This window comes from Gracilinanus agilis, chromosome 6, assembly GCF_016433145.1.
Source record: "Gracilinanus agilis isolate LMUSP501 chromosome 6, AgileGrace, whole genome shotgun sequence".
In the NCBI taxonomy this organism is placed as follows: Eukaryota; Metazoa; Chordata; class Mammalia; order Didelphimorphia; family Didelphidae; genus Gracilinanus; species Gracilinanus agilis.
The window spans coordinates 230,995,225-231,067,313 of NC_058135.1; positions in this window are offsets into that span (position 1 = coordinate 230,995,225).

Here is a 72,089-nt window from a genome sequence, read left to right on the forward strand (position 1 = left end):
GAAAATAATAAATGTTGGAGGGGATGTGGCAAAATTGGGACACTAATGCATTGCTGGTTGAGTTGTGAACTGATGTAACCATTCTTGGAATTATGCTCAGAGGGCTTTAAAAAAATGCATATCTTTTGATTCAGCAATACTACTACTAGGTTTGTATCCCAAAGAGATTTTTTAAATGGGAAAGCTTCTTTTTCTATGAAAATATTTATAGCTACACTTTTTGTGGTGGCAAAAAATTGGAAAATAAGGGAATGTCCCTCGAATGGGGAATGACTGAACAAATTGTAGTATATGATGGTGATGGAATACTATTGTGCTATAAGGAATGATAAATTGATGGATTTCTATAAGAACTAGAAAGACCTACAAGAACTGATGTGGAATGAAATGAGTGGAACCAGGAGAACACTATACACAGTAACTGAAACATTGTGGGACGATCAAAGGTACTTGACTTTGTTACTAAGCAATTGCTATCAGCAATGCAATGATCCAGGACCCAGGACAAGTGGGAGTTATGAGAAAGAATGCTATCCATATCTGGAGAAAGAACTGTGGGAATAGAAATCCAGAAGAAAATGTGAATTATAACTTGTTTATAGGTATGTGATTTTGGGTTTTGATTTTAAAGGGTTACTCTTTTACAAAAATGAATAATATGGAAATGGGTTTGAATAATATATACATGTATAAACCAGTGGAATTGCTTGTTAACTCCTGGAGGAGGGAAGGATGAGGGGAAGGAGAAAACACGAATCTTGGAAGCATGAAAAAAATTTTAAAACTAAAAAAAATAAATATTTTTTTAAATTGGGAAATGAAGGGGTGTCCCTCGATTGGAGAATGGCTGAAAAAACTGTGGTATATGATGGTAATGGAATATTAGTATGGTCTAAGGAATGATGAACTGTTTGATTTCTACAAGAACTGGAAAGACCTACATGAACTGATCCACAGTGAAATAAGCAGACCCAGGAGAACATTATATACAGTAACTGAAAAATTATGGGACAATCAAATGTGATTGACTGTTACTAAAAGAAATGCCTGATTCAGGACAATGCTGAGAGACTTATGGGAAAGAATGCTATCCACATCAGGAGAAATAACTGTAGGAGTAGAAATCCAGAAGAAAACATATGATTTATCACTTGTTTACATGAATATATGATTTGGCATTTTGGTTTTAAAAGATTACTCTATTATAAAAATGAATAATACAAAAATAGGATTTGAGTGATAATATATATATAAATAACCCAGTGAAATTGCTTGTCAACTCTGGGAAGAGGAAGGGAAGAGGGGACTTACAAGGTTACAAGACTCATGTAACCATGGAAAAAATTAAGAAAGAAAAGAAAAGAAAGGTTACAAGATCCTGTTGTTTCTTATTTACTGGATAACAAAACAGTATTTGATGCTACTTTTAAAATATTTTATTAGGTTTTTTTATTTTTACATTATATTTTTTTTCTAACATGGCCCTTCTTTCTCCTCTACCCAGTGAGTCATCCCTTGTAACAAAGATTTTAAAAGAAAGGGAAAAATTATTCAAGAAAACTAATATGTCTGACAGTAGGCACAATATTTCACATCCATGGAATCCTCTCTCTCTTCAAAAATGAGAGATAACATTTTCTCAACTCTTCTTATAAAACCAAGCTTGATCATTATAATTATAGCATTTGGTTTCTTATTCTTATTATAGTTGTATTCATTTACATTGTTGTAGTCAACTTGTATTTTCTTGGTTCTGTTTACAGAATGAAGGGCACATTCATTCATAGATTTATCTCAGTTCTTCATATTTATTGTTTCTAAGGGTATCATGGCATTGTATTCCATTCATTTGCCACTATCTGTTTAGTCATTCCTCAATTGATGGTTGTAGATTTTGATACACCTCAATGATCCAATGAATTGAGTTCTAGACTTAGAATCAGAAAAACATGAGTTCAACTCCTGTCTCAGATACTAACTGTAAGATCTTGGGTAAGTCACTTAACCTCTCACAGCATTAGTTTCCCCATTTGTAAAATGGAAATGTTAATAGCATGTATCTTGCCATAAAGATTAAATGAGTTATCATACGTAAAGAATTTTGCAAACCTTAAAAGTATTGCATAAATGCCAGTCATTTTTGTTTCCATTTCTTTGATATAGGAAAATGAATTGCTAGGAATATATTGGAAGCTCTAGGGCCACTGCTTTTGCCTTAGATTTATTTGATATGCGTGTTAGAAATATAATTTCTTTTTTATCTTTATGTTGTTAGATTATGAATTGAACTTTTAAAAAATTCTAAAAATACTATAAAACGTAAATATTTAAAGGAGTATATTTATTTCAAAATAGATAATGATAACAATAGGTTTGCTGTAATAAAGAATGAGTTTTCATTTGAAAATTTGGGGCTAATTACTTGTTGGCCTTTTGCTTAAGATCAAATGAAAATTTTGGGCCATCTTAAAAATTATAAAAGTATAAAGGGTGGTTTAAAGATGTAACTTCAATATATTTTTTTTTAAACCCTTGTACTTTGGTGTATTGTCTCATAGGTGGAAGATTGGTAAGGGTGGGCAATGGGGGTCAAGTGACTTGCCCAGGGTCACACAGCTGGGAAGTGGCTGAGGCCGGGTTTGAACCTAGGACCTTCTGTCTCTAGGCCTGACTCTCACTCCACTGAGCTACCCAGCTGCCCCCTCAATATATTAATATGAGTCAACTATCAGTTATTTGCGGTATGTCTGAAACCCCATAATGTGTTTAGTTTTTATTTAAAAGTGATAGATAAATGTAAGTATTAGGGAAATATTTTTAAAATAACAATTTTCAAGCCCTAAACTATGACTAGTGAAATTTTGTTATTTGAGGTAAAAAGCTCTTGGAACTAAAATTTGATATGATTTTGAATTTTAATTATAGAGATTAATTACAGAGTCTGAGTTGTCATAAAGTCAATAATGGGAAATGGCATCTGAGAACAGGTAGATGTCTGCCTCTGGTAATAGAAGGAATGACCTTGGCATGGACTAAGGTAGGAATTCCTCTTGACTTGGTTTTCCAATGGTGCTATTTCCATTCCGAACAGGATATTTCCCTACATGGTTAATCCTGAACCTAGCTTTTGCTACCCGTGACTACATAACTGGCTGTCAAATATGACTCATGCCTAGAATCAAAAAGCTAAAGGAATTTTTCCCTTCTTATGGTATATGTCAGGGAATGAGTCTTGACATTGTTCCTTTCATAGCAAACTTCCATAATTAGGGCAGATAAACAGTTTTTAAGTATAATGCTAAATCTGTTAATTAATAGATAGATATCAGAACATTTCTGAGTTACTATGATGGGATAAAAGAATTGCAATTTTACTCAGTTTTTGTGGTCAACTTATAATATAGGTATGTGATTCTCCAAAAGAGGCAATTATACAAAATAATAAGACTAAGATGTAAAGTAAAAGTATTCTAATTAAGTAGAATATTAAATTTTGAGAAAGCAACAATAAACTGTTCTCTATGATAATTATATATTTGTCTACAATTGGCTTCCAAATGTATTTAGCATAGAAATTCAGACTTCAAATGTGTTTTAGTAATAACTTCTCAAAAATGGATTAAGAATTTTATACAAAAAATTGCATTGATAATTTTAAAGAAAGTAAAGTTACTTTCCTATTTTTAAAGTACCTATTTTAAAAGTATCTTTTTAAGTATGAATTTTTTTAAGAATCTTATATCAGGTTCAGAGCTTAAGCAAAAATAAAAATAGCAATTTGGTGTATAAAAACTGAAATTCTCCAAAGTCATCATCTTGAAGAACCAAATTTAAGAGATTGTACTAAATTGTATTGTGTTGTTACTAATATATTTTATCAGAATCAACCAAGAACCTCTATAAGTGATCTGGATCCAAAGAAGCAGAGTCTCTACAGAGTTACACTATGAATGAAGTCTATCCAGCATGTCCAAGAGAAAAGATCTAGAGATCAGACAACTACATGGGATATCTCAGACTCAACTCAAAATATGCTAATTAAGCAAATATTGGATGTGGGTCACTAGGATATAAGGCAACTTGGTATCAGTTAATATTGATGCTCATTGCATTGCTTTGGCGTTTTCTTTCGTGGTATTTAGATTTCCATTTTCTTGGTTACCTTGGTGATATGTAAGTCTTCTTTTTCAAAATTAGTCCATTGTGAACCTTCTAAGTAGTTCAATGTGTAGCCTGACTTATGTAATTATGATTATGGATATCTTGGGGGGAGTATTTCTAGATTTGGCTTATAGATAAATGACCCATGGGGAAGTAGGCTTCCCACTCCCCCTTTTATCAAATCAAGGGGATTAAAGCAGCAAGTGATAGTGGGAAATGAGGTAATTGAATTTTGTGACTCATATTGTGACTCAATTTTGGAACTATTTTCGTTCCCTTTCTATTTAATTATGGGTTTAGTCCAAATTTCTGTCTTGTGAGAAAACTTTATTCGACTGCAAGAAAACCTTATTTTATTGTTTGAACCTGGTCCTATGTGGCTGGGAAACTGGACCACCTCTACCTGCTGCTTAGAGATCCATAGCTATGGACCTTGGTTATGCTGACTGAAAGCCTAATCAGATCCAAAGATTGATTCAAGAAGTCTTCTCACAACTATACAGCTCAAGCAACCTATATGTTTTATCTGAATCTCTCAGACAAAGGGTGGGGACATTTTGAACACTTTTAAAAAGCATAATTCCAGATTTCTTTCCCAAATGGTTAAGCTAATTCTCAGATCCACCAACATTGTATGCCTTTTATAATCTTTGGTAAGTATTAGCTGAGCCTCGTGAGGGTTTCCAGCAACAGAATTCCAGCAGCAGAATGACCTATCTAGTAGAGACAAAGCATACTATGAAGTGCAAGTCTATCTGAGCTGTCTGTATAGTAGATAGGCTGAACACTGGTGGGGAGAAAATTCAGCTCAACAATGGAGTAATTTGTCTATCACCAATACCATGCTTTGTGAGGGCCCTCTAGAGAAAAGGACATCATCCTATAGTTCCACAGTTGTGATTTACCTGGGTGTTCCCTTCAATAGTATCCCATCAAAGTGGTGTTTTGAATTCATGCCCACTCGTCCTCACATGAAATATGTGTGAAATGCCCTTGGTTTCAGGGGAAATGCTTTGTAACTACTGTTCTTGCCATGCCATTTGAGTCAATGCTCTACCTAAAGAAATGAATACTGGTGGACTGCTAAAGAGGAGCACACTGGTACGGGTTTGGGAGCTAGTATCAGGAAAATAACCACTCACACAGTTACTCCTAGAATTTGGAAAGTAGCAATGGCCACCCATTCGAAGACTCAAATTGCCAGTAATGAGTAGGAGTTGAGCAAATTCATCCAGAAGCCAAGCGTTACACCTAGAAACCACAGGGTAGTCAAACTCCCTCTGGGAAACAAACTGGCTAGTGTGACTAGGAGTTGGGAGGGCAAATTCAGAGCAAATATTATATTTCTTTGAATCTGTGAGCTGCCTTTTCTTAGATTCTTCCATCTTTACTTCTTAAGACCTGTTCTCAAATCTTTGTTCCTCCAGGCTCCCCTCCTCCAAGAGATTGAACACTACCCATAAAAATTCCCAGGGTCAATTTTGTGACCATTTCCCATCCAAGTTCTTTTCAGAATCCTTTACAACATTTAGAGATGTTTGGGGCATTCAGGAAGGACTAGGACCTCTGGTGAGAAGGCTTACTCAGCTTTTCTCAGTGCTACTCATCTATTTCTGCTGTCCACCTGCCACCCAACTTTCACCTATGGTTCCAAGAAGCTATAGCATATGCAGCAGCCACACCATGGTAAAACTGTCTCAGCAGATATGCCAAACTAAGTTGAGGGAAACCACAGGCCTCCAATCATCAGTAATATAGGGGGGATGTCAGTCCTAAGCATGTGAAGACTTCCCTATCAGAATGGGTGGGTGAGAATAATTTATTCCAATGGCCATGAAAGTGACTAAAGCAAAAACTTGGTCAGATCTCTAATATGCCAAGATTATCCACTGCATCCAGAGCCATCACCAGTCAGCCTGACTTTTTGAATTGCCACTAGAAAGTAAGACTGACAACTTTTTGCAACTCTGTCTCATTTAAATCTAATTCATGTGCAAGTCAAGACATCACCTTTTGGTGTCATTGTTGCTCTTCAAAAATGAAAGACAAACAACAATAACATTTAGAAATGTGCTTTAAAAATCTCCCCATCTTGGTCCTGGGAGGCTTCCCCTCTGGGAAATTGATGTATGGCACCTAAAAGTCACTATCCTCTGACCATCCTGGTGTTAAATTCTTGATATTACTAGGGCAGTGTAGGATATATTTTGATCCTACCTCTCTAAATCCAATCTTAGAAATGCATTGCCCAAATCTAGAATGGGGCAGAAGTGTCTAGGCAGGATCAATACACTTAATCCCCTGATTTTTTTGTAACTAAAGAACCCAGGCTAGACCTAAAATGGTTGCACATTGATGAGTAGAAGCCCTAGCCTAGACCACTACTATCACCCATCTAGAAAGACACACAAGAGGTAACAGATTCCAAGTTTTCATTAGTAAAAGCTATCACTCTGTGCCATTAATACAGTGATCTCCAAATTTTTGTTGACCGTTTACTCCTATCAGTAAAAAAAAAAAGAAGTTTTAGTGTATATGCCCAATATGTGTTTATAAATTATATATGGGTACTATATACTAATATAACATAGTTTTTCAAATAAATAATATACTTATTTATAAATTATATACAAGCACTATATACTAATAACTATGTAGTTTTGATGGATAGATAGACAGATATAAATACATGGATAGAACAAGCATTTATTGAGCACATATTATATGCTATGCTGGGAATACAAATATTACAGTCCCTGCTCTAAAGAAGCTTACATTGTAAAGGGGCAAGATAATATTTTAAAGAAATAGGATAAGGACTATGCTTGTGATTTCCTTGCTGTAAGGAGGTCCCATGCCATGTACTCCCTGGGATCAGCCACAACCCCTTTGGGATCAGGTCATCCCTTCTTCTCCACCCTGGCCTCCACTTTGAAGACCATTTCCCTCTAGAAAGTATCTCTGACAAAAGATTCATCTCTCAAATATATAAAGAGTTGAGTCAAATTTATAAAAGCATTCCCCAATCACATTATTCATAGTCATATGAAAAAGTACTCCAAATCACTATTGATTAAAGAAATGCAACTTTAAATAATTCTGAGATATCACCTCACACCTACAAGATTGATTAACCATGACTGAAAAGGGGAATGATAAATGTTGGAGTAGTTGTGGAAAAATTGGAACACTACTACATTATTGGTGGAGCTGTGAATTGAAATAACCATTCTGGAGAGCACTATGGAACCAGATTCAAAGACCACAAAACTATGTATACCTTTCAACTTAGAAATATCCCAAAGAGATCAAAGATAAGGGAAAAGGACCTACCCGTACCCAAATATTTTTATCAGCTCTTTTTGTAGTGGCAAAAAAATTGCAAACCATGGAGTCATCCGTCTCTTGGAGAATGAATGAACAAGTTGTGGTATATGATCATAATGGAATACTATTGCACACATAAGAAATGATGAATAGGATGAGTTCAGAAAAACATGGAAAGAGTTATATGAACTGATATAAAATGAAATTAGCAGAACCAGGAGAACAATGTATATAGTAACAGAAATATTATGCAATGATTACTTGTGAAGGACTAAACCATTATCAGCAAAGCAAATCTCTGATGAAAATGTTATCCACATTCAAGGAAGAACTTGGAGTCTAAGTGAAGATAAAAGCATACCATCTTGCACTATATTTTCTTCATGAGATTTCTACTTTATGTGTGATATGTGACTTCTATCATGACATTAGCAATATGGAAATGTGTATTACAGGAATGTATAGATATAACCTATATCAAACTATTCAACATCTAGGGAGAGGGAAATGGGAAGGAGAGAGAAAACTTGAATTCCCAAATGTCAAAAAACTATTGTCAAAAATTATATCTACATGTAACTGAAAAAAATAAAAATAAAAATATTAGAGATTATTCCCATAGACCTTCCCTAGTCACTTTTAGGGATATGAGCTCAGTATTGAATTACTTTGGGATGACACAGCAATCCTTAGGTCCCATGAATCCAGTCAGAGAAGGATGGAAAAGGGCACATCACAAGAGGAATGACCACTGAGCCAAGAAGAGCAAATCATTCAGTCAACCTAGAAAGGTGAACCATCCTCTAACACTCTTTTGACTTTTAAGTATTTAATTTGTTTGCAGGAGATAAATACCTAACCTACATTGCACTGTGAATACCTGTTTTCTCCCTTTAGGAGAGACTTTAGGAATCAATCTGAGCTTTCTTTGATTTTTTTCCTGGTGTTCTAAGTGTGGAAAAATAGAGCCAGAGGTCAGACTTCCCAAGGGCTGAACTCAGTTCCAGTTAGTTCAGAGCTATGGCCCTTTAGTGAAAGAGGACAACCAAGGCCCCTTGGACCTACATTGTTATATGCAAAATGATGATCTCTTAAGATCTTAGATTTCTAGCTAGAAAGGAGCTTGGAAGTCATCTTATTGAACTTATTCATTTCACAGATGGTATGTGACTTGCTCAAGATCATGTAGGTAGTAAATGAATAGTCAAGATTATGAATTTAGGTCCTCTAACTATAAAGTCAATGTTCATTCCACTGAACCACACTGCCTTTAAGCTCCTTTTAACCTCTATATCCTAGAAAACTATGTTATTGCTAATTCAAATCATTAAATATATAATAACTCACTATTTTGTCACAATTCTCAATGTTGACAGTTTTCAAACTATGTCACTCAGAAGTACATTATGGCATTCCCTTAAGGGATGAATTATGTTTTAAGCACATTTAAGCACTCATTCATTTCTGGATTCACCATCAGATGGTAGAAAGAATCATATAGATTACCAAGTCCAAACTTTCTTCTTCAAATGAGAAAACGGAGGGCAAAAGAGGTTAAATCACTTGCTTAAGGTCATATGATTAGGAAGCGGCAGTCAGGATTTAAATGTCAGGCCTCCAGTACTCTTCCAGGGTACCAGTTTCTTCTTTAAGAGCTACTGCTGGGGGCAGCTGGGTAGCTCAGTGGATTGAGAGCCAGGCCTAGAGACAGGAGGTCCTAGGTTCAAATCTGGCCTCAGACACTTCCTAGCTGTGTGACCCTGGGCAAGTCACTTGACCCCCATTGCCTACCCTTACCACTCTTCTGTCTTGGAGCCAATGGCCCCCATTGCCTACCCTTACCACTCTTCTGTCTTGGAGCCAATACAATATTGGCTCCAAGACAGAAGGTAAGGGTTTAAAAAAAAAAGAGCTACTGCCCAGGGAATCTTACCCAGGAATTATGATAGCATCTTCTTAATTGGTCTCACTGCTCCTAGTCTCTCCCCTCTACAATTCAGCCTCTTCCCAGCTGCTAAAATTATCTTTCTAAAGCACAAGTCTAACCACATCGATCCCCCCACACACCCCCAAAAATATTTCTGTGACTTCCTATTATCTCGATGATAAGATACAAACTTCTCTCGCTGGCATTTCAACTTCCTATCTACATTTTTAGCTTTATTTCAATTGTTTTCGTTCAGATAGTTTAAATTCCAGGCAAACTGGCATCCTAGCTGTTCTCTGCACCCAGAAGTGTGTTCCTAAATATTTAACAATTGGCTTGGGGTTGGGGCGGGGGAGGGCAAGGGTGGAAGGGAGGATACAATGTTAAACTGCATTATTAACATTTTCCCCATACTTTCTTAGAACAAAACAATCAATAAAATAAATTAATCAAGCCCTGACTCATAGAGTTTGTCTAGATTTTTAAAGCACAAATGCTCATGCTGAAAGTTTAATAATCTGCTTTGTGACTGCTTAGAGCTTTCTCTAGCATGCTCCTGCCTACAGCTAATACCACTCTCCCTCTTTCCTCCAGCATTGGCATGAGCTGCCTCCCTTGCACAGAATGCATTCATCTTTCTCAGCTCTTAGTTTTCAAAATCCCAGAGCCATTATTAGGTGCTAAAGATCCAAAGGCAAGAAGAAGGAGGAGGAGAAGGAGGAGGAGGAAGAGAAGGAGTAGGAGGAGGAGGAGGAGGAGAAGGAGAAGGAGGAGGAGGAGAAGGAGGAGGAGGAGAAGAAGAAGAAGGAGAAGAAGAAGAAGAAGAAGAAGAAGAAGAAGAAGAAGAAGAAGAAGAAGAAGAAGAAGAAGAAGAAGAAGAAGAAGAAGAAGAAGAAGAAGAAGAAGAAGAAGAAGAAGAAGAAGAAGAAATAAAAAACAGTCTCTGACATTGTGTGGCCTGTATTCTACAATTTATGCACAAGCAAGTATATGTAAATAAATAAATAATTCTAAAAGAGTGCTAAAAACTTGGGCAGATCAAGAAAAACTCATGCAGAAGGTAATACTATTGTATTAATACCACTGTAAGGATTTTATAAGGCTGAGAGGAGGAGAGGATGCTTTACAGATATAGAGAATCACTTGGGTAAAGGCATAGAAAGGAATTAGGATCTACCAATAGAAGTACAATAAGGAAGATAGAAACTCATTCTCCTTTGCCCTTTCTTCAGAAATGTTCAAGGAAAGGGTTGATGATCACCTGTCAGAGATTTCAAAGAGGTGACTTCCATATTGAAAATGGAATAAATGACCTCCACATTGGTCCATATATTACCAACTCAAGTTTTTTAGGGGGTAACCACTTCAGAAGAATCCAAACTGAAGGGACAATGACATGATGAAAAAAATGTCTGCTAAGAGTAAATAGGGTGCAATATATTATCAAGGATGACCTAATCCAAAAGCAATGTAAAAGGAAATACATAACCAAGAAAAAGGTGGGCTAGCCCTGAAGTCAAGTAAGAGTGAACACTCTTTAATCCAAACTCTGATACCTACTAGTGATATGACCCTGGGCAAGTCACATACCCTCTTCCAACCTCATTGTCCTTACCTATAAAATGAAGATGATAATAATAGCACCTGCTTAACAGGGTGATTGCAACGGTCAAATGAGATAAAGGGATCATACTGATATAATGCTTAATATTTTAGTAAGAAGAATTCTGAAAACGAAAAGGTTTGAATTAATAGGATGCAGTGTGGTATGATGGCAAGAGGTCAGGCTTGGAAGTTTGACATAGGTAATGTCAGAGGAAGAACCTGAATTCAGATTACCTGACTTGAGTCAGGCTCTTTCCACTATATTAGATTGGTTTCCATTAATATTAAAATTAAATTCCTACCAATGTGAGTACTAATTCTTAATAATTATTTAGCTATTATTGATATTAGTTAATTCTAATAATTAATATAAGTGGTTCCTTTTTGTTTTCAGAATTCTTCTAATTAAAATATAAAACATTTCATCAATATAAGTCTTTTATTCACCCCAAAGCTTCAGTTTGTGACCAGGGGGAAAAAGTATTCTACAAAGCATAAACACCCACACATATACAGAGAAAAACATGCATGTTATTAGCTAATCATCTTCTGTCAGACATTTTTGATGCAATATTTTAAGATATTTTATTTGACCAGAACAAAATGTACCAGACTTATAGTCAGAGGCCCTAGGTTTGAACCCCAGCTATATTTAATACCTGTGTGACCTTGAGCAAATCGCTTAACATATCTAGATCGAAATTTCCACATTTGTAAAAATAAGAGAATTAGACAAGATAAAGAACTCTTCCAATCTTAAGTCTATGTTTCTATGGACTGAGTTCACTTAATAAGATGTGACATTATAATAATACTCAGTTTACATAGCCAACTTTCAAATCTCTGAATGCACAAGGAAGTATTTATGAAGAAACATCTTCTGTTTTTTAAACATCAGATGAATTAAAGACCTAATGAAATTCAAAAGAGCTGTGACATGACAAGAGGAATAGACATACCTTCCTGAAATGAGCCCTGGATAGCTACAGCACCAAAAAGAAATGCACATATTTCTATAGCAATATCAAAAACAAAAACAAAACAAACAGTAGTACCTGTTGGTAGAGGGAGATGATGTGTTTAGAAGCCCAAGAATTATCTGGATATGACTGTCATATTTATGTTGGGGATAATGGCATTTGGGACTTAATCCCTTGAGTACCTTATGACCAAATGTAAATTGGGTTATTAAAATGCATCAAGAATTTTTTAAATTATACACAGAGAGATGTAAAAAAAATTCTCAATTCTCAAGGGCTCCATTTATTTTTTTCTTGGTTTGTGTATGTCCAAGATAAAAAATAAAATTCAACAGTGACATAGCCAAACCAGTAAATATCATCTTGCCATGGCAAATCTTAAAAATTGATCTGGATCGATCCATTCATACGTTTGCAACAAGCCTTTTTACAAATGAAGACTAGTCTTATAATGCTTGCTGTCTACATCTGTAAAACACAGAAGAATCATAGACTCACACCTCCATCTAAGTATCAAGTCACTATTTGCAGGGTAGAGAAATATACAGATTTGAAAGCAGCACTGAAATGGCTCAAACTTCCAGGTAGCAATTCCCTAAAATGTGTTTCTGATATATGACAGATTTGTTTCAGGATTGTTGATAGATGTTGTGAGTCATGTATTGAAAACAGGGGAGGGAGAGTTTGCAGGTAGGTGGCTCAGCAGATAGAGAGCCAGGCCTGGAGATGGGAGACCCTGGGTTCATATCTGGCCTTAGATACTTGCTAGCTGTGTGATCCTGGGCAAGTCACTTAACCCTTACAACTGATACAGATAATATTTGATACAACTAATACAGATAATAACTGATAGAACTAATGCTTAATTGCAACAGTTTGCCCTCCTTGAATCTCTACTTCCCATCTGAGTTTTTTAAAAAATAGAAAATTAGATAACAATAATAGCTTGCCTTTAGAAAGTGCTTTAAGGTTTCCAGATTTAAATAATAAAGATGATATTTATTCATATATTCAGATGATATAGATATTCTTTCTCTTTGAGTGTCACAACACCAAGAATCACAGACTTGGGGAAAGTACCTGAAGGGTCATTGAATCCAAGCCTCTAATTTTACAATTGAACAATATAAAGCCTAAAAGGTCAAGTGATTTGTCCGAGAGCATACAGCTAGTAGGTGTTCAGAACAGGATTTTAATGGTCTTAAATCCTATACTCCATTCATTCCACTTTGCTGCCACTCATGTTTTTATTCCATTACTTTTCAGATGAGAAATTTGGGGGTCAGAAAGTTTAAGTGATCTAACAAACATCACCTAGCTAGCATCTGAAATGTTATTCGAACATATCTAAGGGATCTGAGGCAGCAACCTCATTACCTCATTAAGATCATACTCCTTTAATCAAAGATTTAATTTTCTTTTTGTTGTTGTTTTTACTTGAAAATTTTTTATTTAATTAACTAATTTAGAATATTTTTCCATGGTTACATGATTCATGTTCTTTCCCTACCCTCCTCCCACCCCCTTCCCATAGCCAATGTGCAGTTCAACTGTTTTATATGTGTCATTGATCAAGACCTATTTCCATATTATTAGTATTTGCACTCAGGTGATCACTTAGAGTCTACATCCCCCATCATATCCCCATTGAACCATGTGATCAAGCGTTTGTTTTTCTTCTGCGTTTCTGCTCCCACAGTTCTTTCTCTGGATATGGATATAGTTCTTTCTCATGAGTCCCTCAGAATTGTTCTGGGTCATTGCATTGCTGTTGGTAGAGAAGTCCATTATATTCAATTGTACCACAGTGTATCAGTCTCTGTGTTATAAGGTTCCCCTGGTTCTGCTCCTTTCACTCTGCATCAATTCCTGGAGGTTGTTCCAGTTCACATGGAATTCCTCCAGTTTATTATTCCTTTTAGCACAATAGTATTCCATCACCAACAGATACCACAGTTTGTTCAACCATTCCCCAATCAAAGGGTATCCCCTCGTTTTCCAATTTTTTGCCACCACAAAGAGCACAGCTATAAATATTTTTGTACAAGAAAGATTTAATTTTAAAATACAACCATATTTCACTTTATTGTACTTCATAGAAATTGCTTTTTTTTTAATTGAAGGTTTGTAACAACTGTGAATTTATCAGTGCCATTTTTCCAACAAGTGCTCACAACATATTTCTGAATCACACTTTGGTAATTCTCACAGTATTTCAGACTTTTTCATTCAACTTTTGATTTTCATTTTCATTTTCATTTCATTTCAGACATTTTTCATTCAACTTTTTGTTATGGGGATTTGTGATCAGTGATCTTCGATGTTATTATTGTAATTGTTTTGGATCACTAAGAACCACACCCATATAAGACAGCCATTAATCAATAATGTGTGTGTTCTGACTGCTCCACCAACCAGCGATTTCTGTCTTTCTCCCACTAAGCTGGTCTCTCTATTCCATGAGACCCAAAAAAATACTGAAATTAGGCCAATTAATAACACTACAATGGCCTCTAAGTGTTCAAATGAAAGGAAAACTCAGTGAGACAAACTTCAATGTTATTTTAAGAAATTGTCACAGACATCCTAACCTTCAGCAGTCCCCACCCCAATCAGTCTGCAATCATCAGCATTGAGACAAGACTGTCCACCAGCAAAAAGATTTTGGTTTGCTGAAGGCTGAGGTGATGGTTAGCAATTTTTTTTCAATAAAGTATTTTTTAATTAAGGTCTGTTCGTTGGGTTTTTATACATGATACTTCTGCACACCTAATAGACTACAATATAATATAAACATAACTTTTTATGCACCGGGAAACAAGAAAATTTGTGACTTGCTTTATTGCTATATTTACTTTATTATGGTGGTCTGAAACCTATCTGCAATATCTCCAACGTATTTCTGTACCAGGTCTGCTTAAAAAAATAAAAAGATTGGTTTATTCTGAGCAAAACTATTTCTGATAAACTAAATCAAACTGAGAATTTCAGTCGCTCCATTCTTTATAATGCCTAACACACCACCTGGAGCAAAGAAGTCGCCCATGTTATTTGGATTTTAAATGGAGTGGTCCTCAGATGTCATTTAGTTTAAATAACTAACTAAATAAATAAAACTGCATAAAATAAGAATATCCTTCACAAAATCCCCAACAAGTAGCTATAAAGCCTGCTAATTTTTTTGAACTTTCTAAACTTAGACCCACTGTGAAAATGAATATGTTAATTATTTTAACTTGCTGGAGTTACCCAACTATGTAAATGATGCAGCTGTGTGAGACAGTGAATAAGGACACAAAATGACTTGAAAAGTTAGCAGCCCTGGAGAATGACCAGGAATAACTTCGGCAGGGCCAGTGACTGTGGAAAACATTTCATACCAGTTCTCTTAGTCCATGGGAGGAGATATTTGAGTGACTTTGTTTCCATGAGCACATTCTGCATCCCACAGAAAACATTCTGATCAGCAGACTATCTCTGTCAGTCTAAGTTATTTCTGAACTGTTTCACTTGGCCTCGATTATGGGACACCTGGTCTTAAGGCTCTGTGGGTCACAGAATTGCTGAAACTTTGAGATAATGAACTATTTCATTCATTTATCTATGCTACTGTGCCAAAATATGTACCAAAGAGCATTTATCTTGGCTCCTGGAATCTTGGACCCCACGCTTCCATCTGGCAATCTACACCCACACACACCCTCACCTCTGTTCTTGAAACTCTCTACCCATGCCATGTCTAGTTCCCTCCCTGGATCTGCCCCTTCCATCCCCTTATCCCACCTCCCTTTATTAGAATTTATATGCAGGGCTTGCCATCTTAAGACCTGAGATTTTGGCACGAGGTTAAATTATTCCACATGCACACATAGGTCTTTGCTTAAAAAAAATTATCTTGATTTTAAAGGCATTGTATCTCTTGGGTGTTCCTCCCCTTGTAGACAGAGAGACTGCAATCTCATCGGATTCATGCTTCCCACTGGGTCTCTTCTGGGGATAGAAGGACTTGGGTCCTATAGAAGTCTGTGCTTGGCATAGGACCCTCAAGGGAAGAGGGCTCTAAGTTCCACAGAGGCCATACCATCCCAGTACACCCCAAATTCCTAGAGACACCACAAGTCAAAGATTACATGAGGAATTCACCTTGCAGGGCTGGCAGCTGAACAAACATGGGATCCTCTACCTCTAAGTTTTGTATGTATTTACACTAGCCTTAGGATAAAGGTCTGAGCATAAGGGGATACCTTGTGTTTACATCTCAAACACATTAAGTTCCTCCAGATAATTTACCCAGCATTACGATCTCTACATCTCAAACATCACTTATGACCCCAAACATCCCTAGGTTTCTCAAGATGGGTAACATGATCAAGATGCCATAAAGGATGTGTTTGTACTTGTACTTGTACTTGTACTTATACTATGCCCCCAGATCCACCTATATGATCAGGATGTCATAAATGATATGTGCTTATGGTTAAGCCCCCAGACTCAAAGGCACCTATTCTATTACCTATTATCCCCTGTTTGCCCCACTTGTTTGTTCTCATTGTTCATCTCCCTCCCCATCCTTCCCTTCCAAGTCACTTAGACCTCATTCCTTTAGGATATAAAAATCCTGAACTTTTCTCTGTTCAAGGAGACAGTTGGTCCTGCACTCTGCTTCCCGACCATTCAACCTAAATAAATCTCTCTTCTTTTCCTCTGGAGTCTGTCATTCTTGAAAGGGCACCCTCTCCGGACCAAGGGTTAATCTCCAGCCCCCTACAACGCCTCAATTTATAGATACCTCTCCCAAAAAGTGCTGTTAAACACACATAGTAGAACATCAGATAAAATAAAATAGATGAAACATGAATTCTAATTTCATTTCATTTCATTTTTTAAAATATAAGAAATTCTGTGTTATTTTCAAAACTGTCCTGCAAATTTATGCTTCCTTCTTTTCTCCTCAAAGAGGGGATACCAGACAAGGATTATATTTATTTGCCCACCTAAGTATTTCAAGTTAAGAGGCAATGATTTTTTTAAAGCTTAAGCCATTTGTCTGAAAAGTATCCCTTAACAGGAAATGAGTTCCCCAAGCTATATTTCAAAATCAACTCATAAAAAGGTTGTTACAGAAAGGCTATCACAATCAATGAATAGCAATAAATTCATATATGCACGCTATTAACAAAAAGAAATCAAATTAGAAAATGCTAGACAAATATCAATGAGGATGAAAGTAAAGCAACTATTAGGAGCTATTTTGCCCAATTCTATGCCAATAAAACTAACAAACCGAGTGAAATGGTTGAATATAAATATATTAACTAGCCAGATTAACAGAAGAGGAACTAGAATACTTAAATAACCCTCTCTTAGAAAAAGAAATTAAACAAAAAGTACCAGATAGATTTACAAGTAAATCCTGCTAAAGAATAATTAACTCCAATATTGTATAAATCATCTTAAATAAAAGGTAATGGAGTTCTACCAAATTCCTTCTGTGATACAAATATGGTTTTGATACCTAAACTAGGGAGAATAAAAACAGATAAAGAAAACTACATACCAATTTCTCTAAGGAATATTGATGCAAAATTTTTAAACAAAATTTTTTTTTTAAACCCTTGTACTTCGGTGTATTGTCTCATAGGTGGAAGATTGGTAAGGGTGGGCAATGGGGGTCAAGTGACTTGCCCAGGGTCACACAGCTGGGAAGTGGCTGAGGCCGGGTTTGAACCTAGGACCTCCTGTCTCTAGGCCTGACTCTCACTCCACTGAGCTACCCAGCTGCCCCCATAAACTTGGTAGAGGTACTCTCTTTTTTTTTTTTTTAATTTTTTTTTTTTTATTTTAAACCCTTAACTTCTGTGTATTGACTTATAGGTTGAAGAGTGGTAAGGGTAGGCAATGGGGGTCAAGTGACTTGCCCAGGGTCACACAGCTGGGAAGTGTCTGAGGCCGGATTTGAACCTAGGACCTCCCATCTCTAGGCCTGACTCTCAATCCACTGATAGCAATATAATACAAAGATCAAGCGGGATATATATATATATATATACATATGTATATATGTATATATATATATATATATATATATATATATATATACCAGTAATGCAGAGCTGGTTTAATATTAGGAAAACTATTAGTATAATAGACCATATCAATAACAAAAACAACAAAAATCCTATGATTATATCAATAGATGCAGGAAAGGCTTTTGGCAAAATACATCTGTTCTTATTGAAAACACCAGAAAGCATAGGAATAAATGGAGCCTTTCTTAAAATAAGTAATATCTATCTAAAATCAAGATCAAACATTTGCTCTAATGGAGCAAAGATCAGTAAGATCAGGGAAGAAGCAAAGATGTCCATTAGGCCCACTATTATTGTCCTACAAATGCTAGCTCTAGCAATAAGACAAGAAAAGAAATATAAGCAATAAGAATAGGCAATGAGGGAAGAAAACTATCCCTCTTTGCAGATGATATGACGTCATACTTAGGAAACTTTAGAGAACCAATTAAAATGATTGAAACAAATAAATTCTTTTTTTCTACAGTTTAACAGATTTTTAATTGTAATATTTTTATCCAAGTCAAAAGAACAAGTTGCATATGTCAACAAAAGAAAATAAGGAAATTTGATACTTCATGGGCATTCTGTTTTTTGGCATCATTAGCAAAGATGCAGAATATAAAATAAGCACACACAAATCATTGTCTCTATATATTACCAACAAATCCTAGCAGGAAAAGATAGCAAGAGAAATTCCATTTAAAATAACTACAAACATATGACTTATCACTTGTCACATGTATATATGGCTATGTGATTTGGCATTTAGGCTTTAAAAGATAGCTCTATAGCAAAAATGAATAGTATGGAAATGGGTATCAAGTGATAACATTTATACAACAATTGCTTGTTGGCTCTGGGAGGAAGGAGGGAAAGAAAAGGAGTCATTTAAACATGGGAAAATATTTTTTAAATAAAAAATTTTAATAGAACAAAATAGCTACTGACAATATAAAGTACTTGGGAGCCTACCTGCCAAGATAAATTCAGGAATTATAAGAACATAATTACAAAACACTTTACACAAATAAAATACAGATCCAAAAAAATGGGAAAATATTAATTGCTCATGGGTAGGCTGATCCAGTATGATAAAAATGACAGTTCTATCTAAATAAAGTTATGTATTCAGAGCCATATCAATCAAAAAATCAAAGAATTATTTTACAGAGCTAAACAATAACAAAATTCATCTGGAAGAATAAAAGGCATAAGAAATAGCATATGAAGGGAATCAATAAAGATGGCCTAGCAGTACCAGATTTCATATTACAACTTGATAATCATCAAAACAATCTAGTACAGGCTAAGAAACAGAGAGTAGTGATCAGTGAAATAGATTATGTACACAATACACAGTAGTAAATGACCAGTATAATCTAGTGTTTGATAAACAAGTTTTGGGGACAAGAATTCACTATTTGACAAAAAGTGCTAGGAAAACTGAAAAGGAGTTTGGCAGAAACTAGATATAAACCAACAGTTCTCACAATATACCATCAAAATGTGTACATGATTTAGACAAAAAGGATATCATAAGAAAATTAGGGGAACATGGAAAATTTTGTCATATCTATAGATAAGGGAAGAATTTATGACTAAAGAAATACATAGGCTCATGGAATGTAAAATGAATAGTTTTGATTACATGGTATTAAAAAAATTTGCATAAGCAAAACCAAGGTTAGGAGGAAAGCAAAAAACTGTGAGGGAGAGGGGATTTTCAGCAAGTTTCTCTGATAAATCCCTGAAATATAAAGAGAACTGAGCCAAATTTAGAAAAATAAGATCCATTCCCCAATTGATAAATAGTCAAAAGATATGAATAAGCAATTTTCAAAAGAAAAAAAGCAGTTATCTGTAGTCATACAAAAAATGCCTTAAATCACTATTGATTTGAGAAATTCAAATTAAAACAACTCTGACATAACACCTCATACTTAGCAGATTGACTAGCATGACAAAAAAATTTGACCATCTTTATGTCATGCCACTATGTGTATCTTTCCTCCTCTACCTTCACTTTTCACCCCAATCTCTGGAAGATTAATCAAATTAATACTACCATTCTTTGAAAGGGCATGTCAATCAATTGTCCTATGACGTGGGTAAATAAACACAAATACACACACAGGGGTTCTTTTGGGAGCAAAGGGATGCAAAAAGAACGAAGGGTGAAGATGTACAAACTATCTTAAGCAAATACAAAAGGGGCTGTGACAATGTGAGTGAGTGGCAATGGGTATCTTCTACAGGGAAAAACACAACAGGAATAAAAAATATTTTTTAATAATGGCTTTAAAGGGTAAGGGCAGTAAAAAGAGGTCACCCTAACCTAGTTATCTAAGGACAAACTCAGGAACTGGGAGTTGGGTCAGGATCTACCCTATTTTAACCCAGATGACTTAACTAAACTAAATCTCTAACTAGAATAAGAGAGGGCTGGAGAGGTGGGATCTTCACTACACTTGTCCACGGCGCTCCAAGATGTCACAGATGTCACAGAAAACCAGGATCAAGTTTTATCCATAGCCAATCATCAAAAAGCTCTAGAGAGTAAGGTAGATAAATCTGCTGTCCACCAACAGATATCCAAGACCTTTCTCTACCTAGGCCACGATAGGTGATTGAAGTATCTTCTCAGTGATATCCCACTCTGTCAGCTCCTTGGATATTTGACAAAGCTGGACCACACAGCCAAAACCTCCTTCCTTCAGCTTGGCCAAACCACACTCTCTCTTCAAACCCTGGTTTTATTCCATTATGAAATGTCCATGAAGTCCAAGATTTCTTCAAGCTGTCATTTATTCTGCTTTATCTTAAGTTTCCTATTTTCCCCATTACACCTATGACACCATCACTATATCTGTGACTTGCCAGATGAAAACCCCGACCTTGGCCAACCCTAAACTATATGTGGAGTTTTCTATTAGAATACAAACTCCTTGAGATCAGAGAATGTCTTTTTGTATTTGTATTGTCTCTTTTGTATGTATGTCTCTTTTGTATTTGTATTACCAGCACAATGCCAGATACATGGTAAGAACTTAATAAATACTTTTTATTTTATTCATTTGTATATGATTCAGGAAGCAACATTTCAACCATATTAGTAGCTGCAGGTAGCACCAATGCTTCTCCCAATGAATAAAGCTTTTTACACTTAGAAATCCTTAAAAGCAACATCATTTAATTCAAGTGATCCTTTTGATGCTGTTGTGGGTTTTTTAAGTCCATTTTTGCTTATTTTCTCTGGGTTTATGGAATGTTCAAGGAAAACTAGTACTTCTGCTATGAGGGCTTAACCAAGTCCTTTCAGGGCTGCTTTCCTCCTTTGGAGTCACCCAGCTTCTACCTGTGATTCCAGGAAGCTATCTCATGTGCAGTGGTTACCCTCAGTAAAACATCTCAACAGGAAATCTAAACCAGGTTGAGGATAACTAACAAGCCTCAGACCCATCAGTGAGTTAGAGGGGTTTCTACCTCAGACATGTGAAGACTTCCCCCAGCAGAAGGGTTAGGTGAGAGCAAATTGTTCCAATAGCCAGAAAGAAAGCTGAAGCAAGTGTTGCGGAGTGCTTAGAGCTTGATTAGACATCAAAGACATCTGCATCCTGAACCATCACCAGTCATCTTGACTTCTGTTTTGCCACTAGAGTTTGATGATTCTGGAAGAGAAAATGAGACTTTGTGCAACTCTGCCTCACTTAAATTTAATTTATGCATGAATCAAAAGACATCTCCCCTAATGATGTCATTTTGGTCTTCTTTGGGTATGAAGAACAATCATATCACTACTGTTGTTTTAACAATGTAGTCTTCATGTACACTTAAAATCGTTTTAATTTTATTTTTTATTCTGAACTTTTAAAACCTCAAAAAAATAATATTCTGCAGTTGATGGGGAGGAACACCTACTCCTCTCACCCTGGCTGCTGCTGTAAATTATCCTTCTTCTCCCTAACAGGTTTGGTTGATTAACCTGTCAAATGATTCCTTCTAACAGCTGCCCAAGTGAGGACCCTTGAGAGGTTAGGTGGATGGTTAACCTCTCTAGGCCCAACCTGGGGTTGGATTGATTAGTAATGGGCTATTGATTAGTTTTGGATAATTAGGATCTGACTGCATGATTGATCTCCCTTCCGAAGGGCTGTGATAGAATGACCACTCAGGAAGGTACTTGTTATTAAACACTGTTTATCTATTGATAGGGAAAGGATAACAAGGTACAGGGTTGGGGATTGGAAACCCTATTGCTCTATTGACTATTAACTAATTGATAATCAGGACTGGAGACTGCTAGACTGGTAGAGGCTTGAGGTCTTCACCCTCTCTCTATCTCTGACCGGACCTGGCCACAGCCAAGCCAGAGAATAGGGAAGGCTATTGCTGTAGATAGATATTGATGGTCTGTATTCTCTCTGCTCTCCTATCAATAGTATTGATGGTTCACTAGCTCTCACAGTCAAGCAAGGAAATAAGTTCAGGCTTATTCCTACCATCTTCTTCTTCAACCACCCTTCAACCACCCTTCAACCACCCTCTGTCCATTTTGAACCAAAGATGTTTGCTCAAGGATCTGAGACCTCCAGTTCTGAGCCTCTGAGTTCAGAGACCTCCTCCACTGTAGCTGTAAGGGGGTATATATAGGATGGGGGCTAACCGACATTTGCCCCTGGCTCACGGCATCTGAGAACATTCCAAACTCTCAACTGCCATCCCTGTCAGTCAAGGTGGCATCCATCTTATCCCGGATTAATGATTATAACAGAACATAAAAAGATGTATATTAAACTATATATTTCTACTTCATACCACTTATCTTTATATATGATCATATAAATTACTTTCAAAAATGTCCTGCTTACATCAGATTCATTATGAACTTATTTCTGTTCCCTTCTGAGTACTTTTAAAAGTATTTCAATGCTCCCCATTTTTGCTATCAATATTTCTAAACTTCCCTATATCTCCAAACTCCCACCATAAAAACTGAGAAAAAGGGGAAAAAATCCTAACAAAAATGAGCATAATCTAGCAAAGCAAATCTACTGAGTAGTTATTTCCCAAAGATTTTCTGCAATTGTCTCTTTCATCATTTCTTATAGCATAATAATATTCAATTACCTTCATATGCAACAGTTTTTCAACCATTCCTCAACTGATGTTGTATCCTTAAGAGTAGTGCCACCAAGCTGTTTGCCTTCTTTTCTACCACCCTTCAATTGTGTTCCAAGTGGCTGCATCCAATATGAATGCCAATAAGGGGGAATACTTGCCTTCTCCTGCTTACCTCTCTTTTACCCAAACTCCAAAAAATGGGCCTGGAGGTAGTTATTTCTGTTCTTTGTTGTTTTTCAACATTTTATGTGCCAAAGGTGATTCTCACAGATTGGGAATTCAACCTATGGTAACCTGGGAGCCAGGATTGTAGGTGAGATTGTGCAACCAACAGGCATGGAAACATTGAAAAGTCAGGATATCTGAAACTTGAGCCCAAGATGGGTTTTAGATCGTGCTATCAACTAAACTCTGAATCTAATCCCCATCCCCTCACCATAGGGTAACAAAGATTATATTGGAGGGAGTTTATATATTGTTAATTATCTTTTGAAGTAAATATTCTTCTTTATAAAAACTCTACTTTACTACATGAGTTTTTTGGAAGTATATATCTTGGGTATAGTCTACTACTTTCTCCTTTAAGTTATTTATTCTCCTTCCAATTTTTTTCTTTTGGAGCTTGTATATCATTTTTTTTAAACCCTTACCTTCTGTCTTCAAGTCAATACTGTGTATTGGCTCCAAGGCAGAAGAATGGTAAGGGTAGGCAATGAGGGTCAAGTGACTTGCCCAGGGTCACACAGCTGGGAAGTGTCTGAGGCCGGATTTGAACCTAGGACCTCCCGTCTCTAGGCCTGGCTCTCAATCCACTGAGCTACCCAGCTGCCCCCTCTTGTATATCATTTTTAATCTTGCTTTGGTTCTTCTAGGTAGACCTAATTCTTCTTTTTTATCCCTGTGGAAAATCCTTTTTTTTTTCTTTAAGGAACTGCTTTCAGTTGTTATAGATTTGTCAGCTTCTTGTTTTAGGATATCTTTATATCTCCAATAATTTTTTTTAAATTTTAAACCCTTAACTTCTGTGTATTGACTTATAGGTGGAAGATTGGTAAGGGTAGGCAATGGGGGTCAAGTGACTTGCCCAGGGTCACACAGCTGGGAAGTGTCTGAGGCCGGACTTGAACCCAGGACCTCCTGTCTCTAGGCCTGGCTCTCAATCCACTGAGCTACCCAGATGCCCCCTCTCCAATAATTTTTCATATTGGTTAGTGTTTTTTTTTATTTCCACCTTTATTCTTGAATTAGTGCTTTGTGCCAGTCAGGCTCTGTCTCCTGATATATTTTGGGTAAGAGGAGTTGAGAATATTTGGTCTTACTCTGGATTCACCTGTGGTAACCTCTGCTTTCTAGGATTTGCCCCCAATTCTTCCATAGTGCCATATGAGCAACAAATTTTAAGATGATGTTTTCTTTACAAATCATTCTTTTTCATTTTATTGGATTATTTAATCCATTCACATTTAAAGTTATGAGAGTTAGATTTATATATTCCTCCATCTGCCTCTAAAATAATGTTTTTGTATGTTGAGATTTTTCCCCTTTTCTGCTATAAATTCAGTATTATGTTCCTCCAGTTACTTTCACCTTTTAATTAAGGAGGTTTTCTTTTCATTAGCTCTCTTCCCCTGACTCTTAATCCTCCTCTTCTCATTTGTTACTCCATTTCCTTTTCTCTCCTGCTTTTATCTGATTATATATTTCTTCCACTCTCCTTTTCCTCATAGTTAGTCAAGTAGATTGATTCCTCCTTCCTCTTCTTGCCTTCAATTCGTCCTCTTCACTAGTTTTTAAATTTCTTTTTTCTGGCTCTTTTCCAAAAAAGGATTTTTCACATTTTCTTCACTATCCATCCCCTCTTTTTATTTACTCTAAACCCTCTTTCTCTGATTAATGACCCCTACACATGATTCATTCTCTCTCATTCTCTCTCTCTGTCTCTGTCTCTCCTCTCTGTCTCTCTCTCTGTCTCTCTCTGTCTCTCATTTTCTTTATGTAACCAAGTATCCACTCTAGGCTTCCCACTCCGGGCACTTTCTGTCTCATAGAAATTATCCCATAGATTTCCCTTTTCTATTAAGCCTCACTCCCAAAACAATATTAAATACAGCAAAGGTCAGAGATTGGTAGGACTCTCCTTTGCTACTGATCTGTAACCTCTTTTTCTACATTTATCTGGAAATCCCTTTCCTGTGTCCATGATCTCCCACTCTTCCAGGTTCCAGTTGCTCCCAGGAGTTCCAATCCCCACCCCCTCCGAGGACAAGTGGACTTTTCAAACCCCAAATTCCTCAGGCTTCCCCTAGTATAACGTCCTCATTTCACTCACAAACCATCTCTCTTCATCCAGAGGAGCATTCCTCAGTGGAATTCCCTCTTGCCTCCAATGTAAGGGTTCCTTTCTTTCTCCCTCTTTTCAATCTTTCCTCCTTCCTCCTCACCCACTCCCATTGTAATTTCTTCTCTTTCTAAGACTAGGGAGGTCACCTTGCCTCACTGCTAGCCTTTGATTAGACAGTAACATATTACACATTCCTGCTATACCCCTACATCCTTCTTCCCCTTTTATGTACCCTCCTATGCTGCAATGTAGTCTCACAAAAGAAGCATTGGCATAAAGGAAGGTTGCTGCCTGGTTCTATACATAATACTCCCCCATATGATTCTTCACTATTACCTCTAGCTGATTTCTGCATTCACCTTCATCTCCTTGTATACAATTAGAAAGAAATACATTGGTCTTTCTGTTGTCGCTGTTGCCATTGCTATCCCTGCCTGTTGTATTTATACATTCCTCTTGCATTCCTTGTGTTTGAGATGTTCAAGAAACAATCTCTTCAATTCTGATTTTGTTTCTAAAAATGTTTCAAACTTCTTTGTTAAGGTTAAACTCATATTTGCAGATTAGGTCACTCTAAGCTACATCCTGAGTTCTATTGTTTTTCGGAACATATTATTTTATTCCCTCATCTTTTTTCTATTGGGTAGATAATAGTTATGTGTGTTTCAAGCATCCTTTGCTTCATATTTATAGGTCTCTCTCCTTATTGCTTGCAGAACTTCTTTCTGAGTTGAATTGTTAAATTTAACCACCAAGTATCACAGAGTTTACAGCCTTGGAGGTTTTTTTTTGAAGGTGATCTGTTAATTTCTTCCTATTCTCTAAATTGAGAAGTTCTAGGTAGTTCTCTTTTTTTTAATCCTTACCTTCTACTTTGAACTGATACTAGGTATTGTTTCCAAGGGAGAAGAACAGTAAGGGCCAGGCAATTAGAGTTATGTGGCTTACTTGGCATCATAAAGCTAGGAAGTATCTGAAGACAGGTTTAAACCCAAGACCTCCCATATCCAGGCCTGGCTCTCTATTCACTGAGCCACCTAGCTGCCCTGCAGTTCTATTCTACTATTTTCTTCATTATAGTATTAAGGTTTTTTTGTCCCATTATCTTCTGAGAAACCTATGGTCCTTAAATTGTCTCTTACACATTCTCTTTTAAAGATCAGAATGATCTCTTACCATTAGAGAAATGAAAATCAAAACAACTCTGAGGTACCACCTCATACCTAGCAGATTAACTAACATGACAGCAAAAGAAAGTGGCGAATGTTGGAGGGGATGTGGCGAAACTGGGACACTGATGCATTGCTGGTGGAGTTGTGAATTGATCCAACCAATCTGGATAGCAATTTGGAACTATGCCCAAAGGGCTTTAAAAGACTATCTGCCTTTTGATCCAATCATACCACTGTTTGGTTTATACCCCAAAGAGATAATAAGGAAAAAGACTTGTAAAAAATATTTATAACTGCATTCTTTGTGGTGGAAAAAAATTGGAAAATGAAGGAATGTCCTTCAATTGGGGAATAGCTGAACAAATTGTGTTATCTGTTGTGATGGAATACTATTGTGCTCAAAAGAAAAATGAACTGGAGGAATTCCATGTGAACTGGAACGACCTCCTGGAATTGATGCAGAGTGAAAGGAGCAGATCCAGGAGAACCTTATACACAGAGACAGATACACTGTGGAACAATTGAACATAACAGACTTCTCTTCTAGTAGCAATGCAAGGAAAAAGATGGACACCAGAGATGTTAAAATATAATCTAAATAGTTGTGGATACACACACTGGGTTGAAGGAGAGACAGGACCATGATAGGGAGACCAGAGTACACAGCTGAGCTGCTGCTAACTGACAAAAATGGCTGTTGGCCAACTGTCACCAGTAGGCCAGAGTCTTTGAAACCAGCAGGCAAGGTAAAAGGTTTTAACAGTTTTAATTAAGTTCAACTAAATAAAAAGGTGGGATAGGGAATTCTACTCTAAAACTTAAAGGGCAAAACTACAGGGCAAGGGGAGGACTTAGCTTCTCTAATACTAATTGACCTAGGCCAGGCTGGGCATAAAGGAGCTGTTCTGGAGTCTCTGGAGGGCTGCTTCAAACCTGGTTCCAGTCAGGTTTGACCAGCATGGCTAAAGGGCCTGTGGGTGGCTTTGAGGGTTTCTCACAGTAATCCACAGATGATCTCAGGATGCCAAAACCCAAGGTGGTCCAAGGTATCCAAACAGAGAGAGTGTGCTTGAGATGCTGTCCACCAGATCCCAAACTCCTCCTCCACCTGGTGCTGCTCTTTAGTTCTTGTCCACTTGTTAGAAACCACCACCACTCAGGATCCCAGGGAAATCAGAATGCAGGTTGTCCTTAACTCTGAGATCTCCCAGGGCTAGCAACAGTTTGTGCCAACCACTAATGGAGTCTCTCTCAGGGCACAAGGCACTTCCTGCTCCTTCATTCTATCTTGGAATGCTCCAGTCCTTCCTGCTAGGTCCATCCTTAATACTTAATTAATTACTAACTAATCTTCCTCACAACACTACTAGCTTTTTAGTTGATTCTCTAGGATTTTTTAAGTAGACCATCATATCATCTGCAAAGAGTGATAGCTTAGTCTCCTCATATATTTTCTTTTTAATATTATTGCCTTTTGCTTCTAGTTTGCCCTTTACTCCTATATATTGAATTCCAAATTTATTGGTCTCTCTTTTAGTTTCTTTGGTGAGGCTTGCTATTTTCAGATTCAAGTTTTTCTATTCTGTTCATTATTTAGCTGCCAGGTAGCTAGGCAGTGTAACAGATGGAATACTGGACTTGGAATCAGGAAGACATCTTCTAGAATTCAAATCTGACCTCAAACACTTACTAGCTGTTTGACCCTGAGCAAGTCACTTAACCCTGCTTACCCCAGTTCTTCATCTATAAAAGGAGTTTAAATTGGAAATGGCAAACCACTCTAGTGTCTTTCCTAAGTAAACCCCAAAATGGGGTCATGAAGAGTCAGATGCAACTGAAACAGCCAAACAACAACAAAGGACATAAATTCTGCTCTCATAATTCTCATTTCTCTTCTACACAATTTTAAACAACTTGGGAACAATGTGCTGTCATTCCACAGGGTCTTCTGTCTCGTCAAGTGTTAAATCATTTTCCTTTATTTTGCAATATTTATTCATAGATACCTTAATTCATTTACTAAATCTGGAAACATTTCCTTCTGTTTTTTTGTTTGTTTTTTGTTTTTGCTTCTTGTTGATTTATCTTTATGTTCAAGGTCTTTGGGTTTTTCCTCTTCTTGAAATCTTTGATTTTTTTTCAGTCTTCCTTGCCCTTATTTTCCTTATTATTCACTTTCTGACTGCTTCCCTTCTGATTATGGTTTCCTTGGGAAATGGATCCCAAAGCACTTCAACTTCCTCCCATACTAGGCAATTCATGGTTCACCAGTATAGATCTCTGCCTCAAGCTAGGTGCTGTGCTCTTTCCCTCAAGCTTGGTGGAGTGCTACACAGGCCCTCATACACACAGTGTCCTGTCCTTGTGACTTGTCATTTTCCCTGTTCCTCAGTTCTCTGGTGCAGGGCCAGCAGTTCAGAGCCTGCCTTCCTTGGCAGTTCAGAGCTTTGCCCCACTGGTGCTTCCAGGTTACAGTCTCCAGCAGGCTTTTGCTGCAGGAGGACTGTTGCTGAGCTATCTGGCGATCAAAATTCCATAGTCTGGAGCCAGAATCTTCATGGCACTGGAAAGAGGGAGAGGGGACTAAAGAGTTGAGGTCAGTTTTTATATTAGCTTATGTTGTCTCTTTGGGTTGGCTAATGCAATCTCGCTGCTAGTAGCATGATAGGTGGGAGAGGGGTGTTGAATGATCTTGATACCTCAAATTCCCAGAGGTCAGAGAGTATCAATTCCTATAGTTTTCTTAACCTTATTTAGGATTCTGGATGTTCTAGATCTTAGAGATAGCTGAATTTGATTTATCTATGGTATGTAATTTCTGATAAGAGATCATGGGGGTGGGGGGCAGCTGGGTAGTTCAGTGGATTGAGAACCAGGCCTAGAGATGGGAGGTCCTAGGTTCAAATCTGACCTCAGACACTTCCCAGCTATGTGACCCTGAGCAAGTCACTTGACTCCCATTGCCTACCCTTACCACTCTTCTGCCTTCAAGACGGAAGGTAAGGGTTTAAGAGAGAGAGAGAGAGAGAGAGAGAGAGAGAGAGAGAGAGAGAGAGAGAGAGAGATCATAAGAATTAGAAAAAGTCTCTATCCCATCATCTTTTTGCTCATATGACTCCCTAGTGCCCCATGATCTCTTTAAATCACTGGGACTGGCTAACTCACTGCTCTGGTCAGTGTTGTAGCCTCCTTTTCTAATGTATGTGGGCTGATGGCTGACTTTTCGTGCAGGTCTGGGTACAAAAAGTTACTATCATTGGACTTATTGATCATTATTCTGGTGCCATATTTCTATAATTTCAGGTGTTTTGGCAGAATTTTTCTCCAAATCAGTTATGTATTTATCAATCACATAGGGATATTATCCCCTTTTTTAAAAATTAAAGACAATAAAATTTGATAGTTTAATTGCTGAAAATTTCAAATGACTATTATTATCCTTTAGTTATTTCATTTTTTCTAAAGTTGTAATTTGGGGAAAATTAGTTTATTATATTATACTCTACACTGAGAAACATAACATACTATGTGGCATTTTAATTTCTACACAAAAACTGTTTGAATTTACATATTGGTTTTCAAATACAGTTAGCAATAGAATAAAAAACTCATCTGTGTCATGAGCCTGTGTTGATAGATGGTGATGGCACACTTTCATTAAGATTCCATATCCTGAGACAAATTTGACCTCATTTGTACATTCTCTATGAAATAATCACTGGGCTAAAGGAACAGAGTGAAAGCTAGAGTGAAATCCCCATGGTAATTTTGCACTTGTTGACTTTAATTTGAAATTTATCTTCATTGGAAAAAGGGGTGGTGTATTTATGTGGGAATTGTAAGAAAAAACCCTACAATTTAGGACATTGCCTTATGACTACGCCTCCCCACCCTTGAGAGGATTTCCTGTTCTCTAGGCCCTACAATTTGGAAAACTATATTAAGGTGTAAACAGTTGTCCCAACCTAAGCTTGTCATTCTTTTCCTCAAAGAACACAAGGAACTTGTCTGTCATATGAAGGGCTAGAATGACTTCTTCTAAGGTATGTAGCCAAGAATTAACGAAGGGTCTGAGTAAACAGAAACGTTAGAAAGAATAACGATATAACCAAATTAGTGACTGTCATATTCAAACTCTGGGAGTTGTGAGTCTCACGTTGATTGACAAGTGAAGACAGTTAGAGACATCAGAGTGTTCCCAGAGGCCGTGAGGACAAGAGGAAAGGCAGTTGGCCAGAGGATATAAATACCTTGACAGCCATCTGACAGGGACCCTTGGCCTTGGACCCTTTGGCTTTGACCCCTTGGCCTGGAACCCTTGGCCTTGGACATTGATCTGATCTTGGAGCATTGACCTGTGGATCTGACTGTGGGTCCTCTGATTCTCTCTGAATTCCCCCTAGATATTTAGACATCTGAACCATCGTTAAATATTTAGGTATCCAGGCCTGGGTGGGAACCAGGAAGAGGGAAGGAGAAGAAGCAGAGGGAGGTAAAGGAGGTATTTCCTGACAGCTGTAGGACTGACATAACAACTGACAATAAGAAGCTGAGAGGGATCATCGATATCTGTATCAACCAAGCAGATTGCTTTCTCTGGTTTGGCTGTGGCCAAGCCGAGCCAGAGGAGGTGAAGAACAAGAGCTCCAGCATTACTGAAACAGCTTACAGTCCTGAGGGATTAGTGATCATAGCCATTAGTGACAGGGTCTCCTATCCCCAATCCATTCCTGATTATTCCTTTCCCTTATTAACATCTATAGATAAAATTTATTGAGTACCTTCCTGAGAGATTATTACATCACAACCCTTGGGGAGGGAGCAATGCAGTCAAATGAAAACGTTATCTAAGGCTAATAGAGCCCAATATTAATAATCAATCCAACCCCAGGTGGGACCTGAAAGGGTTACCCATCCACTGACCTTTAGGGATCCTGACCGGGTGCTGTTATCAAAAAGGGCAGTTATTATAACATCCAGCTGAGTGACAGGACTGGGGTGTCCCTGCACCAGCTATCAAGGGAATCCAAAGCACAGCTTCCCTGATTAACATACCCTATAATAACTAGAATAGTAGCTAAAGATACTTTCTTTATAACATGACCCAGCTACCAAGTTGGTATATATAGGCTTGATATGAGGGCAAGACTTCAGAAAAATCTTGGAAATGTCTAAAGAATATTAGTTCACCTAATGATGGGGATGAGTGACTTGTCAATGAATAGACCATATTCCTCCAATGATGAATGGATTAACTTGATATGAAGGTGATCTTTTAGGTATTCTATACCTGATTAGTGGTTCAGGCAGAATCAATAATTGTACCTACCAGGGCCCCAATTCCCTATTGTTTTTTGTCTTTCATTTTCTAAGGGGACAGATGACTTCACAGGGTGATGGTCCTGACTTGTGCCATGAATTGAATTTTAAGTAAAGAAGAGCTGCACAAAGTTTCTAGCCTCTCTCTCTCTTTCAGAGTTATCAAAGTCCAATGGCAAGACAAAAGTCAAGGTGACTGGCAATGGCCCAGAATGCAATGGATGGTCTTGGTGCCTTCCGTGCCTGACCAAACTCTAAGCACTCCAAAGCTCCTACTTCAGCCACCTTAATAACTATTGGACAAATTCTTTTCTTCTACCCCTTCTGCTAGGGGAAGTCTTCACATGCTTGAGGTAGACAATTGCCAACCCCAAGTCACAGAGGGGTTTGAGGTCTGTAAGTTACCCTCAACCTGGTTTAGCCCATCTGCTGAGATGGTTTACTGGAGTGTGGTTGCTTTGTATGATATCCCTTCTTGGAGCCAAAGGTGAGAATTGAGTGCCAGGTGGGTAAGAAAATTAGATGGGGTGCCCTGAAATTTGCTTAGCAAACCTTCGCATCAGAGGTGCTAGTTCTCCTTGAGCACCCATTCACACCAGTACCCTAAAGAGAGCTAAAATGGTATAGGGTTAGGGCTTCTGGGAGCCTAAATGCCTGTATCTGTGTTGACTAGGTCTCTTAAGTGGCTGGGGCTGAGTAAAGATGGTAAAACATTTCTATTCCTATAGGTATAATGCACCTGGAATATATAATGCAGTTGGGACTCCTTTCCCATTGGACTAACACCAGATAAAAATATTGTTAGAGACCCCTAATTATCTGGAGGACTCATTGACAATGGAGTATGAGCAACACTGGTAAGAATAGATACTTGACTTGCCCAAGCCCTGGAAGCAGGTCACCCTATTTTTCAGGGGTCCAGGATACCCCATTCTGCTGATAAAAATTTAATAATTTTATTATTAAAAATAATTTTAATTAGTTTTTAATTGTTTTATCTTTGGCATGTAATTTCTATTAAAAGGTCATGGGGATTAAACCTACCATCTTTTTTGCTCATATGACTCCATGTCCCATGACATCTTTAAATCGCTGGGACTGGCTAGCTCACTGCTCTGGTCAATGTTACAGCCTCCTTTCCAGAAAAAAATGTACGCACAACCTACTTTTAGGTTTAATTTGCATTGTTAATATTTTACCTAACACTTTCCTAACCCTAGAGAGTCAACAAAACAATATACCAAGCCTTGATTTATAACATTTGCCCATTTCCAAGGCATAAATGATCACAGTAAAAATTTAACAATTGACTTTCATGAGTCTGGTGTGAGTTGGTTCTAGGATATCCCTATTCTACCGTGATTGTGGCAAAATGGGAAAATCACTAGATTTAGAGTTAGGTCACTGTTTTTGAGTCCCAGTTCTGCCACTTTCTAGCTGGGTGACTTTGGACAAGACATTAATCTCTCTTGAACTGTTTTTTCTTCTGCAAAATAATTATTGGATTGTATTAGATGGCCTCTGGAGGTCCACTGCAGCTTTACATGTATAACCTTATAATCTCAAATCCATGATTTATAATGACTTTGTGTTGTTGGTTTTTTCTGATCCCTAAAGGAAGAGCTAAAACATTAATGAACCACCTGCCTCAAGTACAGGCACATTCCTACCTTAATACCTTTCCCATTCTTTTGGAGTCAAATGAAACCAGACCTTACCTATTTTCTTGGTCAATCAATAACCATTTATTAAGCACCTACTAAATATGCTAGGCACAGAGCTAAGTGCTGGGACAACAAAGAAGGACAAAAGATAGTCCCTGACCTTGAGGAGTTCATAATCTAATGGAAGAAACAACAAGCAAATATATGTATAGGATAAATGGGAAATAAGTATTCAAGCAAAAGGCATTAAAACTAAGAGAGTTTGGGGGGCAGCTGGGTAGCTCGGTGGATTGAGACGGGCCTAGAGACAGGAGGTCCTGGGTTCAAACCCGGCCTCAGCCACTTCTCAGCTGTGTGACCCTGGGCAAGTCACTTGCCTACCCTTACCACTCTTCTGCCTTGGAACCAATACACAGTATTGACTCCAAGACAGAAGGTAAGGGTTTAAAAAAAATTTTTTTTTAAAAAAACTAAAAGAGTTTGGGAAAGAGTTCCTATAGAACAGGGGTCGGCAACCTTTTTGGCCGTGAGAGACATAAACACCACATTTTTTAAAAATGTAATTTTGTACAACTGCTTGAACGCATGGGTTGGGGTGGACATGATTGGGGATGTGGACTCGAAACTACCACACCAATGCAACTACCAACAATTTGGAAATTGGTCTTGATCAAGGACACATGACAAAACTAGTGGAAATGCGCATGGGTAGGGGGGGTGCGGGGGGGGGGTTGAAGGGGAAAGGAGGAGCATGAATCATGTAACCATGTTAAAAATGAATATTAATAAATGTTTTAAAAAATGTAATTTTGTGAGAGCCGTACAGTGCTCACAGTGCACACTCCTGTAACAGCGCCTGAAAAAAAATTGACTTTATAGCTCCTGCAGAAAGAGCCATACGTTGCCAACCCCTGCTATAGAAGGCAGTATTGTGGAAGAGCTTGATATTATCTGGTTTGGAAAGGCATCCACTTACCGGACTCCAAAGAATCTTTAAAAATAGAGGAATTTATTGAGTGAATGGCCAAGAGGCAGGTGCAAGTGAAGTCTGCCTCTGTTGGGGGAGAAGGGGTCTAGCATTTTTATACTTTAAAGGAACAGAGATTATGAGATCCAGAAAGGAAGGGGTGTGAAAGGGAATTCTTGGTTCTCTGTGAGTTCACACCTTATTTGATGCTAGGTGAGAACAAGCCAGAAACTTAAAAGTTGAGGAGCTCACAAACCACTTAGTGAGTTCACACCTTACTTGATGCTAGGTAAGAATAAGTCAGAAATTTAAGAGTTCACACACTCAGAAAGATGTGGTTCCAAAGGTAAGAACTCAGACAATTTGGAAACTCTGATTGGCCCCCATGAAAAGGGGCAGGAACAGGAAACCACCATAAAAGCCATAAAAATCCCTGAGCAGGGAGATGCTATAGGAATATAGGGTTCAAGGGAGATATAGAGGTATAATGATAGTGATGATGTGTATCTATCTACACATACCTTAGTTGCTGCAGTTGGTGGAAGGAACACCTACTCCTGTCACCCTGACTGCTGCTGCAAGTTATCCCCTTCTCTCTAACAGCTGCCCAAGTAAGGACCCTCAAAAGGTTAGATAGATGGGTAACCTTTCCAGATCCAACTTGGGGTTGGATAAATTAATATTGGGTTATTGATCTGCCTTGGATAACGTTCAGGATCTGACTGCATTTGACACCCTTCCCAAGGGCTGTGATAGAAAGACCACTCAGGAAGGTACTTGTTGTTGAACACTCTTTTATCTATGAATAGGGAAAGGATAACAAGGTCAAGGATTGGGGATTGGAAACCCTATTGATCTATAGACTAATTAACAATCAGGACTGGAGGTTATTGATCAGGTGGAGACTGAAGATTTCATCTCTCCCTCTATCCCCAGACCTGGCCACAGCCAACCCAGAGAATAGGGAAGGCTATTGCTGCAGATGTATTGATGGTCTTTATTCTCTCAGCTCTCTCACCACCAGTGTTGGTGATTCACTAGCTCCCACAGTCTATTAAGAAATAGATTCAAGTTTATTCCTACCCTCTTCTTCTTAAACCACCCGGCAACCCTTCACCACCCTTCAGCCACCCACTGCCCAGATTGAACCACAGAGGTTGGCAGAGATCTGTGATCTCCATTTCTCATCCTCTGAGACCAGAGACTTCTCAGTCCAGAGACTTCCCTCAAAGTGGCTGTGAGGGGTATTTATAGGGTGAGGCCAACCAACGTTTGCCCCTGGCTCATAGCACCTGGGAACATTCCAAGACTCTCAACTGCCATCCCTGTCAGTCAAAGTGGCATCCATCTCTTCCCAGATTATTGAATATAACAGAGGCTGGTGAAAGAATCTGGTGAAGGAGGCTAGTAGAGAGAGAACTCCAAGAAGAGAGTCACTCCAAGAAGGAAGCTGGCTTCAAGATGAAGATCGGCTCAAAGAAGAAAGTAGACCTCAGGAGTCACTTTCAGCTCCACTCATTGTCTTGGGTGAGTAGATAGCTGGTTTCCCTTCCTGTCTTCTGAAGATAGTTTAATTCTGATTGAAGGTTAATAAGTCCTGGCTGAGCCAAGCACTGAAACAATATTTAGTTAGATAGACTAATGTCTTTTCTACCCTTTTGTACTTTCACTCTTTCTACCTCTTTTATAAATAAAAGATTTATAATTTTCAAATATTTAGCCAAACCATTAAATTTAACACTTACGGGGGGAAGGGCAAACAAGGAAGATTAGGGTGTCTTGTGAGGTGTCTCGGTGTCTGGGGTAGAAGTACAGGTATACATTGTTTAAGACATCTTAAACCCTGATCATAAAGATAGGTGAGCTGCATATCTCAGAGAATCTAGTGATGTTTGAGAAACAAACAGGAGATACACATTTGTGCCAAAGTCCTCATCATAAAACTAAAGGGAATGCATTTAAAACAGAAGGAAATGTTTCTCTCAGAGAATCCTTTGTTTATGCAGTTGTCTCTTTGGTTGTACCAGGACCGGCTTTCTTCTGCCACCTGCATTTCTGGGGTTCAGAATCAAGGAATTATTCACATGTTCTTTCTGACCTGGGATTCCTCTAGAGACTTGGGGTTCCCCAGGGGGCCTTGTACCCCGATTCCAGCAGGATTTTAGCTGGGACTTAAAGGAAGAGAAGGAAGCTTGGATACAAAGATAAGGCGGGAGAGCATTCCAGGCATGGGAAATAATCAAAAGGTGGCATGTCTTATTCGTAGAATAGCAAGGAGACCAGTATCATTGGATCAAAGAATACTTGGAAGTATACAAGATAGAAGAAGCTTGGAAAGGTAGGGATGGGGATAAGTAAGTTATGAAGGGTTTTGAAGGTCAGAGGATTTTGTATTTGTTCCTTGGAGGGAGCCACTGGAGTTTATTAAGCAGAGGTTTACATGTCAGACCAATCCCTTTGGTGGATAAATGGAAGAAGGCCTGGCAGGGAGAGAGATTTGTAACGAACAGGCATGAATTGGTGAGGGTCTTCACCAGGGTGGTAGCAGTGTCAGAATAAGAAAAGGAGCAAATTCAAAAGATGTTGCAAAAGTGAAATTGACAGGCCTTGGCAAAAGGCTGGTTATGGGGTGCAGGGGAAAGTGGAGGGAATGAGATATGGTGAGGAGATGAGACATAAAAATGTTGGTCCTGGGGATCTTGTCACAATTGTGAATATTGACCTATACCAGTGATTCCCAAAGTGGGTGCTACCGCCCCCTGGTGGGTGCTGCAGCAATCTAGGGAGGCGGTAATGGCCACAGGTGCATTTATCTTTTCTATTAATTGCTATTAAAAAATTTTTAAAAATTAATTTCCAGGGAGCTAAGTAATATTTTTTTCTGGAAAGGGGGCGGCAGGCCAAAAAAGTTTGGGAACCACTGACCTACATGATCAGGTCCAGGTAGCATGGATCTAAAATTGGCCTTCTGTATAAAGACTATTTAATCACATCAGGCAGGAATACATCTAAGCCTCCTCTCTTGAGTTTATACTTAAGCCCACAGGATGGTCAAACAAATTGATCCATTAGAATAATATTCTAAGCTAAGCATAGAATCACTATCTACAAAGCACAGTAATAGTCACTAAGTCCAACCTCTGTCTATGTCCCAAATCTACCAAAAGGCCTCCTCCTAGAATAGATTTCCCTGGACACTTCTGAGTTCTAGGATAATACAATCAAAGTTCTCAAGTAAAGGAGTTCATTCCCATTATCAGTATAGGAACCATTATAGAGTAAGCCCAATTAAGTGAGAAATTATAAGGAAATTTTGGCTTAGTCATTGGGGAGTTTTTAGAAGTAGAGTTGATGGCACAATTTGATAGGGGCCAGATGCCTAGAGACCTCCTCTGTTGGGTCAGAATGGGGTTGTCAGCCAGACCATACGTGAAGCCAGTCTCTTTCTCCCTAAATGGCAGTCAATCAAGCCTAGAGCCTATCGGATTCTAAGAGTAAGCAGGGACTGAAGCTCTTTCCTTTATAGGTATAGTGTGTACAAGGGTGAGGGTAGGCGATCTTAAACTCTCCATTGGAGGTCTTTTACCAAAGGGTTCATAGAGATTTTCAGAGTTATTAGGAACGTACAAGCTGGTGGGATGGATAACAAGCAACCAAAGGATGATTCAGAGGATGCTGCAGGTTTATGAGCGTCATACCCACTAGGAATAGGGATTTAGTGCAGGATTTTCTGATTAGGGAAATCCAAGAAATGAGTCTAGAGGAAAATGGAACAAAGAAATCAAAGCAAAATCAGAATAAAAGTCAGAAACAAATGAGAAATCGAATATAGGAACCTTTTTTTTTTTTAACTGATTAGCTAAATTTGCATGCCTAGGATTCTCAGCTACAGCCTCTGGTGGTGAGGCTTAGACAAGCTAGTCCTCAAACTACAGATGTTGTAAACACACCCTTACTGAAAATCTTTCTGTCTTGGGAAGACTTGCTAATATTTTTCTCCCACTATAGCCTTTAGAATCCACTGTCTTGAACCTAAGAAGCTCATGTACATTTCTAACCTTACTTCAGATTATTCCCTTTCATACTCTCTCTTGTTCTAATCAAACTGACACGGTACGTGGCATTTCATCTTGGGTTTCTCTCTTGTATAGGTGTTTCTCCATTAATCCTACATTGGAATGCACCCCTTCCTCAGTTCCTACCTCAGTTTCCTTCAAAACATATCTCAGGTACCATCTTGTATATGAAGCATTTCCTAATCTTGGCACTTGGTAGTATTCTCTCTTTCTGGACACCACTTTGTGGAACTTTGTATTTACTTAACTGTTTACTTGATTTCCTCAAGGGTAGGATCTGTTCTGCTTTTCTCTTTGCACGTTTAAAATGGTGCTCATCACATAGTAGATAATTTGCTGAATTGTCTCTTGCCACAATGAGGCGAAAGAGGAGGCCTTTAATGAAAGATAACTCCATTCATTGTAACTTTAGTCTCCTCTGTGAGCCTTTTGAAAACTTCTCCTCCCTGGCTGATGCTAGGCACAAGTTAGAGCCCCCACACTGTCTCTGGAATGCATAAACACTGAGGCATTTCATATTATCCACCTCCAGAGGAAGATGTGATGGTGTCTGAATGCAGACTGAAGCACACTGTTTTGTTTTGGAGGGGCTTTTTGCTTTCTTTATTTTTCTTTTTCTTTTTGGTCTGTGACAACATGACTAATATGGAAATATGTTTTGCACAGCTGCACATGTTTTGCTTGCTGTCTCAGGGAAAGGGGAGGTGTAGAAAAGAGAGAAAGGAGTTGGAACTCAGAATCTCAAAAAAAATCTTAAGAATTGTTTTTACATGTAATTGGAAGAAATGAAAATTTTTAAATAAAAAACAAAGACATTTTGAATCTGATGCTACCTGGGGATGGGTGGCTCTCCCAACTGCTGAGTGAAAAAGAACCTTAAGAAACAAATGGGGAGCAGCTGGATAGCTCAGTGGATTGAGAGTCAGGCCTAGAGACGGGAGGTCCTAGGTTCAAATCCAGCTTCAGACACTTCCCAGCTGTGTGACCCTGGGCAAGTCACTTGACCCCATTGCCCACCCTTACCACTCTTCCACCTAGGAGCCAATACACAGAAGTTAAGGATTTAAACAATAAAAAACAAAAAAAGAAACAAATAAGGAAGTCATCCAAAGGAAGCAGAAGAAGAATAACAAAAAAGCTCTCAGACTTTGATGGATTCAGTTTGTCAGAATCCTCCAAATTAAATTCATCTTCTTGCTGAAAGTTATTAAGTATTCAGGCATTAGCAAAGAACTGAGCTGCCTTTTAAAGAAAAACTTGCAGTCTTCACATAGTTCACCAGAGGGCACACTTGTTATTTCAATTATTATTAAGGTGGTTCAATAGATTGAGTTGGGAAATGAGGTCACAAAGAAATGTTGGACTTTTGGATTATGTAGCCAAAGCTATATGCCTTCAAACAACAGTCATAGTTTCATATTCATAGATTATTACAACAGAAGGGAGCATGGAGTTCAGCTGCCCAATCTTCTCATTATACAGATAGGGAAACAGAAGGCAAGAGAACTATGATATGCTTAGGGTCACAAAAAGAGTCAGCTTTCAAGTCAGGACTTAGAAAAGTATTCTCCCCAACTCTATCTCATCCCAAGTCCTTTCTATAATCAAACAGGCCCTCTAGTAGGGACAGATACCTGAAGATAATCATAATACGGAGGAAGAAGAGTAATGATGACTTCCTGAAGCTTGGAAAATCAGCTAAGTGACTTAGTGAATAGAGAGCCAAGTTTAGAATTGGGGGGACCTAGGTTCAAAAGTGACCTCAAATAGTTCCTAACTATGTGGCCCTGGGAAAGTCACTTAACTTGTTTGCCTGGCCCTTGTCCTTCAGAAGGAAGTGAGAGAGGGAGAAAGGAAGGAAGGAAGGAAGGAAGGAAGGAAGGAAGGAAGGAAGGAAGGAAAAGAAAACCACCACTTTCCCTCAAGTGGTCAATGGAGATAGCCTAAGAGAAGTAGAAACAGCGCTATCTCCACTTCCATCCCTAAGCCCAGTAGTTATTGTCCTGTAGCAAACTATATCCCCACCAATTGTGCTTTGGAAGGAAGTGAGAGAGGGAGGGATTTATTATTAAGCAATTAATAATAATTATTATTAAGTAATTAATAAATGCTTTTTCATTTATTCATCCTTAGGATTTCCTCTGGAATCACCTACCGAACTCACACTGCACTAGAAAATTAGATTCCCAGAAAGGAGAAAATCATTTTTCTCCTTAAACATCTACTAGGGGTAATATGAGAGGCTATAGCTTCTAATAATATTGATCTCAAATGTCTACCTTATGTGTTCCCCAGAATCAATCACCTAATTAGCATCAATTGGTTTTTACAAAATTTACTAAGAAGGCAGCCAAGAAACATAGACATAAATATCTTAAATGGGCACACATATCTTACATTAGTTTACAGTGACACATTCATTGTTTCTATTATCTTCAGCTCCTTATTATATATATAAGGAGAAGTTCCATGGTGCTTGTAGATAATATTATTTCAGATAGTAATGACACTATATGAACAAGACCACATTAAAAAAAAAAAACAAATGTAGATGGAAGCTCAGAAAAAGATTTGATCTAATAAAGCCTACAAGAGAAGCACAGGACCAGAAAACCATAGAACATCACAGCTGTTCGTCACCCTCTATCACCACCCCAATCTTCAAATCCTTCAGATGGAAACAAAAGCAAATTCACCTAATATGATTCAGAGAAGCCATTCTAACCCAGATCAGATTTCACAGACATTACCTATAATACTATATTATTATATTATATATAATATTAATATAATACCTATAATATTATATTGTGGTGGCACTAGAAAAACCAAGCTATGAAACACTAATGGACAAGTATCTATTAACACCATATAGATATTAACAAGGTAGCATATGAGGGTACCTCAAATACATAAAGTGGGTCTCTCAAACAAGAATATCCTAGGTTCAAGGTACTGAAAAAGATAGCTCATGAAACATCACTAATGGGTTCTCTTTTTCTAGTCACCCAGAAGACACAATTCTAAGCAAAGGCATTTGATTCTAAATAGAGCTTCGATAGCTTTTCCCAGAGAGATTATGCATTACTGTTAGTGTATCTTTAAGAGAAAATAGGTATGAAGAGACTGGAAGTTTAACTCTTATTCCGGAAAATTAACTATGATTTAGGGACAGCCAGGGGGCTCCGTAAATAGAATCCAGGTCTGGCAGAAGATCTTGAATTAAAATGTGGTCTCAGACACTGTCTAGCTGTGTGATCCTGGACAAGTCATTTAATCCCCATTCCCTACCCCTTATCACTTTTCTGCCTTGGAACCCATACTCATTATCAACTCTAAGACAGAAGGGAAAGGTTTAACAAGAGAGAGAGAGAGAGAGAGAGAGAGAGAAAAGAGCAAAAGAAAGACTAAGAGGTAGGAAGGGAAGGATTTAACAAAAAAAGAAGAGAAAGTTAATTGTTATAGCAAGAGGAAGACTGTGAGGTACAGAAAAGACCTTAAGAAGACTGCTTTCCAGAGACACTGAATTATCAAGAAATTTCTAAAGAGTTTTTATTATCATCCAGAGAGAGCTGAAAGGAGGACTTGTGCTTTCAGAACTGAAAAGTTGCAATAATGATAGGAGAAGGCCTTGGCAGTGAGTTTTCTCACAGCTGATGCATTGTACATAATTTTATTTTTGTTTTATTATTTGTTACATTATTTCAAAAAATTGTAATGTCAATAATCTTGATATTTACTTAAGCCTAGGAGATTATTAGACTTAATATGTCAAAAGAGATGAGCAACAGTTTATGGGAATATGGATGAACACAAGATTTTGCAGTTTTAATCATTTATGAGGAACATACTCCCTGATTTGTCTTTGTACTTAATATAATGAGAATAAGAGAAATGACCCATTTGTAAAGAAGGGTAACCACCCTACATAGATTATACATCTGGTACAGATACCTTAAATCCTGACACATAATGAAATACAGAAAGAAAATTAGGGATAAAATATTTTCTCCATAAACCTGAGGCACATTCTTCTAAAAATATAAATACTACCAGCGGGAAGTAGACATACTTAGCACACACTTGTGGAAGACTATATACATGGAGGGACAATTTGGATCTGCATTGTTGCCAATGTCATCCTGCTATTTGGAACCACTTCTCACTGATCTTGCATGGTGTGTAATCTGTGTCATACATGTAGGTTCAGCCATATGTACAGGCATGGCATGGCATTTCTATATGCTATTGGTCACCAGTGGCCACAGTCTGACTATTTTTTTGAAAAATGCTCATTGCTACAAATTAGGGTTACACTGGATTTGTGATTGTAGATTTTCTCTCTACTTCCAGATTTTGACTTTGGCTGGAGTCCTAATCTGAGGGGTCTGAAATCCAAAGACTTTGTTCTATAAGAAAGGCAGCACCTTTATACAATCAAAAGAATGGGAATATAGGGAGAAATTATGTGGAATTTCCTTCCATTAGAAGGATCTGTCTATATCAAAGCCTTGGTTAAAATAGAAGCTCTCTCTCAAAAGGGAGATTCCTTACCTCTGACAGAATAACACAGAATAGGCCCAGATAGCTAATAAATGCTACCTTTAATCTATTTTTTCTCCCTTTCCTTCCTGATCACTAAAGACAAGATATTGCATAAGCCTCCTTCTAACAGAATTAGAAAGGCCTTCAGAGAGACTGGAGCCCTTTGAGTGATTAATGTTACTTATGTTGTAGAATGAAGTCATAGGGCTGGTTGGTCTGCTTTAAGTAGTTTTCTTTGTCATAAGGAAAATATCCCTAAGGAAGAAGAAGAAAAGTCAGAAAGGAATATACTCAGCCAACACAGGTTTATCCTGTTGTATATGCAATATCAATTACCCTTGGCTTTTGTTTTCCCCAAGAAAGAATTTTTTTTTGTTCTTTTCCCATATCCACTGCATTTTCTTATATCCAATAATCCCCTTCTTCTAGCATGCATCACCTGGCAGCCTAAGTCCTGAGGGTATCCTGAAGGTACCTACAAATCTCTAATAAATTCCTCCCCTTTCCAGGTGCCCCTGCAGAAGCAAAAATAGTGAAGGAAATATTCCTATATGACAAGTGTGAACCCCTTCTCCTTCCAACTCCTCCATGTGAAGATTAAAATTAATATTCAATAACTAAGTATTATATTTTATAAAGTTTTATTAATAATAAATTAACATAAAAAACTAGAGTGAAAATGAGCTAAACTAACTTCAGCCCCACTTGTGAAGAAGAGAGAGAGAGAGGGAGGAGCTACAGAACTCATATAACAATAACGTGACCATGCAAGTGTGGAGGCACAAGAGAGATTAAAGGGAATTGGGGGAAATACTAAGGGACTTCTGAGGGATGAAGTCCAAGGTTCAAAATTTCCATTTATACACCTGCCCCCAATCAGCCAATCAACACACATGCACAAATCCCAATTTCCTGCCAAGTTGGATCTTATGAGATTCTCTAGTCTGATCCTTTCACTTGATGAATGAGAAAATATAGCTCAATAAAGGAAAGTGACTTGCCCTATGTAATACAAGAAGGAAGGAAACAAGTATTATTAAGTGCCTACAGTTCACTGGATACTGGGCTAAGTGCTTCACAAATATCTCCTTTGATCTTCACAAAAATCCTGTGAGGTAGGTGCTATTATTATCCCCATTTTACAACTGAGATAGACAGAAGTTATGTGAACTGTCCAGAATCACACCGCTAATGGGTATCTGTAGTAAGATTTGAATTCAGAACTTCCAACTGCTGACCCAGCACTTTATCTACTGATCCACCAAGCTGACCACAGTTAGTTACTATCATTGTGGACAACCCTGCTCTGAACATACTAATTTCAATTTAGATAGGTTATAGGTATAAAGGGATAGAGTAAACAGAATGTTTACAAAGCATATTCTTTAATGTGAATGGGTCCCTCTGACACTAAAAGATGTTTTCTAACTGAAGTTTCAAACAGTAAGAGAGTGGACAATGGGCAGAAGCCAATTCAGAGAGAAAATAGCATCTCTAGGCTGAAACCTACCTTTACCAACAACCAAAAAATTGAGTCTGTGGCCAACTAAGTTCACATTTTCTTCACTAGGGTGAAATCAGCATATAACTGATACTCTGGAAGTGTGTTAGTGGAAATTTGGGGTCCTTGGTCTTGAAGTTTGGAAATTGGACTCTGAGTTTTTCTGATAACCTACCAAGCCACACAACTCTGAGAGCATTTAAAATCCTCTCCAGAGCTATGGACCTGCTCTTGCAGTTTTGGAGTTTTTGGTTTCGCTCTTTCTCTTCTCCCTGTTCTCCCCAGCCATGGGGCTGCTTTTCAGGAAAAGGAGAAAGTGGCTTTGAACACCGTGTTTTTGCTGATAGCAGCAGTTTGTTTTGCCTACCTGATTACCTCAGAAGCTGCTTCAGCCAGTTTGAGCCTCTCCTGCCAGACCCTCCCTGGGTCCCTAGCTGTTTCCTGCCCAGTGCTTATCCCAGCTCCTGCTAAGCTGAATACCAGTGCCCTGCCTGCTGCTGCTGACTCTCTTTCCTCTGACCCCTGCTCTCCCACCCACAGCTGCCCCCCCCTCCCCAGTTAATGCCCATCCCTTCGTGGTTGCCATAACTGTTACGAATAATATTGATATAGATGGATATATTCAAAATATTTAATAGTTTATTTAAATCCATATTGGTAATTAAGAAAGGCCACATGCCTTCTAAGGTCTAATTCAAATGCCCCACCATTACCTCTGCCCACCTGGCTTATTCTTCAGGAAATAGAGTGTACCAATCCCAATCTCCCTATTTAAGCTTCTGTTTATGTTGTCTTACTTCATCACATAAGGGCAGAAAGCCTGTTGAATCATGGGAAATGTAGTTCTCAAGTCCCCTAAGCATCCACAGGAAGTTTATATCATGGATTTTGATATAAAGACTAAGGACCCCAAATTTCCACTAACACAGAAGTTATCAGGGTCTTGTCAAAAAATAACATGGGAGCTCATGGAGAGACCTCTGAAATTATCAGGACCCATTTAAAGAGAGTTTCCTGTTTCTTTGGGTAGTCATAGTATTAAGGGGAGAGCTGCCCCAATTCAAGAGGATGCCCCACCTAAAGAATTATAAGTGCCCCAAAAAAGTTTAAAAGGCCTATTAACGAGATTGATGGCAGATTCCATCAAGCAACAAAAAAATAGAGTTTTTATTGGTTTTACAGGAGGGCTGAGTACATAGACTTATAGGTGACTTTGTGGGGAAGACTGGAGGTAGTGACTTCAGTGACTTCGGAAAGGGCTTGATGTTGACATGTGACCTCAAGGACAGGTAACTTTGGTGGGGAGCTTGAGGCTGACATTGTGACTGGCAAGGGCAGATAACTGGGAGGAAGATCTGGAGGCTGAAGAAGTTATCACTGAGATATGCAAATCTCAAAAGTATGGAATATAAATGCTATCTTTATCCTGTGACCATCAAGAAGGATTTTCTTTGGCAAGAACAGTTCCTGAGCTTACAGAAGTCTTTGATTCATCCTCTGAATGTCTGGATTTCCTGAGACCAGCTCCATTAGAAGCAAAGGACAATGTAGCCACATGGGGATAAGAAACATGGAGAAAATAGAAAGGGAGGAAAAGGGAATCTGGACCTCATTGGTTGGCTGACAGGGCCATGATTCTATATAAAAGATGTCTCTCACTGAAAAGTGTAATGGGGGGTAATGAGGCAGATAACAGGGGAGCTGGTGGTACCAGTGAAGTCACCTGGCCAGGGAGCTTGTAACTACTGTAGCTGGTGATCTGGGACTGCCAGGGATGTGTTGCCTGAGCTGTGATGCCCAGTCAGTCTCCTGACTGACTGTAGGCTCCTTTAAGGTGGAGAGAGAAGGGGCCCTCCCTGCTGGAGTGAAAGCAGTAACCAACAGGAAGTGAAGCTCACACACTTCCTGAATAAAATGAATGCCTGGCCAGTACTTCCTTGGAGTCAAGTGGTTGCTATTCTCCCCTCTCCTCAGCCCCTTAGCCTAGGTTGATGTTATAATTAACTACAGAAGCTCACAGTTTCAGGCTAAGGGTTTATTTAAACATAGGAGGGGAAATGAGGAAAGAGGGTTTAGGGTCTGGAGAAGTTGTTGCTAAGGGTGACTGGCCAGTGTTGGCAATGGACCTAGAAGGTAAGATCAGGCTGAGAGAACCAGCCCCTCAGCCAGAGATAATTTCCACTGCCTTGATGTTATGTGATCCACCAGCTAGAGAGATGAGGTTGATGATTTGGTTTAGGGGTGTCCCTGTTGCTAGGCAGATCTAATCTAATTTCCTACCCATGATCCATCTCCCTCAACCCTGGGTCCCCAAGGGAAGTCCAAGGGTAGCTGGGTGTCTGGGTGAGGCTAAGGAAATCAGACCCCCCAGGTTGGTTCAGCAGGGGTATTTATAGTCCCAGCTCAAACTGTCAGGTCTTGGGACTGGCACCTGCTGGGCCAAAGTTCCATTCTCCTAACTGCCAGGATTGCCTAGGGTAATTTGCAAATGCAAGAGATCTTGCATAAATCCTGCGTTACAAAAGTAGGTGGAAATAAAGGGCTATAATCTTATTTTATATAATTTTTCTTTATGGTATATTGATTATGATATGATATGGTATGTTGATTATGATATGATAAATAATATTTACTAAGTCTTTGGCATTATTGGTTTATAAATAAATAGATGTACTTTTTGCTTCTCAACTATACTTGTGTCTTTATGTTCTATTTGTACCTGTTTCACACAAATTCCAAAGTGATAAGGTTGCTTAGTCACAGATAACAAAACACTTGGCCACCTACTAGCACAGAGGATGAGATGTAAGAGTAATGATTTTGATGCAACATAATGTTAATATGATGATTTTAAGGTTGCAAAACTAGGTGAGTGAAAGGATAGTGATCCTCACAACAGAAATTGAGAAACTTAGAGGAGATTTATGAAAATAAGATGAGTTCTGTTTTGGACATGCATAAATTAAGATGCATGCAAAATATCCAGGTGAAAATGTCTAGCCATAAATTGGCAATGTGCTAGAGTTCAAAAAAGAAAGACAAGAAATTTGAACTTGGAAGTCCTTTGCTCTAAGACACTGATTCTATACGTGGCATCAACCTACTTTTTTTCTTACTACATCATCATCATCATCATCATCATTATCTTAGCTGGCAGCAGCAAATCATAAGGGGATGCAGTCAGTTTCTCTACTAGCTTTAGGAGATCATTAATAAAAATTATCTCAGACCTCTTAATAACAAGGATAATAGGACTGTGAACACCATTCACAGTGACCATTAATGACAGGCACCATTATAGTAAATAAGGAGATACGCAGTGGAAAATATAACTTCTAGGGGTCTCAATGTCCTCATTTGTAGAATGAGAAAGTTGATTGGCTGACTTCTTATCATCAACTCCTTTCCCCTCTCCTGTCATCTCTCTAGCCAATGTTTCAAAAAATTACTCCTAGAGGCATACCCAAGATACAAAACTGACCCCATTCTTGACTTTCTGTTTACCAGCTACCCTCAAGTATCCCTCTACAGCTTTTTACAAAAAGAACTACAATTCAAAGCAAAATTCTCCAGGAAGAATAAATCCCCAGTTCTGCCCATGATGCAACTCAGAGGAGCCAAACATTAACAGCCAAAACTCTGAGACATCTTTTCCATGGTTTGAACCAAGCTCCTGTTACCAAGGTAATAAATCCTTAGAAACAGAATGGCCTGGAAATTGGTGAATCTATGTATATATGTTTGTTTTGGGGCTGGAAGTGGAGGTGAAGGTAGGGGACATAAAATGTCTAAAAAACCTTACTTGTGTGAAGATAGGATTAACTCTCCCCTTGCCTATCTTCACACTTGATAAGGATGTTTCAGGAGAGGAACTCTGGAAGGAAGGGTCTGAAAGGTGGAGTGGAAGTCAGCCAAGCCTGGTCCCTGATGGCTCACAAACTCAGGAATTTTTGTAATTTTAAGGTCTCCAAGGATGAGCAGAGACAAACTAAGCAGCCAATGGGCTTTGTCCTGATATTGGTGACCTCCAGAGTAGTACAGTGCACCTAAAAAATGGTTTAAGAGAATTTCTTATCAATAAGGCAAACAATTTAATGGGCCTTTCAGCCTCAGGAGGTGGTAGAGGAGGTAGGGTCTATAAATAGGCTCAGGAAGCACTGAGGTAAATTGGTGAGCCAAAAATCCACAGTAGGAGTTGAGGGAAGCCAGGGATACTTGGGATACCTCCAAACTTTTTGCTGTCAATATCATAGAGGACACTTTCCATAGCCTCCCAAATCTCTTGATTCCATTCAATTCAAGGAACATTTACTCAGCATTTATTATGTGAACTTTAAAAATAATTTTTGGAGACAAGTCTGTCTTAAAATAAAAGGGATCGGGCAGCTGGGTAGCTAAGTGGATTGAGAGTCAGGCCTAGAGACGGGAGGTCCTAGGTTCAAATCCGGCCTCAGACACTTCCCAGCTGTGTGACCCTGGGCAAGTCACTTGACCCCCATTGCCTACCCTTACCACTCTTCCACCTATAAGTCAATACACAGAAGTTAAGGGTTTAAAATTTAAAAAAAGGAAAAAAAATAAAAAATAAAAGGGATCTGTTGAGAGAGAAAAGTTAAACATGCATGTGGGGTAAAGCCTTTCCAGCAGGGAAGACTGCCCACTAAAAGGGCTGTTGGAAGGATTTTTTTAAAGGTTACAACCACGCTGATCAGCTCTTGAACAGGGAAGATGTTCAAGCAGGACATGGTGGTGAGAGAGGAACAGGAAATAAGCAGGAGGGCAGAATGTCCAAGCAGGGAAAGGTATTAGGTGCTCCATTTGCATATCAGAACCAAATGTTCAAGGGAGGATAATATCTGATTGGGGCTCTGGCCACCTCTCTGCCTCCCCTGCCCATTGGCCAGCAGCCTCAGGCCCTATCCACCACCTAGCCCAAATTTTTCTCTCTCAGTGATGAAACTTTTTGATTATGATTGACTATAGCCCTTCTATTCCAACAGAGATTCCAAAGCATAATAGTGTTTTTCCAAAACATTGAGGGGTCTTCCGGGAGACAAGATGGCATCTGAGAAGCAAAAGCTGAGTCCTCTGCAAAAACCCTTCCACACCAATCAAAAACAAAGCACTTTGAGGGAGGACACAAAAACAAATTCAACAGGATAGAGACTAGAGACCCTCCTGCTCAATTCAACTTAAAAGGTACTCAGAGAAGGTTGAATTTGAGGGTTTAAGGAAAAGAGAGAAGGAGGGTTCTAGGACCCTTCCCCCACCTACTGTGTTAAGACTCTAGCAGTTTCAGGGTGTGGGCTCCAGCCCAAAGGGAGTGCTTTGCTGCTGCAGCCACATAGGGCTCAGTGCTCTGAACACAGCTGGCAGGGAGGCAGCTGGAGGAGAGGGGAAGAGGGGAAAGCAGCTTGGTTGCACAGGCTTCAGCCACTGCTCCTCCATCATGGGCTTCTGCCTCTGGAGGCTTTGGCCTCAAGGCACATTCAGCTCCTGCAGACAAGGCTTAATCCTAACTAGAAATAGTGCAGATAAGAAGCCTTCAGAGGACAGGGAAGCCCAATCTCCAACACCCCTCCCCTATCTTATACACTCAGACCCTAGGTAAGAATCCAGCTGACTGGGATCCCAGGGTAAAGGCTGCAACATCCACAGACTACCTGTGGACTGGAAGAGCAGGGTTCTGAACAGGAAGCTGGCAGAAAGGAGTAAAGAGGTGGATGAGGGTAACTACCTTCAGCCTCCAGACCTACACCTTCACCTTCAGCTTCTGCTAGCAGCTGGAGAAGATCTGGCCTTGGGGATCATTAATACTCCATCACCCTAATCTAGTTAATCAGCAGAGCAGAGAAGAAGCCCCTTCAGGACAGAATAGCCCAAACCCACAGATCCAGCAAATAAACAAAGGAGATTATAGGCAATGATAGGGGGGAAAGAAGGAAAAAATGTGAGTAAACAACAGAAAAATCAAAAAGAAATTACAATCAACAGCTTCTATCCAGGTAATGAACAAAGAACAAATGGAACAGAGGAAAACCAAGGAACACCAAGAAAAAACTCAGGAACTTCAGTTTTCCAGAAGAAATATTTAGAGAATTTTGAGTTTTTTCAGAGTTCTGCCTGTGGGTAGATGGTAAAAAATCATGGCAGAAGTAGTGTGGCTTGTTGTCCCATGGTACCTTCTGGATTCTGGGAGGTATTCTTCTATTCTAAATTAGAGTCAAATTCAAATCAAAATTCACAGCAATAACATTGTCCCCTCCTGAGGAGAATAATATCACATTCCCCCCTCCCAGGAGGATACAGGGATACACATAGGAATCACACAGGGATACATGGTCAAGTCATAAGGTATATGAATCAATTATCAAAAATATCAAAGATCTACCAAAACAAACACAGGAATTATACAAATACAACCACAAAACACTTTCCAAACAATTAAAACTAGATCTAAACAACTGGAAAAACATTGATTGCTCATGGGTAGGATGAGCTAACATAATAAAAATGACCATTCTACACAAATTAATTTACTTGTTTAGTGCCATACCTATCAAACTACCAAAAAACTTTTTTACTGAATAAGAAAAAACTATAACAAAGTTCATTTGGAAGAACAAAAGACCAAAAATATCAAGGGAAATAATGAAAAAAAAAAAACATGAAGGAAGGTGGCCTAGCAGTACCAGATATTAAACTATATTATAAAGCAGCAGTCATCAAAACAATATGGTACTGGCTAAGAGACAGAAGGAAAGATCAGTGGAATAGACTCAGGGTAAGTGACGTCAGCAAGACACTGTAAGATAAACCCAAAGAGCCCAACTTTTGGGACAAAAATCCACTATTTGACAAAAACTGCTGGGAAAATTGGAAAACAATATAGGAGAGATTAGGTTTAGATCAGTGGTTCCCAAACTTTTTTGGCCTACTGCCCCCTTTCCAGAAAAAATATTACTTAGCCTCCTGGAAATTATTTTTTTTTATTTTAATAGCAATTAATAGGAAAGATAAATGCACCTGTGGCCATCACCGCTCCCCTGGATTGCTGCAGCACCCACCAGGGGGCGGTAGTGCCCACTTTGGGAATCACTGGTTTAGATCAACATCTCACACCCTACTCCAAGATAAATTCAGAATGGATGAAAGACTTGAATATAAAGAAGGAAACTGTAAGTAAATTAAGTGAGCACAGAATAGTATACTTGTCAGATCTCTGGGAAAGGAAAGATTTTAAAACCAAGCAAGAGTTAGAAAAAAATACAAAATTTAAAATGAATAATTTTAATTATATTAAATTAAAAAGGTTTTGTACAAACAAAAACAATGCAACCAAAATCAGAAAGGAAACAACAAACTGGGAAAAAAATCTTTATAACAAAAAATTCTGACAGAGGTCATAATTACTCAAATATGCAAGGAACTAAATCAATTGTATAAAAAATCAAGCCATTCCCTAATTGATAAATGGGCAAGGGATATGAATAGGCAATTTTCAGATAAAGAAATCAAAAGTATCAATAAGCACATGAGAAAGTGTTCTAAATCTCTAATAATTAGAGAAATGCAAATCAAAACAACTCTGAGGTATCACCTCACACCTAACAGATTGGCTAAAATGATAGCAGGGGAGAGTAATGAATATTGCAGGGGATGTGGCAAAATTGGGACATTAATGCACTGCTGGTAGAGTTGTGAATTGATCCAACCATTCTGGATGGCAATTTGGAATTATGCTCAAAGAGCGATAAAAGAATGCCTGCTCTTTGATCCAGCCATACCATTGCTGAGGTTGTACCCCAAAGAGATCATAGGTAAACAGACGTGTACAAAAATATTTATAGCTACGCTCTTTGTGGTAGTAAAAAAATGGAAAATGAGGGAATGCCCTTCAACTGGGGAATGGCTGAACAAATTGTGGTATATGTTGGTGACGGAATACTACTGTAGTATAGAGAGAGGGGGTCATATAGTTTTTTCTAGCTTTGGCTGAGTTCTAAAGCAGTTAGGGGTTTGGAATCTTGAGGGAGAGAGTCAGTTGGTTTGAGTCTCTGGTGGACAGAGGACTGAGATCAGCTGAGGGCTTCCTTACCTATCTGTAGAATGGAAATTTAGCCTAGCTTTGAAATATTTATTTAAGAAATTGTTATTTTGGATAAACCCTTTATATCTTCTTTCCCAATATTATTTCCTACCTTCCCTCTCTTACCTTATATGTCTGTGGAGTAATAAGGAGAGTAATTAGAGAAGAGTTCAAATCTGTGAAGGGTTAATTAATTGACAGCATTAGTTATAAAGAAACTAGTCAGTCATCATTTATTCCCTTTAGATATCAAGAGCACTTTGTAATCTGAATTAAAGGCAGGTCCTTACTCAGACTTCATCTCTGCCTCCCTTCCCCCACCTGAGGTTCCTGAAACAACGGTGAGGGCTTCCTCTAACCCATTTTCCTAAAAATCATCCTTGAAGATAATAAATCCTTTTGAGTTCAACAGCTGTTAGTTATTTGTCAGTTAGTTATTAAGAGAGGGAAGAAGAGGGAAAGAACCAACATACTCTGGGCTTGAAGGGAAGCCGGGGTATCCATCTTGAAGGAAGGTGTAACTTCTAAATGAGTCCCTTCCTGTGAAATTAACTAAGCCCTGTTTGTTAATTTCAGTTTAGTCTATTTCCCTCAGCCTGTGTTTGAGTCTAAGTCCCAGTCTGTAAAGCCTGCTGTTTTGTCTGGTTAGTTTAATTTCTCCTCTCCCTGAAGATCTCTGTTTCCCTTCTGTGTTATACTCCTGACTTCAGTCCTATTATATCCTGAATCTCCTTAATCCCAGCCTACCTGTAACCTAGATTACTCACTTAGCAAGTCTCTGACAACCTCCTTCCAAAATTCCCTTATCCCACACACCTTTCCTCAAATTATCCCCATTACACTACTGTGCTCAAAGGAATAATAAACTGGAGGAATTCTATGTGAACTGGAAAGACCTCCAGGAATTGATGCAGAGTGAAAGGAGCAGATCCAGAGGAACATTGTACACAGAGACTGGTACACTGTGGTAAAATCAAATGTAATGGGCTTCTGTACTAGTAGCAATGCAATGACCCAGGACAATTCTGAGGGATTTATGGAAAAGAACGCTACCCACATTCAGAGGAAGAACTATAGGAGAGGAAACACAAGAAACACTTGGGTTGATGCAGACATGATTGGGGATGTAGACCCAAAAGACCACACCAATGCAACTATCAATAATATGTAAATAAGTCTTGATGACACATGTTAAAACCAGTGGCAATGTGCATCGGCTGGGGGGGGGGGAAGCTTGAGGGGGTGAAGGAGAAAGTGAAAACATGAATCATGTAACCATAGAAAATTTTTCTAAAAATAAAAAATAATTTAAAAAATAACTAAAAAAATAAAAAAATAAAAATATTATGGTTTTAAAGGATTCATTGGTAGCCATTAGAAAAATGAAGCCACGTGCCATACTAGGAGTCATTTTAAAAGATGCACCCTGTTACCTCCCATCCCCATCCTGGCTCCACTCCAAAATCACCAAAAGAGGAAGTGCCCATCCAGTCGCTATTTATCCTTCTATCTACGTGATTATGCTTCCTGCCTATGTGATTATGCAAGCCAGGAATCATGGGAAATGTAGTTTGAAAGAGTTCTAAATGTCCACAGGAAGTTTAGATCAGGGAAATCAATATTAGTTCAAAGACCTCCAAATTTTCAATAACACAGTTCCCAGGCCAAGGAGAAAATATTGCAAATAACCAGAAAGAAAACATTAAAACACTATGGAGGGGCAGCTGGGTAGCTCAGTGGATTGAGAGCTAAGCCTAGAGACGGGAGGTCCTAGGTTCAAATCCGGCCTCAGACACTTCCCAGCTGTGTGACCCTGGGCAAGTCACTTGACCCCCATTGCCCACCCTTACCACTCTTCCACCAAGGAACCAATACACAGAAGTTAAGGGTTAAAAAAAAAAAACCACTATGGAGCCACATTCAGGGTCACATAAGATTTAGCTGCTAGTACAATAAAGGAGCAGAGGGTTTGGAATATGTTTTTTTGAAGACAAAGGACCTAGATTTACAATTAAGAATAATAACCTTTCCAGAGAAACTGTATTTAATCCTAAGGGAATACATATTTAATGAAATAGAGGAATTTTGTATAATTCTCCTTAGAAGGAAATGTGTGTTTTATAATCTATTATGTAAAGTTTAAATTCTTTTGAGAGTAATTTCAGGATAAGAAATTTGCCATCTCCCCAGAATCCAGACAAAGAACCTGTTTGGAGAAGGCACCATGAAGATGCCTGGAAAACCTATACTTCATTGTGAAGATCCAAATTGAACTTTGGGGTGCAGTTGATCGAACTATGGGGGAGTTGAATGCATTTGTTTTGAATGTGCACACTTATGCCAAAGGGGACTGCCCCCAATTGGCTTTTTGTCAATGGGGCTACCAATCATTGTTTTGGACCTCTTTTCTTTTATCCCCAAATTCCTGTAATTTAAAAGTTGACTATGTTTACAAGATCAATCGGGAAGACCAGTCTTTCCTCCGGATCTCAGAGGGGAATGTAATATTGAAAATTTGGGAGTCTTTGAACTAATTTTGATTTCCCTCGTCTAAACTTCCTGTGGACATTTAGATCTCTTACAAACTACATTTCCCATGATTCCTCTTGCATAATACAGGTGGGCAGAAAGTGTGACTGTGTAAGAAAAGGTATAAAGACTCAGGACAGAATTGGTACTCTTTTTCCCACTGAAGAAACCATGTGGAAGATATGGCGCGGCATTTGAACTAGCTCTTATCAGGCGCGTGGCTTTAATTATCAATATGGCTTTCAACAAAACCCTAATATTTTTATATATATCCTTCTATATTAATTTTATTTGTAACAATTTCAAGCATTCTTCATGAAAATGCAAAAGCTGAATAGAAAATTTGGCATTCAAACACACACGCACATAGAATATCTGGTTGGGCATTGTCTGTTCAACTTATCACAGCTGCCAGGCATTCCAGAATGAAAGTATGGTGATCTCTATAGCTGGCCTTAGTAAGGATATCTGACAGTCACACTGTACATTTTAGGTGAAAACATCTAGTCAGGAGTTGGCAAAAAGTTCAAAAAAAGAAACATAAGCTACTGTCAACCTGAAAAAATCAGAACTACCAGATTAATTATAATAATAGATCTTAATTGAGATAAGGAGAATATAATCAAGTAACACCCCACAAAGTTGCCACCACTACCATTAGAGTGTATGCCTAGGGAGGAACACAGACCTGAATTTCTGAGACTTCCTGCTAAACTACTGAAAGTGGAGTGCTTATATAGATCTTAGAGGAAGGGAAAGGGCAAGGGTCTGGTAGTAAGAAGTCACTAATTAGCCAGAGGCTAGGGGAACTAAGAAGTATTTCAGAGTGGATTGGCTTTAGATGCTAGAGCATTAGGAGGTACTTGAACTGATTGTCTTTTCTCAAATTCAGTCCTTAGGGTGGATACATATTTTCTGAGAGCCAGTCAAAACTGGTTCATAGTCAATTCAGTTAATTAAGGCTTTTGAGTTCTTTGTTTTAACTTCTAGGAGAGACACTAAAGGGATTAACTAAAGCTATTGCTACGATATTTGGACCTGGAAGTCAATTCAGATACCATGACTGGCACCTTCTATCTTTTATCCTTACCATAGCATCATTACCATCATCATCACCATGATCATCATCATTATAGCTAAAACTTATGCCCCCAAAATATTTACAAATAGCTTTTCATAGAATAGCTCATTTGAGCTACATAATAATCTTATGAAACAATCTGAAATAGTTATCTCCATTTGATAAATAAACTTCAGCAAGAAATGTTCAATGATTTACCAAATGGTTCATACAAGTAAGAGACAGAGTCAGAACTCAAACACAGGTCCTCTAACTCCAAATTCAATTCTCTTTCCATGATTTAAAAAAATAAAAAATAAAAAGCCTCATCCAAATGGGGAATGTTCCTTTCATGAAAGAATAAATTTCTGTCTTCTACTTTGGCTTCTGAGCTCCATGTTTGTAAACAAACTTCTTTCAGTGGTGGGGTCCACCATTAGTGGCCCCATCCCACATAATCTTGTGTACAAGAAAGAATTACGGCAAGAAGGCAGGGAAACCTTTGCAAAAGCAGTGGGAATTCAGATCAGAAGTTACCAGCTCCACTTTACTTCCTCCAGTGTTGTTGCTTAGTGTCCTCTTTAGGCTTATTCCAGTTTCCAGGGAACTTGCCAGGCTCTAGAACTAGCAGAATTTACTAGTCTTATCCTCATAGTAAGAGAGACTTGGAAGGCTCCCTTCCCATTGATAGAGAGTGAATGAAGATGAAAAGCAGAGTTGGAGTTTCGTAGTAGCGAAGAATTAGAGATAAAATAGCTGCCCAGTGTTTGGGGAATGACTAAACAAGTGGTGATACATGAATGTAATGGAATATTACTAAGCTGTGAAAAATGTTAAATATGCTGAAAACAGAGAACATGGGAAGATTGATGCAAAGTGATATAACCAGAATTGGGAAAAGAATTTAATTATTACAATAATATATTTGTAAAGAAATTCAATATGATGAAATTCTAATAATCAAGCATGGCTCCAAAGGAAAGGAGAAAACAGCTCCCTTCCTTGCAGATGCAGGTAACTATAGGTGTGGAATATGCAGATATATAATGTCAGCCTTTTTTAATGTGTTGGTCAGTTTTCTTGAATTGCTCTTTTTTTTTTTTTTTTTACTATGGGGCAGGGGGAGGGGGGACTACAGCCCACCAAATTATAGCCCACCAGTCATCTGATCTGCTATCTCTTTTATACATTCCCAGTGAAGAATATTTTTTCTATTTTAAAATAAAGTTTTATTACAGTTTAATATTGTTGGAAGAGAATCTCTCTCCATTATGTCGCTTTGTTTAATGGCATCTCTCAGTGACCTGGAGGTCAAAGACCACTGAGAAAATTCAGGCATAGATAAGCCCTCAGAGAAAAGAAGTTAAAGAACCAAGGAACCAATGAGACAGGAAACCAAATCCACAGGCATTGTCCACCCTGGGTGGCCCAGGCAAATTAAGTAACTATGGTCGGTTCCTGAGATGTGATGTGTGAAAGCTAATGGGTGGAGAAAACAGCTTATAAGTGAAGACCAGGAGGTCTTTGGGGTCTTCTGGTTGGAATGTAGTGGCTCAGTGGTGAACTTCAATCCATCATAGCGGCCAATAAATTAATAAGCTAAATATTTCTCTACCTCTTTCCTACTTTTCCCTCTCTTTACTACTCTTATTACTTTGATTTAATAAAGTTATTAAGCTACTATCAGCCTTATAATTTTAATTTTAATTATTACAATATAAAGGAAGCTTCTCTAGGAAGTGGAGGGAGAGGACTACATTGGGAAGTGTAGATGACGTAAAAACGAAATATACTGATTAAAATTAATTTTTAAAATGTTAATACAAGACATAATTTTAAAATCCCTAATAAGCTTTTCATTTGAGCTTTTTTTTTTTCCAGATTTTTTAAAAGAGAGAACTTGGCGGCTGTCTTAGGGTATAAGGATGGAATTTGTGCAAAGGGGATGGGACAAAAGGAGCCAAAAAAGGAGTTGCTGACAGTTGGTAACAGTTGAGACCAGGGAGAATTCTGAGTTTTTCTCTGGGAGAGAAGAAGAGGAGAGGGATTTGGGTGGAGGACTGTGAGGAAAGAGGAGAAGGACATCCCAGCTCAGATCCAGGCCTGAAGGCTTCCTGAGGATCTTTCTTTGGAAACTGAAACCCTGATTCCCTGATCAAAGCCATTTCATTGCATCTCACCCATCAAGACTTCAATCATAGAGTAAGATAAGTTTTTGGACTCCATTTTGGGAACAATCTCTTAGTCTCCTTTTCCCATTACCCAACCTTGCTCAGAGACCCCCTTTCAGTCAAAACTTACAATTATAGAAAGGGATAGAAATAGGAAACAGAAATAGAAACAGGAGATGGGGCAGGAGAAGAAGCTTAGGAGTGGGAACCCCAAAGGTTCCCTCCTAAACTGACAGATCCCATAGAAATAGAGAAGAGGGCTCCCCAAAATCCCTCTGCCCTTCACCCCTTTCCCCAATCCCTGAATTGTGAATAATTAAAGCCATTCATCAGTCAAATAGCGCTTGAGTGCCTGAGAGACTATGAGGGAGAGGGGAACCATAGCTTGGTCTGGCTACCTCTATCTTGAAGCCCAACCTTCCCCTCCCCAGCCCCCCTCCCCTCCCAGTGAATTTAACTGATGGGTTGGGGAGGTTTGTGCAAACCCCGTCCTTATTCAGAATTGGATTGGGGTACCACATACCTTGTCTTATAGGGAAGCCTTGCCCCCAACTCCTATGGGGCAGCAAGACCATCCAGGGCACCTAGTTTTGGGGTGACATCCCCTTAAAGTCTCCCAGTGTATATTCGGCCTCACAGGAGAGCTAGAAGAGAGACTCACCATATAGACTTTATCTCCCTTCTGTCAAACATTGGTTACTGGCTCCATTATTATTACAAGGGGCACTTTTTTGTTCTGGTTGTAAGAACTGAGAAATTAGTGTGTTATTCTCAAGTTATTAATATCTAAAGGTTGATGCCTACAAAAGCTTTACAGCTTTAAGTGAGCCTGTCTGGGAACTGTCCCAGGCACAAATCCCAGGTTGATGGTCTTAGATCCTGAAATACTCAAGACCAAATCTTAAGTACCTATCTTGAGTACCCTTTTGTCTTATAAGACTCTTATTGTATCTCTGTATTTGGATTATTTAAGTTTCTAATTGGAGGTCAAGCCTTGAATGATCCTCTCAGCAGCTTCTTCTATATAATCCAGTCCCTAAACTACTTCCCCCTCATACCCTTTGTTGCAGTCTCCAACTTCATGGTCATTTCTTTAAAATATTGATTTGCTTGGATATATCCATTGTGAAGCCATTCTCCAGTTTCTTGAAGATGTTAATTAGCTTGAATGTGTTCATTGTAAAGCCCAACGTAAAACTATTCAACACTCTGGCTCCAACTATTGTAAAATGTTTTAATCCCTTCTGGGAGACTTGATTACATGGGGATTCTCCTGCAAGTAAGGGATTTTTCTGTGAATTTTTGGGCATTTGTCTTGGTTCACAATGTGAGACAGTGCCCCATGTTTTTCTCTATAATCCCTTGAGGGCATCTGTCTTGGGTCCTTAACCTGAGACAGTGCCCCTTTCCCCATCTCTCTCTGTCTCTCTTGTCTGTTTCTCTGAATAAAGCATTATATTTTAAATGGTTGATTTCCACAGTCATATATATTTTTAATAAGTGGTAAAAGAGAGTAAACTTTGAAATTTCCAAGGTCCCCTCAATTTTCACTCTACACATGATTGATCACAGGTATGGGCCTGATATTACCAACTAGACATCTTGACTAGGACTGTCTTATAAAAGAATGATAACATTTTCTTTAAGAAGGAAGAAGCCCCAATAACAGATGACAGATTCAGCAGCACCTTACTGGAGAAGAAACAAATAGCATCTTTGGAGGTGGAGTGAAATAGCAGTGAAGCACAGTTAGTTGCTGGGAGACCACAGCATCAGAAGAGCTCTAACTATGCTGCAACCATAGAAGCAAGAGTTAGAAGCACAAGTTGTCATAGGATAACAAAACAAAAATTTAGAGTTAGAAGAGATCCTTTGGGTCCAACCCCTCATTTTTCATATTTAAAAAAACTGAGACTCTGGGAGATTAATCATAACCTTTCCCAAGGTCATACAAACTTTAAGTGATGACTAAATAGGACTAAAATTTCAACCCCAGCATTTTCCCCATTGTACCCTACTGCCCAAGGAGAACCCAAGGAGTGTTCCCTCTCCTGCAGATGTGTGAATCTGTGGGGAATTATACTTCTTTGTGTATGGGTGGGTAGAGAATAATTCTAATTTTTTATTTTCCCCTTATTATTTACTCCACTATTCTGTCCTAATTAAAAGTTCTGCTATTTGCTTTAATGTTCTTCCCCAATTTGTTAGTAGAAACTACACTAGGTGGTATATTCAAGCTGTACTTGCTTTTCTATGATGAACCAAAGCCTCCCTCCCCTCCCAAACCTGGGGGAGTAAGAGATTATGGAGTCATTTGGTAGTCAGGTTGCTTTTATTTACAGGAAAGTGCCCTTTGTAAGCTACATAAGTGTGAGCTATTGTTGTTACAAAAGAAAAGAGAATATTAGTTAAATAGTACACTAGGGTAAGGTAATTAGGAGTGCATTTAAAAGAACTCTACCCAGCCTAATTAGAGTTAGCAACCATGGTGGGGGTGGAGGAATACAGCTGGGGTTTTGCCTCAGAATTGAGAATTAGGTGCTCCCTCATAACAGGTTCAGTTTAGCTAGAGTGGTCTTCAGTGCTAGGGTATTCTGGTGAGAATGGTTTATCTCCTATAAGAATCACGGTGCAGAATATGAGTGGAGAGGCAAATGGCAGGTACAGCATGGCTTGGCTATGGTAATATAGGTCTCACTCTTCAGTCTCTCTCAGTATTGTTGTATTTGACCCTAGCTGTTATATATTTCTGGAGAAGACAGCTCATGAGACATGTTTATGAGTATCTTGTGTGGTTCACATTTGGAACTTGGGCCACACTAGAATATGGGCACAGGAAACATCTAAGAGAAAACAAGACATGGCCTGCAGATTTGAAATAAGGACTTTCCACAACAAAAATCCATCCCCCATCCCTGAGAAAGATTTCTGAGCAGGGGACATCTTTATATCAACTGGGTAGTTTTCAACTTGCTAAGTCTCACCATCTCCCTAAAGTACCCTGACCAAGCCCATGACTAGGATGGCTCCCTTCCTTGTTAGAAGCTCATTCCTTGCCTACTGTTCCTTTATGGCTTAAGAACAACTGTATCCTAGGTCCCATAATATTCCCACTTATTGAATTCCTTCAGCTAGATAGTCTGGATTGACACTGTCAGCTTATTGAAGAACCTGCTAGAAGATAACATCTTTTGGGATGTTCTACCAATAGCTTAATCATTGACTAACTTTCTCTTTCTTACAACCAAAGGAAACAAAAACTAGCAAATAGGACAATGTAGCCTCAGTGATCAGATTAATCCAACATGATCCATAATCATCCCTAAAGTTTACAAAAGGTTTCCAGTTACAATGTTCCACAATGAAGATCCATCCCACACTCCAGAGCTGGGGAGCAGTCTATGAGTACTAAATATAAGAGCCTTCATACTCAATCACGCTCAACCAAAGAGAGTGATGGGAGGGGTGAAATATCCCTCTTAAAATATGGTGCCCACAATGGCAGCAACGGTTATAGTATCTGATATTTATTTAGCACTTTTAAGGTTGACAAAGAACTTAATACATGTTATTGCTTTTGATTTTCACAACAACCTTGAAAGATAGGTGTTGCCAGTATTATCATTCCCATTTTACAAATTAGAAACCAGAGGATCAGGGAGGTTAAGTGATTCACCAATACTCACATAGCTAGTAATTAAGGTTCAAAGGTTGGATTTAAACGTGGGTCATACCTGCCCAAAATCTAGCACACTTTTCACTATGGTGAACAAACTACAATACTCCAAATGTAGTCTGACCAGGGAAGAGAAAACTAGGAATACGATGTCCTATATGTCTATGCCTCTCTTAATACAGTCCAAAACCAAGTTATCTTTTGGGACTTTCATGTCACATTTAACTCATGTGGAGATTATAATCCCCTGAAAACCCTCAGATTAATTTTTCTTGTGAGCTGTTACCTAGCCTTGCCTCCCCATTTGTTTCCTTATTAGTCAATGATTAAGCTATTGGTAGAACACCCCAAAAGATGTTATCTTCTAGCAGGTTCTTCAATAAGCTAACAATGTCAATCTAGAAAGGGAGTAAAACTAAATGGTGGGGGCAGCTGGGTAGCTCAGTGGAGTGAGAGTCAGGCCTAGAGACAGTCCTAGGTTCAAACCCGGCCTCAGCCACTTCCCAGCTGTGTGACCCTGGGCAAGTCACTTGACCTCCATTGCCCACCCTTACCACTCTTCCACCTATGAGACAATACACCGAAGTACAAGGGTTTAAAAAAAAAAAACTAAATGGCTTCCAAGGTCTCTTTTAGTTCTATTAGTCTCAGTTTAATGTCATCTTTATATTTGATAAACAAAGCAACTGTGTCTTCATCCAAGTCATTGATAATAATATTAAGCACCACAGAGTTAAGAACAGAACCTTGGAGCACATCACTGGAGACGCAATTGAAATTTGACATCCTATCAATGTCCACTTGTTTGGTCCACACATTCAATCAGTTCCAAATTCACCAAACTGTACCATCCATTAAACCATCTCACCATTTTTTTTTACAAAGACAGCATAGAAAAGTGTCCAATGTTTTGCTGAAATCTAAGTATACCATAGCTAGAGAGAATTTGTCTATTCTACAAGCAGGGTTACTCCATCAAAAAAGAAAATGAGATTAGTCCAAAACAACCAGTTCTTGATGGTGCTATGCTGTTACTTAGTGATAATCATTTCTCTTTTGTGAATGTTCACAAACCATTCCTTTATTAAAACATTTCTGAGTTTTGTCAGGAATTGAACATGCTCACTGATTCCCTGAAGTATTGACTTCACTGATTTCCCTTTTTGACCACTGATGCAACATTTACCCTTTCATTACATAGTACCTCATTGGAGAGGTACCATGGCACCTCTCCAAATCTCTACAATCTTTCAGATGTCACTGACAGCAAAGCACCAATCATATATGACATTCTTTACCCTAGTAATGATATGATGGTGGATTTTAATCTTAAAGGAACCTTAGACCTCTTCAAGACTAAACCCCTCATTTTATAGATGAGGAAACTAAGGGAGAGAGAGATTAAGTGACTAACCCACAGTCACACAGCTAAGTAAGTATCTGAACTTAAAGTTGTTGAAGACAATTAGATGTTTTCACCATCCCTCACTTATCTTGAGTGTCCACTTCAAATCAGCTCTTCCCCCCCCCCCCATTCTTCTGGGCCATTCTGACCGAGCCAGCAAAGTGCTAAGCATTTTAGCTATGCCAGTCCAGTTGAGTGTGTGCTAAAGGTTCAGCCAGGGAGAGAGGTGCACACTGACCATTTGCCTCGCCAAACCTTTTAAGTGACAAGTCTAGCTCAATGATCTCATATATTTTTAGATCTTTTATATATAATTTCAGATTTCTAAGGTAAATCTCTTTATTACTTTGAATAGACCTAAGTTAACAAACTGAGACATAATAGGGCTACTGCAGACCTCTGCATTGATTATTTCAGGCTTAATAAAGAGCTGCTTCTGTTACCCTTAGCAGGAGGCATAGTCTACCATTAATAGTTTCTTCTTCCTCTGAGCATTATGAAAAGACCTGTCTCAATATTCCCTGTGGATGTTCTCTACCATTTATTAAAGCACAAGAGGCTTCTTCTTCTTCCAGAAGGTGGTCCAACTCCTCTCTCCACAGGATGAGCACTACATGGAATTATCTAGCTTCAGTGTTCCAAAGTCCTTTCTTTTCCTCTCAGTGTCACGTTCTCCTATTCTCCAGCCTCTTGACACAGGTTAGGACTCCCTTCCTACACTTTAATTCCTTTTTTCCCTTTATTTTCTCTTTGAAGCACTCCTTTCATTATATCAAGGAACACTTCATTCTCACTTATCATATGAAGACTAAGAATGTGTCGTCCCAGTCCTTTCCCCTTCTGTAGGAGGGAGACCAGCCTGTACTTTGTGTATACACAAGTATTCATTCCAGCCTCCAAATTTAGACTGATTGATGGAAAGAGAGAAATTAAGAGTCATTTTTGATGAGTACATCAGGAAAAGTACAATCAAAAGAAATCTTATCAAGATTCAAGGAAGGATGAATAGTCAGAAGAAGAGTCCCTCTTTTTGTGGAAAAGAGATCAGAAATGTTCTGCTTGGATCCAGAGAATGGAATGAGGAGCAGTGGACAAAAGTTTCAGAGAGAAACACTAGAATGCAATATAAATGTAACATTTATAAACTTGGGAGAAGGGTCCTTAACCGAACTCCCACTCTCACTGACAAATAAATCCCTGTTCCTGAGCAAGATTAGGCATCAACTCTAGGATTCCAACTCCCACTCTCACTGGCAAGTTAGGTTCCCAGAGCAAGGCTACATCTGCCCTTCAGAATTCTCCAGATATCCCTGAGCAGTTGGGGTTGTTCTTTCTAATGCTATCAATTCAAGTCCTCAATTAAAAGTGTTCTCTCCATTTTCAGTTATTAGAGACCCAATATCAATTAATCAATTTCTTTCTTTCTTTCTTTTTAATCCTTACTTTCCATGTTAGCATCAATATTGTGTATTGGTTCCAAAGCACAAGAGTGGCAAGGGCTAGGCAATAGGAGTTAAGTGACTCATCCAGCATCACACAGCTAGGAATTTTGAACCCAAATCTGGGCCTGCCTCAATCCACTGAGTTATCTCACTGCCCCATCAACTGGATTTTCAAAAAGACTGTTAACTAAAGAAACACAGCAAGAACCAAAATATAGATATCCCCTAGCTGCGGCATCCATTCTTCTCAATACTACTTCATTTTCTGGGGAGAGTAAGTTCAAACATAGAGCAGTTGCCATAAAGCATTCTCCACATTGATTCATTTCATAGTCAATTTAGGAAGTTGATGATCCCTTACTGTTGTAACAGGTATCTTATAGTCAGTCTAGTGCTAGGTTGTGTGAATCATCTAACTCCTGAGACCCTTGCTGACGCCTCACTGGCATGGGCATTGTAAGCCCAAAATTATAGAAGTGTTTCAGGTAAACTGTAAGCAGGGAAATTCCTTTGCTCCCTTCTATCCTTGTGACTCTTGACCCAAAAGGTGATAATTCTGATAAGACCCTAAGAGGAATATCCTCCTTGGATTATCCTTTTGATTTGAGATGGACAGAGAGATGCACCTCCTTGATACCATCAAGTTGTATCTCAGACATCCATTTGTCCTCTAAACTATAAGGGTCACCCCCTATGTCTTCAGGCAAAACTTTCCCTCCCCCCACCTCAGTGTATACCACTTTAGAGTCACGTCTTCACTGTTGTAAAGAATATAAAGACCCCAGAATTAATGTCACCTGGGAGACAATTTTCCATCTATGCTGCCCACCCTAGGCAGCAGCTTCCCACCTATGCCGTTCTCCTAGCCAGATTCAACATTACCATCTAAATTAATAAATTTCTCTTTTTATTTTTAAGCTAAGTTTTGGAGTCTTGGTACCCTTCACAAACCACAAGGAGTCACCTCAAGCCCCCCACAACATCACCGGGCTCAGATAAAGACAAATTTTGCTATAGACTGCAGTTGAACTGCTGATGGCTCTCCCTACTTTTCAAAGTCTGTCACAGGATCACAACCTATTTCATTATATCTCTGTTACTCCTTCACCTAAAATGAGTTCTTAACTTTTTCATGTCATTGATTCTTTTGGCAGCCTAATGAAACCTATGGTTGCTTTCTTAGAATGTTTTTAAATACATAAAAATAAAATACATAGGATTAAAAAGGACCTAATTATGTGGAAATATAAATATATCAAAATATTTGTTAAACAAGTTTGTGGATCTCCAGGTTAAGAACCTGGGAAAGTGGGAAAGAATAAATTTGACAAGGCAAAGAAATAGAGGCCATGTCACGGTTTAGATGGGGAGAAAGGCAGCTGGCAGCAGGAGGCTGTTGGACCACTGCTACTATCTCACTTCCCACTTGGAGGCTTATAGCAGGTATTGCCTCTCTCATTACCAGGGAAGAGAATTTGCCTGGTTAGTGCCTTTTGTACCACATTCAGTTTTGGCTCAGCAACTAGAAATAGCCATAGAGTAGCTGTGTGTGCTTTGAAGTAAAGAATAGGATCTTTCCATCATGTATTATTACCACTCTCAAAGCAAGCTCACCAAGTCTCCCCATGTGGTTTGGAAGTGTTAAAATCATTAGCTGAGATAAGATGGATGCCACCTTGACTGACAGGGCTGGCAGTTGAGAGTTTCAGAATGTTCCCAGGTGCTGTGAGTCAGGAGAAAAAAATATCGGTTGGCCCCACCCTATAAATACCTCCAAGGAACAACAGTTGAGAGCTCAGAGCTCAGAGCTGAGATTTGAGCAAGCTTCTCTTGGAGCAAGAATTGGGGCAGAGGGAGGTGAAGGATGGAAAGGGGTAGGCCTGAAACCTATAACCTGTACCTGATTGACAGAGAGAGAGCTAGTGATTAATCAACACCATTGATAGTAGAGCTGAGAGAGGATATAGATCATCTATCAACATCAACATCAATAGCCTCCATAGAAATTTGTGCCATCAGTAAGGTTTGTCTGTGACTCCCTTCCATCTCTACCATCAGTAATTCTGGTCCCCAAGGATTCCTTTCTTTGTACCCCTCCTTTGGAATCTGTTCTTAGTTGATACCTCTGAGGCAGCCACCTAACACAATCACCCAAATGATCTCCTTTCTAGGGGTACCTGCATTGTCACCAAGACCTCAGAACAGGGAAAAGCAAGAATGATGTTTCCTTTGAGGGATTTCAAACAAGTGGTAAGAGAGTTCTCTTTCATTTTAAGCCAGCAGTTTTCTTATAACCTTCATATCCTAGCAGCCAGCCAGAACCTCCTCTGCCTTCCTATAATATGAGCTTTGTAGCTACAGCCCCTGCATTCCCAAGGGCCTACAAGAAAAGAATAGACTTGTTAAGCAAAGTTGCCCAAAATGTGTTGAGGGCTCAAGTGCTCTCTAGATCTATCCAGGTACTAGTCAAAAGAGCACTGGGCAGGCTGAATCCCATTAAATAATGATGCTGTTCTACCATGAAAAGAGGGGAGAACTAACTGTATATTTTACATTTATAAGTATTCCTTCCACATCACAATTTTCCCCATCACTTTTATCACAGGATGGCATAAGAAATTAAACAGAAATTTTGGGGAAGTTACAGACAATACATGAAGTATTTTTACTTAACATTGACCTGTACATATTGCCTATGTCCAAATACTTAACCTAAATTTTGCAATAACATACTGCAAATGCCCCATAAAATAAAAAGAAAAAATTCAGATTCCTACTCTAATATGAAGGGAAGGCAAAAAAATTTTGAGCTGATTTTCCAAATCACAGGGGGCACTGCACACTCTACCCCCTGCAATGTGGAAGGGATAACTGTATTTGTGTGTGTACATATTGCCTCTCCTATAGAATATAAGCTTCTTGAATGTAAGGACTGTTTTGTCTTTTTTTTTTTTTTTTGGTCTTTTTATCCCCATTACTAGCACTGTACCTGGAACACAGTAAGAAATGTATAAATGTTTGATGATTGATTGAATGAAGGACTACTATTAGGCATATAAATTAGGCCAGACCATCAAGAGAAATTTCACAATTATACAAATACTTAAATGATTGGCTTCAGTGTGATGAAAATTGAATTCTTAATGATAAACATATGAGAAAATTATTTTTTTTTAAAGTTTGAAAATGAGTTCGTTTTTCTTGTCCCTGGTAAGTCTACCTTGACACAAGACAATTTAGACTTCCCAAACTAACAGAGAGGCTGAGACAAAGACAAAGAGATAGAGATACAAAGAAAGGCAGAGAGAAGGAGAAAGAGAGACAGAGAAACAGAGACAGAAAGAGAACGCACATGCAGCATTCCTCTGACCTCCAGATAATAAAGAATGAGAAAAAGAAAGAATTTTTCTGGTTTTATTATCCAAAATCATGAAGACAAAGGAAGCATGATGATCCTCTAATGCTGTAATCTCTAGAGAGGGATTCTAATTTTTTCTGTATATATTTTTATAGCACGAAGGCTCTGATCCTTCTCTCTCAGAGCTTGGCCTGTGATATCTTTTCCTTGGGGTCCTATGGTAAGCTGAATTATTAGGGTTATCTTTTATTTGCCATTCGCTTGATCTCATGCCAGATGTGTTCTCTTCAATTGGTAAGGGCCAGCAACTAGCATAGTAGAGAGCATACTCTCTCCTATACTATCATCTCAAGCTCTAGGGAAGTAGTCTCAAAACTTGTTTCATTTCCTACATAAAATTTGTCTTAGCAAGCTCATGTTCAGGTGTGGCATGACTGCCAGGTGAGTCTTCCTGCTGGGATGGAGTCACAAAGATCTCTCCCAAAGGAAACTTCTTGATCCTCAGAGCCTTAATGCTGGACTAGTTCTAACATCCAGCCTAGATTCCAATCCCCAGATTCCTTTGGCTTATTCTCCAGACCTCACATCTGGATGCTCTGCTCTTTGTATTTAGAACAGAAATAAATGAAAAGACCAATGACCCAAGATGATTTCTTAAGGGGGAAAGGGGAAAAGAGGTCATACAGTTTCAGAAGGAATGAAGGTCTCAAGGCTTTTTCCTTACAGCATAGCTTCTCCCTGAATGAGAGGAAGAGACACCAAGTTCTCCCAGATGTGAATTGAGCAAATAAGGCAGTTAAAGGTACTTTTTGAAGATGCCAACAGTCTCAATTACACAAACATGTGGTTAGCCAACCAGAATGTTCATGTGTCCTCCACAGTGTCTCCAAGGCCCTTCCTTAATAGGGCATCATTATTCATCTTCTCAGTGACTTCCACAAGGAGAAATTGCATCAGCCAAATAAGCTGATGGAGTTAGCACTTATACACATACATACTGGCTATCTCCCCATCAGCATGTATGCACCCTGAGAGTAAAGATTATTTCATCCTTTATATGTATAGCCCCAGAAATTTGCAGACATAAAATCAAGGATGCAGTGTTTGACAAAGAAGTTTGTTGATTGATGATTGACTGAACTCTATTCTCTAGCCGAGTTAGGAGAAATGAAATGAGCTAAAGCACCTAGAATGAAACTGTCAATTTGACAAAAAGAACAGAGGACAAATTAAAGATAAGGATAGGTAATTAAGTCTAGTACCCTTCCCTCTGTTGATTATTTCCCATTTATCCTACGTGTAAATTGCTTTGTATATTTGTTTGCATGTAATCTCCCTCATTAAATTGTAAGTTCAAAAAAGACTGTCTTTTGATTCTTTTTGTATCCCCACCTGGTACATAGTAGGTATTTTAAAAATATTTATTGATTGAAAGGTACCAAACCTGTAGATTCATTGACATAAGGAACTTTCAGATGAGGAAACTCCCTTTACCAATGTAAGTCATCAACTTCTCTACAAGACATAAAATGCAACATAGTGCTATGAGAAAGAGTTTGGAAATAGGAGTCTGGAGACCTTGATTTTTAGCGCCAGCTTGGGTGGAGAGAAAGAATAAGCATTTCTATAACCCCTACTATGTGCCAGGCATAATGTTAAATGTTCTTATAAATCCCACGTGATCATGTTATATTCCAGCTCTGAGAGTTGGTTTGTCTCACCTTGATTGACAGGGGAAAACAGTTGGAGACCTCAGAATGTTCACAGAAGCTGTTAGGAGAGGGGAAAGTTGGTTGGCCTGAGGATATAAATAGCCCTCACAGCCATCTGGGGATGGTCTTTGGTCTTGGGCTTGGACCTGAGCTTGGATCTTTGATCTTTGAATATTGCTCCAAATCTCCCTAGATATTTAGGCATTTGATCATCATTAGCTATTTAGGTATCTGGGCCTGGGAGGAGGGAAGGAGAAGAAGCAGAGGGAGGTGAAGGGTAGATACTTCCTAAAGGCTGGGAAGGCTGACATCACAAACTGAGAACAGGGAAGCTGAGATAAATCACATTATCTGTACCAAATGAGCAGTTTGCCCTCCCTGGTTTGGCAGTGGCCAAGCTGAACCAGAGGAGTGTGAAACCACTAGCTCCAGCTTACTGAAACAATAGCCTACAGTTCTGAAGGATTATTGGTCATAGCTATTAGTGATAGGGTCTCCTATTCCCAATCCGTTCCTGGTTATTCCTTTCCCTATTTAACATCTATAGATAAAGTTTCATTAAGTACCTGCCTGAGTGGTCATTATATCATGACCCTTGGGGAGGGAGCAACGCAGTCAGATGAAAATGTTACCCAAGGCTAATAGAGCCCAATATTAATAATCAATCCAACCCCAGGTGGGACCTGAAAGGGTTACCCATTCACCTGACCATTAAAGGTCCTACCTGGGCACTGTTATATAGAAATAGGGCAGTTATTATAACATCCAGCAGGGTGATAGGGCTCCGTGTTTCCCCTGCACTAGCTGTCTAGGGAATACAGAGGCACAGCTTCCCAACCAATATACCCTAGAAGCAGTAGCATCTCAAGAGCCCTATCTACTAAAACTACTATTACTATAGACAACTATTTGTTTACTCAAAATTTTCTTTATAACAATCATCACAACAATATGCACTTATTCCATCAATTAATCAATAAGCATTTATTAACCACCTACTGTGTGCCAGGCACTATGCTGTTTTAAAAAATATTTTCACATTTGATTCTCAAAACAACCCTGTATTTAATCAATTAATCAATCAATCAACATTTGTTAAGCATGAACTATGCGCCAGACTCTGTGTTAAGTGTTGATGATACAAAAAGAGGTAAAATGCAGTCTCTGTCCTCAAGAAACTTACAAGGTAAATGTTAAAATAATCTCCATTTAACAGTTGAGGAAACTGAGGCAAACTGAAGTTGAGTGACCTGCCCAAGATCTAAAAGGCTAAAAGGCATCTGAGGCTAGTTTTGAAGTCCAGGCTTTCTGATTCCAGATTCAATGTTCCATGCATTGTAATACCAGCTGGGCCACTTGCTTTCAAGATGACCCTGGGAAAGTAATTTCTTATCACTGGGCCTCAATTTCTTCCTCTATCAAATGGGAAGATGGACCAGACTAAAAGACTCATAAGGTTACTTTCAGCTCTAACATTCTCCAGCTCTAACATTCTTCCAGCTCTAACATCTCTTATACTGGGGTGGGGGGCAAAGGAGGATTGGAGGGAGATGAATGCAAATGCAGAGCAGCTTATCATTCATGCTTTCTTGGTATATGTCTGCTACACAGTTCACTTCTTCATTACTCAAGTCTTTTTATCTCTGTTCCAAGAACATATCCCAGTGATGGGTGTAGTGTAAAAATGTAAACATTTACTTCTCAGTTCCTTGGGTGATTTCCCTCCTCAAAGGAATCCTGATACTTTTCTCTCCATGCCAATAGACAACCAGAACTTCTGGTTATTTTACCTTGAGATTAGCAGGTTAATGCCTGCCCTACTCTTGTGTTCATTTGGGATCACAGGCAGGGTGACTACAAGTTGGCCATC